The 50,774-nt window shown below is 39.1% G+C and overlaps 2 protein-coding genes across 2 annotated transcripts; one reads left to right on the plus strand and one right to left on the minus strand.

Moving 5' to 3' along the window:
- Positions 1 to 881: 881 nt before the first annotated feature.
- On the plus strand, positions 882 to 3,608 carry LOC143890994 (uncharacterized). The gene is made up of 3 exons (XM_077395655.1): positions 882 to 1,588; positions 1,697 to 2,636; positions 2,766 to 3,608. Exons 1-3 carry the CDS (start codon positions 882 to 884, stop codon positions 3,606 to 3,608), a joined length of 2,490 nt encoding a protein of 829 aa, XP_077251770.1.
- Positions 3,609 to 14,269: 10,661 nt separating this feature from the next.
- On the minus strand, positions 14,270 to 23,714 carry LOC143889867 (alpha-terpineol synthase, chloroplastic-like). The gene is made up of 7 exons (XM_077394244.1): positions 23,434 to 23,714; positions 22,941 to 23,202; positions 22,313 to 22,688; positions 21,891 to 22,109; positions 18,626 to 18,764; positions 18,259 to 18,507; positions 14,270 to 14,922 (listed from the first exon to the last, which is right to left on the minus strand). The coding sequence occupies exons 1-7, from the start codon at positions 23,653 to 23,655 to the stop codon at positions 14,623 to 14,625; spliced, it is 1,767 nt and encodes a 588-aa protein (XP_077250359.1). The 5' UTR covers positions 23,656 to 23,714; the 3' UTR covers positions 14,270 to 14,622.
- Between the last annotated feature and the right edge of the window lie 27,060 nt (positions 23,715 to 50,774).

Consider the following 50,774-nt stretch of genomic DNA (forward strand, 5'->3'; position numbering starts at 1 on the left):
AGACAATTTTTGTGGGTGTGTAAAGTTGTTGTATGTCTGGCTTGGTGAAAAGCTTCAATTTCTTCAGCGACAAAACCAAAATCCGTATACCCTGAAAAAATTCCGTACATGGAAACCAATCGCCAATCAACCTCAGTCTATTGATGAATGGCGCAACATGTAGAGTGGAGCCAGTTTCGTTGGGTGAGTCATTCGTGCTTCCAAATTTTCACTAGCACTTACCCACATCCGTTTGTTTACCTCATGGGTCTTGAGAAATCATCTTTTTATGCACCCATGAGATTTCTCTATCAGGTTACGGGAATTTTATGTCCTCCCGGAGCTGTAGTCCCTCCTCTTTGTGAAGATCTCACTCCTGATCTTATCAGATCCATTGTGGCTGCTTGGGGAAACAAAAATATGGAAAGGAGGTTCAGTTTATCATCCCAAGCCCGACGTGATGAAATATTGGAAGAGCCTGCAAGCAGGAGAGCTCGGATTGAAGAGTTTTGAAATTCCATATCTGTTTTGATTATCTTGATTTCTGTATTTCCTTTTTATTTGTCAATCTTCTTATCCAAATTGTGATCAGAGATTCGTATTGTCATATGTTGTAATCACAATTCAAATTTTATCAATGAAAGTGTGTTTGTTTTTCTCTTATCTTTATTTGCTCAGAATGTCTTATTTCACTCATCATTCATTTAATCTAATATGTTAATTTCCATTCAGGATTCTGAAAGAGAGCAACCATCGCTCCATCAAAAGATAACCAGTCTAAACCTACTTGGTCTAGACCTTCTTCTGTCTCTAGACTTGTCCGTCATTTTGACTCACCTATATCATCCAGAGAATCTTTATCTCCTACCCTTGAGTTATCTAACTCATTTGAGTCTGACCAAATGGCTGATTTGACTGATCCCATGGTGATCATTCAGGAGATGTTGAGAAACATGTCTCGAGATATCTCGGGATTGAAAGAGGAAATGGCCGTCCTAAAATCCCAAAATACTGACAAGACCTCTACTTCTAGAGCGCCTGTCATCCAGCCTACTCCTTCTGCATTTCCTGCTCCCAATAGACCTCATGTGCCTGCTGAGGAGATTGACCTCGACGAGGGCCAATATGCTGAAGAGTATTGTGCTCCGCAGACAAATAGGGAGAATGAGTTATTCAATATGTGTCAGAAGATGGCCAAGGACATTGAAAACATGAAGTTCCAGGGGCCGAAAAGATTCGACATTTCTGAGTACTTTGAGACTCCCACTGTTACTTTGCCGCCGAAGTTCAAAGCACCAGATTATGATAGATATGATGGCACTGGGTGCCCCAGAAACCATGTCAGATGGTTCATAACCCTCTCTCAGCAGCATGGGTTGAGCCGTGAACAAATGGCTCAGCTATTTCCCATGTCTCTCATAGGAATAGCTAAGAAGTGGTTTCTGAGGTTAAAGCCTAAAGAAACCAGATCTTTGGACGATATATCGAACCTGTTTGTTGAGCAGTTTTCAATGGAAGAAGGGATCGAGATAACGAAGAGAGATTTAAAACAACTGAAGCAAGGTCCCCAAGAGACTTTTACGTTGTTTATCAGGCGCTGGAGGCGCAAGTCTGCTCAGTTGAGTCAGAGGATGCCAGAAGAAGATCAGATCAAATTGGTGATCAAAAGTCTGTCTCCACAATACTTCCATTTCATTGCACCCCAGCATTATCCCAGTTTTGACCATTTGATTAAAACTGGCACCCAGACGGAAGATGCTATAGCCAAGGGGCTTAGAGCAAAGGCACTGTCTGATGTGCGGGAAGGCAAAAGGCCTATGGCCCCACCTAAAGAAGTTCATACAATGAACTATTTCAAGCCGGCTTTCAGACCAGAGGTCAAGGCTGTCGCTGAGGTGGCTAGACTGGTAAGAAAAAATGTTTTCAGACAATTCGATCCCCTCCCTTATCCTTTACCGATGATATTGAAAAAGCTGGTGAGGGACAAAAAGATAAAGCTTCCGGATCTGAAACCTGTGCCAAATCCATTACCACCATACTGGAGGCTAGATCAACATTGTGAGTATCACAGGAATTCTGGCCATTTGACTGAAAATTGCCTCGCCTTGAAGCATGCAATTCAAAATCTGATTGATAAGGATGAGCTCTCAATTAAAGGGCCGAATATTACTCAGAATCCCCTCCCGAATCATCGTGCTGCTCCTCCTCCTACAGCTAATGCCATTTTTTGTGATGAGCCCATCCTTGATCCCTCTGCCCTTATATGTGCTATCATGACAGATAACACCTATGTTTTAGAGTTTGATGAAGAAGAACTTCAAGATGTGAAAGGGAAGCAGCCCTATGTTTTGTCATTCAGTGACATAGAGATTGCGGAGTCCTCTTCATCTCAATCGTATCTTCCTCATAATGATGACATGGGGAAAGGAAAGAAGGCTGCATACGTTTTAGAAATGGATGACTTTGAACAAGAAGATATCAAAATTCCTTACATTTTAAGTATGGATGACGATGAGCTGTTACTGCTGGATGATCAATGTGACGAGATGCGTCACATGACCAGAGGAGGGCGAGTCTTTAAACCTCCTGAGTTGAGTGTTGACAATCCGGCTGAGATAGCAAGGGCTGCTGATGGCCAGAGGCAGAATCGGCTTGTGGTGAATGAAGAAGATGATAATCTTCTGAAACAGTTGAAGAAAACCCAAGCAAACATCTCTGTTTGGGGTCTTTTGATGTCATCTTCAAAACACCGGAAAGTGATGTTGAAAGAGTTGAACTCTGCCCAGGTGTCTGTTGAGATAACTCCTGACGAGCTTGTCAGTGTAGTTTCTTTGGCTAAAGCAGCGAAGACTCTTTCGTTCGCAGACAGTGATTTGCCCCCAGAGGGGAAGGACCATACGAAGCCGCTACGAATTACTGTCGTTTGTAATAAGAAGAAGGTACCCGAGGTCCTTATTGATAATGGATCTGCACTGAATGTATGCCCTCTTAGTACAACGACTACCCTTGGTTTCGGACCTGAGAGCTTTGTCCCTTCTGACCAAGGTATTCTGGCTTATGATGGGACCAGAAGAGATGTGATCGGGACTCTAGTCACAGAGGTACTGATAGGAGGAGAAGAATTTGATATCGAATTCCAAGTGTTAAATATTAAAGCCTCCTTTTTGTTGCTCTTGGGGCGTCCTTGGTTACATAAGGTTGGAGCTGTTCCATCCACCTTACATCAAAAATTAAAATTCATTCTGAACCATAAGGTGGTCACGGTTAAAGGAGACCCGGATTTGGAAGTGGGTCAGATTTCGCAAGAATTGACTGTGGGAAAGGAGAGAGATATTAGTATGACTGGTTTCTCCTTGGAAGTGGCGACTATAACTGTTAAGGAAGCGATGAATGAAGAAATCTTTTTCTTAAGCAGTACCAATTCGAACGTAGTCAGGATGATACGTCTACAGGGTTATATCCCAGGGGCAGGACTTGGCAGATACCATCAAGGTATGACTGAGTGGCCAGTGTTCAAGACCTTTAATGGTTTATTTGGACTTGGGTATGAACCAACCAGGGCAGAGATCAAAGAAATGAAACGATATATGATGAAATGGGCAGAGTGTCGCCGCAGAGGTGTAGACTAGCCGATGGGACCATTTGATCTGACTATGAATGGGAGGTTCCGCAAAGAAGGATCTGATATCCCATTCTGTGGCTTTGCTGAAACATGGAAAGATGAATCTACTGGGCAGTGGCTGCCGGGCTTTGAGATCTTCTTTGACTTAAAACTTGATGATGAGCTGATGAGCCTACAGGGCACAAGAGCTGAAACAGATACTGAAACAGATTGGGCAGATACAATGGAGCCGGATGCACTGAACTCTCTTTTTCATGAGAGGTCACAAACTGTGGCCGTGATCAGCAAGAGCCCTCTCATACTGAATCCCACTCACCTTATTACCCCGGCTGATGGACCTTTGACTAACTGGACCTCTCAGGTCCTACCTCAGGTTACTTTTCAGTCCTGTCATTCTCCCTCAAAAGAGTCAGTTGTTTATAAGTATGTGTCATTCTCTGAGTCTAATTCAGGGTCTTCCATTTCTAATGATTCTTTTAATGCAGGTACTGTAGAGGTCAAGTCTGTTTCTGAGGCCAAAGATAAGTCCATTTCTCCTAGTGAAGTCGAGTTGGAGGCTGTTTTTGCTAATGAGCCTGGCGTTTCTTCTTTGCATTTGTTTGAATCGGTTGATACTGATGTCAACCTATCATTTGAGTCTGTAAATACATTTCATGAGTCCATTGTAAAGCCTGATGTGGGCCATTCGTCATTGGATGTATTCAATTCTACTTTCAATGAAATAAATGAGTTTTCTTCTGTGTACATTCCTGTTTCTGTTTCATCTACTGAATCTGCTTTAAAATCTGATAATAATAATGATAATCAAGACTTCCCCTCTGATGAGGATACCGACGAAACTTCCCCTGAAATCAAACACATGATTCAACAGGAGGAGAGTCGCCGAGCAAAACCACTTGAAGAGGAAATTGAAATCGTGAATATTGGTGATGAAACCTTAATTCGGGAAATAAGGATTGGCAAAACTTTATCTCCTGAGGAGCGCAAAGAATTAATCTCTTTACTTAAAGAGTTCAAGGAGGTTTTTGCTTGGTCTTATGATGACATGCCAGGATTAAGTGAGGAGATTGTTCAGCACAAATTACCCTTAATCCCTGGCATTAATCCAAAGAAGCAAAAACTCCGAAAACTCAAAACTGAATGGGAGTTGAAACTTTATGAAGAAGTCAAGAAGCTCCTAGAGGTGAAATTCATCCAAGTGGTTGAATACCCTGAATGGCTCGCTAATGTAGTACCAGTGCCCAAGAAGGATGGGAAGGTTCGAATGTGTGTTGATTTTCGAGACCTGAACAAAGCAAGTCCAAAGGACGATTTTTCATTGCCGAACATTGATCTCCTGGTGGATAATACTGCTGGACATGCTCTGTTATCCTTTATGGATGGGTTCTCGGGATATAACCAGATCAAGATGGCACCCGAAGACATGATGAAAACAGCGTTCATTACTCAGTGGGGTACTTACTGCTACAGAGTGATGCCGTTTGGTTTAAAGAATGCTGGTGCGACTTATCAGAGGGCTGCGACCACTCTTCTTCATGATATGATTCACAAAGAAGTCGAGGTCTATGTAGATGACATGATCGTTAAAGCAAAGACTAGACCGGATCATACAATTGCCTTGAGAAAATTCTTTGAGAGAATCAAGAAATATCAGTTTCGCCTAAATCCAAACAAGTGTGTATTTGGAGTTACATCAGGGAAACTCCTTGGATTTATGGTCAGTGAAAGAGGAATTGAGGTGGATCCTCAGAAGATCAAGGCAATCCAGGAAATGGAACCGCCAAAAACAGAAAAGCAGATCAGAGGTTTCCTTGAAAAAGTTCAATACTTGAGAAGGTTCATATCTCATTTAACTATGACATGTGAACCAATTTTTAAGCTTTTAAAGAAGAATTCCTCGAAGAAGTGGAATGATGAATGCCAGGAAGCGTTTGAGAAAGTTAAACAGCGAGAAGAGACGAGGGTTTGGTCAGGTTTACCAAGGCCGAGGCTCGGGATCTTTTCTTGGGGGTATGGGTGGATGGGTCGGAGGGGACTAACAGGGAGAGTGAGATTAAGCTCCCAACCTCTTCTGTTGTTGCCTTGCCTCTTTCTTTCTTTTCCCATTGTCTTGAGCGAGATGCCCAAAATCTATCTTCTTCTTCCCTTCTCCCCCTTTTAAGGGGTGGCGTGCGGAACTTTTCATCATTATGGAGAGAAAACCTTCCTTTGCAGGATTGGGCCGTTCTCCTGTTTTGACGGCGCGCGTGGCTTCGCTGGATAATCCCTTCCATAATTTGTGATGATGAGGCTTGGACGGTGAGAAGGTGACACGTGTCGTAATCGTATGGTCTTGCCGTTTATCAGCACCTTTCTTCATGATGGTTAGGCTCCATTGGTGCATGGACGACACGTGGCGAGATTTGGGAGTAGCGCCATATTTATGTCCCATCAGCTGATAACCTAGCGACAAAGCTCTTAGTTTTTTTAGCTCGGAAGATAAGGTCCCGGGGCAGACCCCAAAGAGTATTTCTTTAGATAAAACAAAGTAAAGGACTAGGGCCCTTACCTCGGAGTCTCGGACAGAACGCAGAAAGAATCCACCACATGAACATAACATGCAGAAATGGAATCTAAGGCAAAAACAAACCACACCCAGCCAAGATAGAACTAACAAAAGTCACAGCACTGTTGGGTATATAGTATAACCCTAATTATGTTATAATATGGATTGAGAGAAGCATGACCTTCCCTTGAAATACCCTACACGTAATTTCGTTTGAGCCTAGGGGTATATTAGGCAGATTGAAAAAATTTCTGTATTAGGGGTTATTGGTAATTAGTATGAATACTAATGACATGTTAATTCTCCATTAAAAAACCTTAAAATAAAGAGAAATTGCTTTGGAGATCTCTGAGCATCCGGAGATCGTTCCAAGCACCAGAGAGCTTGAATCAGGGTAGGAATAGACATAGATCATGATTTTCGTGTTAAACCACGATAGTATATTGATTTGTAACAGTTAGGGTTTATTTTGAGGAATTCCTTTTTCGTTTTTCACCATCAGGCAGAGTTCGGTGAGTTTGTTGGGGCTCATTAGGAACCTCATACCACAAGCTTTCCTACGAGTCAAACCTTCCTTAATTCTGTCGAGAAATGAAGAAGTTATAGCACTCCAATGATTGGTGATCTCAAAAATGAGTTAAACCGAGTCGACCGCTGCAACTTCTTTGTTAACTCAAAAAAATTACAATTAGTTTCCCAGTCGACCACGGGGCTAGGGCCGGTCGACCGCGGGCATCCACTTGATTGTTGTAAGCCTTCTGGAATTTTTAAAAAATATTGCCTTAGGGGTCCGGGCGACCACGCCATGGCCATTCGACTGTGTTAGAGTGTATGCCTTAAAATCCAGTTGTTGTTCTATTGAAACCATTATTTTATTGTTTTGTGACATTTATTGGATACTTTATTGGAGTGTGTGATGTGCTTCTAGACACACATTTGTCCTTAGGTAGCAACGTAAGATTGGTCATGCAGATAGAGATTATATGGCGGGGAGATATGACCTTTTGATTCTTTGCAGACCTAGAATGTTCCTGGCTGGGGATGAGAATGTACATCTCGTACCTGTACACAACCATCATCAAAACTCCTTACATACACGCATTGGGGTGGCTTATCTAAGTCACTGGAGTTGTTGACTCTAAGTTGGTGGAATGCTTGCAATGAATGGATCACGCACTCAACAGATCAATTTACAGAATAACTTGTCGACAATGATTTGGATAAGGTTATTCTATCAGACAGGACCCTTGGATACGGCCTTCGACCTGAGGGGTCATTTTGGTCTATGGGCACGCCTTATGGATTTGGTCTATCCTAACTTTACAAAACACTTGTGCCTCTTGATGTTTATATAAGTGTAAAATAAATAGGTGAGAGTAATAATTAAAACAATGAAGTGCGGAAATAATTTCCTTGCTCAACTCAACTAAACCTCTGTCCCAAACTAGTTGGGGTCGGCTAATGAATCCTTTAGAAAATTTTCATGGACAAGGTGGGTCACGCTCATGCCCCAACGAATTTTCATATAATTTTCTTAATAACCAATTAATTCTAAAGCCTTTACCCATAAAAAAAAAGCAAATTTGAGAAGTTCGCTTCTATACATCCACAAAATTTCGCTAATGATTGATGAGTAAGATTATTTTTTCACATTGAAACTACAAAAAGTCTTTGACTATGGGAGAAAACATCTATAAGAAGGTTATTAATCAAAGATTTTATATGGGAGTCAAGCGTGAAGTACATTATTTTTTTCAAAAAGTATAGTGGGACCCACTTCAAAGGATGATCCAAACCGTTCATTTGTTGGGTCACGATGTAAATACAGTGTACCCACACAGATCATCTCCATAGGATGATCCTAACCCTCCAATGCACATTACAAAAACCTCTATAAATCGGAGGGTTAGGATCATCATACATAGATGATCCGCTATGTACATCTTATATACGTCGCTCCTCAACAAATGAAAGGTTTGTATCATCCTTTCAACAGGAGTGGAAAGAGAAGGAATGGTGGTGGTGGTCGTGGTGGTGGTGCGGCTCTCGCTCAATGAGCCACCTCAAGTGAAGGAAAACGTCGACCGAACATGGGAGCCGGAGAGGCCCCGTTGTGTGGAATCCATAAACCTCTTGGGCGTTTTCGAGGAGCTTCTTGAATTGAGGGTGATAGAGGTAAGATATAGGGATCATGAATCTTTTGAAACTGCCTTCTTCGTCTTCCAAACCAATCCTCACTGTTAGCCATCCCTTCTTCACCTTCGTCGGCTTCTCCTCTTGCATCTTGGAATTGAGATGGATCCAAAGAGCTTAGAATTGGGTAGGTGCATACTTGAGCGGGTGAAAGAAAGGAAATTTATAGAGAGCATTAGGGGAGTGGCAAATTCGTTGATTTAGGAATCATTTATTATCAGTTGGTACTTGATACATAATACGGAATCCGGTGACGTATGTTTCTTGTGAATGAAATAAGGTTTTAGTTTGGAAAAATTGCCAATGGAGGTCCCTAAAATACAAGAATTGTGAAGGAGGGGACACAATTTTGAAAAATTGTTAAAGAGGGTTGATAACCCCCTTTTGAGAGCTCGTTAACCCCATTAAGAGGGTTGTTAAACCCCTTTTAGAGACTTGATAACCCCCATTTCGTCCCTCTAACAATTTTTCAAAAGTGTATGTGTCCCCATTCACAATTCTTCCTTTTAATTTTTATTAATCCTTTTGGAATATTTCAGGAATATTTTTTGGTAAAGTTTGGAAAGGAAAAATATTTCTAAAATTTTCTACTCATTTTACAAAGAAATACAACTCTCTTTTTTTCTTTTGATGGGTAAGCTGGGGTTAGGCAGACCCCGGCCTACCGGATAAATTCCAAAAACAAAGAAAGAATTACATCCGAGTGAAGGGAATTCCCAAAGAATTTTACAACTTTCAGAAGGGAAGAAGGGAGGGATGAGACCGGGGTATCTTCCCCTTTGCAGGGACATCCCACTTTTGAGAGGAAATCCGCCGACTCATTTGCCTCTCTCCAGATGTGAATGATCTTTCACTATGTGAAAGAAAAATACAACTTGAACCAACCCTACTAAATTTTTACTTAGGTACCTTGGATTTGTCATAATATCCCTCTAAATTAACCATGATCATATTATTTCTCTCGAAATTGTGGAAAGAAAAAAATTTCTCAAGGATAATTTTACTAGCAGCCCTTTTTTATCATTAAAAAAATTAATTTTTCCTGTAGAAATAATTTTCTTGCAATCCAAACAGTGCCTAAGGGAAATGATAAATTCCTCCTTCTTTACATGGGACGGCCGCCTCCAGAGTGTACATGGCAATCAGGCCCATTGAATCCTTCCCATATGAAGTAAATCAGTCCCTCTGAGGTCATAGATACATCAATTATATGACCATCGAGGAACCTTTTTACCGACTTCCTCTATTCCAATGGATTTATTTCTAATAGCAAGGTGGCTGTCCAAAGTAAAATAAAAGGGGGTGGATGCTTCACTTACCATTATAAATTATTTTATATTTGTTTGCGAGATGAGGACAGAGAAGAACGATTGAGAAATCTTTAATTTCTAACACAAAGCTGCTAGAACGACGCACACATTTCAGGAAGCTTCATAACAGACCTCCCAATCAGGCATTAATGATCATTTTAAACTATTAAATCTTTGATGAAATTGCATACACCTATAAAGGTGCACTGTCAATACTAGAAAAGGTTATTTGAGACCATAGTTACTAAGGTAGGAGACGAATTCGGTAAGCGAAACGTGAAACGGAAATGGAAAATATGGAGAATAAATAGAGGAGAAATGAGGAAACGATAGAAAATCAAATGAGAAACGCCTTAGGAAGCACATTAGAAACATTTCGGAAATGATACAGAAACACAAATGAAAACACGTGAAATACAAGGAAAACACGGAATATATGGTTTTGTAAATTTAAAATTTGTTAATTTCAAATTACTATTTGAATATTTCTTATTTTTATTTTTCCTTACAATATATGCTATTTTTTCCTTTTTAATATGTATTCCACAATTTTTTGGTGTGCTTTTTTCCAAAACAATTTTCGTAAGTTTCACACATGTTTCCCACACTTTTTACGTACGTTTTCTACGAGTTTTCCATACGTTTCTCAAGGTTTCACACATGTTTCACCTAAGTTTCTCATATGTTTCTCATGCGCTTCCCATACGTTTCGGAAACGTTTCCCCAATTTTTTCCATCATGTTTTGGAAACATTTTCGAATTCCTCCCCTTACTGATGTGGAATTGAGAAAGAAATGCTTTCTTGCAGTGCATAGTATAGTATAGGGGAGCTTTTCATTCATGGTATGAGGTTCCATGTATCGCTCCCTGTTGCACTGGTGGAAAACCATATCGATAGCTGGGGTCACAAGTACCTGTTCTTATCATTTTTCCCCACACCTTTTCTTCTTCTTCTTCTTCTTTTTTTTTTTCAAGAGACGAGGTACCCTGAAATAAATAATTGTTGTGACAGAAACATCTCCCGGAGCCTTCAACCCTGCTAGTCGGGGAAACTAGTTTCCCAACCGGCACCCGCCCAAGAAAATGATGCGTCCCCCATCATTTTCCTTTTTAAAAAGTAAATTTACGTTTACATAATATGGGATTTGCTAGGCAATTTAGCAGAAAGCCATTTGGGGGCTCACTTTTGCAGGAGACAACAGTTACCTCAATGGAATAAGACAAATTATGCGTAAAATTGAGCCTGTATGGCTGTTGTTTCTGGCAAAGTGAGCCACGAAATGGCATTCCGCAAAATTGCCTAGCAAATCCCATATAATATAATAGTGACTGTATCTTTTCATTTTTTCCTAATTTAATAGGATTTTTAAAAAAAAAATCTCTATGTGAGGGAATTGGGGATATTCTTGACTTAGTTGAGAATAGATTCTTCATCTCGAGGGTGCACTTGTCTTATGTTGTCATCTAATGGCGACTGCTCAAATGCCATTCCTCCCTTTCCCCCTCTTCTGGGATGTGCATGATATATTTGTCTCCTTTTTTTTTTCAGGCCACCCCTTCTAGTTAATTTATGACTACTCTTTTTACGCTACAAGAGGGTGGCCCGGAGAAGAAAAAAGGGAGTGAATATATTATGTCTAGGTAAGTTGGCTGTAAAAGATCTGCAATTGTGGGACGAATCTAACACTTTGAATAATGATCTTTTGCACTTTGAACGTGGATCAGTTGATATTTCATTCTAACTATCCATTTGCATGCCCTTGTTGATGGAGCTTTGAGAAATATTCAGTCCCACCTCTTCAATGATACAAATTGTTTTCATATGTTGGACCTTGATATGAATGGGACATACCTTAAAAATACTTCGCAACAAATGATTCCAGCCCAACAATTTGTGGAGTCTTTTGTATTGTGTGCGGGACCCATTTTTGTTTTTGTCCATCGATTAAGGACTCCGAAATTCAATGGTTAGGAATCTCTAGCGGATTTTGTAGCATGGTCGAACTTAGGGCTGCAACAGGGTCGGGTTGGGTCGAGTTTTTCAAAACCCTAGCGCAACCCTGGATGCCATTATCTCGGCTTTGACCCATCCTGACCCTGAGTCAAGGCCGAAAAACCTCAACCCATTTGCCCTCCCCATAGGGGTCAGCGCTGCCCTGGCCCGCCCTAATTGGCCCTGATTGGGCCGGGCTGGCCCTGATTGGCCCTAATGCAAATACCTGATAAGAGTGCCAAAAATAAAGCAACCACATATCATATAGAACAAAATGTTCAATAAACAGAGAAGGGGAACAAAATAAGACAATATGACTTCAACAAAATGACGGGTAGCAGAGACAATTAATAATAATAATCTAAAGAAAAATCAATCCAAGATAATAGAAAACATTAGCAAAAGAAACATGCACAGATGGTTCAATTCTACAATAGAAAACTTAGAGTCCGGCCGGGTCGGGCTGACCTGAGGTATTAACCCTGAACCCGACCCGACCCTGAGTCAGGGCCTAAAAAATGAACCCTGACCCGTCCCTCAGGGTTGGAGAATCCAGCACAGACCTTGTTCGGGCTCAGGGCGGGTCAGGGCTGACAAGGCCAAACTTGCACCCCCTAGTCGAACTATATTGGCTCTCAGCATATAAGTTGTAAGAATTTCGGAAAAAGAAATCCCTAAGGCCCCGTTTGGATACCTCAGATTTTGTATTTGGATTTGGAATTGAGTTTTCAGTACAAAATGAATAGGTCTGCCAGCTCATGTTGAGGGAGACATAGAGGGAAGGGGGTAATTCTTGTTGCAGGGAGAGGTTGAGGAGCCAAGAGGGTGAAGGAAACTGCAACATTTGTTGATTTCCAATTTCTTATTTCCACAGCTTATTTGGAAATCTGATTTTTTTCACTGTCAGTCTTGGAAATTCAAGGATTTGATTGGGATCCAATGTCAACGCAAAAAGGTCTGCAAATGTGAAAATTCCAAATCAAAATCTTCTCGGCATCCAAACGGGCCCTAATTTTTTTCTAGATAGACTCATATTTTAAAACACTGAGCACACTTCAGGTAACTTTATTTTGCTAATAGAAAGGGATTGGGCATATAGTTCGATGGTTGAGGCTTCGGATCTCAACCTTGAGATCGTGGGTTCAATCCCAGCTTACCTGCCTCCATCTTCTCCTCACGAGACTTGCATTTATTTTCCAACCGACCGCCCCTATGTTCATAGCGGCCGAAGGGTCTAAATTCGGGATTCCTAGGACTTCCCGATGAACTTCTTAAGCAATTCGTCCCTGCCGTACTGTCATGGCCATCAGAGAGGCTGCTATCTTCAGATGTCATCTGCTGCTTAGGAAGTGATGGACGAACTGACGACTAAAACTCCCGGCAAGCGTGGCATATGACTTCAACTGGAGCTCCGTGTAGCAACATCATAGTCTTGAAAGTTTCCAGTTGGTCAACAACATCTGTTGCCCCATCATACTTATCCATGTACGAAATCTTGAACCTTGGAGGGAGGGAGCCAGGATGAACTTTTCCGTGAAGGGAGGCTTGCTGAAGAAACGTTAGCCGTCCGCCGGATTTTTATCCTTCATGAACTCCCATGTCTGTGATTGATCTCTTTCATTTTCTTCTGCATATAGGTCGTCTTGGAGACTAGCTCCATCATTCGGCCAGGCAGGTCAGGTCCGACAGCGGCGGGCTTGATGCGGAGTCCGAGCGGCTGTCAGAATCTCTTCTGTGGTGGGGGAGACGCCTCAACATCAGTGTAGGATCATCCAGTCATGTAGGTTCATCTTCTTATCGCGTCCATGCCATCTCTTTTTTCCGTGAACATTTTGAACTGATCAGCTCATCTACTGTTTCAAGTAAGAGAAATCCTTTGTGGGAGTTATACCCTCAGTATCTGGATATCAATATTCATGGGTTGCTTTGGGCGTGCCATAAACAGCATGGACGGTATACCTGATACGTGGTGGGCGTGCCATAAAGTGCATGGGTTGTATACCCTTCGTATATGAATATTAAGGACCGTGGGTCCGTAACTTGGGTATCCATGCGGTGTTTGTGCATGGTCATTCATTACAGCTGTGTCGCTTGCTTCACTCGGCTTGAGGAAGCAAAGGTCTCATGAGCATTGGATACTTGTACAACAATTATACCATGATGGTTTTCGGATTTACCTGTCTCACATTGCATATATGTTTATTTATGCATTGGCCTTATGTTTTTCTCGGCATGCTTGGATCCGCTAAGGATATATCCACTTAGAAACATATTGGACGCCGGCTCACCCCATTGATAACATTTTACAGATCCTGAGAGCTGACTTAGGATGGAGTCAGGAGGCGTGGAGGATAGGCGCATCGGGATTATTTGATTAGTTACATTTTTCTTTTATTTTCGTGAGTACTGATAGGGATCCTGTAACAATTTCATTACTTTATTAGGCTTGGGTGAGATGACTTTATTGGTTGTTCGTCATCATTTTAGGGATTCAAAGGTTGACACTATGGATTGTTTGACTATTTAATCGTTAATGAAGTAAGTTAGCCAATGTGGCTGCTGGCTACTATAGCCTTGCATGTCTGTGAGTTATTTGCAATTGTGCGGCACTTCACGTTTGTAATTCATATAAATAATAATACATTGAGTATTTTCTGATAACCATTAGGTTCGGGGCGTGACATATCTCCTGATATCAAGTTCGTAATTCATATAAGTAATAATACATTGAGTATATTCTGATAATCACTATTATGAATTTTTTTTTGAAAAGCAACATAGAATCCATTAATATAGAAGGTAGACAGGACCAGGAGTCCCATACTACAATACAAAATATTAAGGAAGATTGGAACGGGCATACCCGAACCCAAGACAATGCATACTGCTCAGACTTCATACTGCATAGACAATAGCATAGACAATACTATTATGAATTTGATACCAAGCCATATCATCTACATAGACCAATCCAATCTTATTATTCCTTAACCGAAATGGGTTCAGCCAATAATAATATAGCTCGCTCTTTGGTTTCATTGTTTGGAACACCAAATCCATCACTGAATTGGTAAAAGCATTGGGAAACCCTTGCATTATCCAATGCCGCACTGATGAAAGGCTCGGAAAGTGGAGAACAAGATAGAGTCTCTTTATTCAGCTTCTTCCAGAAATCATTAATTAGATCTCTTATATGTTCACGAGCAACTTCTTCAGTAGCGCCAGTTTCATGCATGTAACATTGAATAGATTTGGAAACATCACCTCTCTCTAGCTCTGCCTACATTGTTGAAACAAATATACATATACAATAAAGTTAGTGATTTAAATAGTGCAACATTCAATCAACATATGGTTGAAGAAATATGATTACTAAGGCCCTACTAGTTTTGGATTTTAAGAATTGATTTTGAGTTCAAAACTGATAATTTGACTACAAATAGCATTTAGGCCCAATTGATATTGGATTTTTAGAATTATATCGAGTCTAAAATTGATTATTGGAATGAAAATGGTAATCAAATATGAGTCCAATAATCAGTTTTGGACTCATGGCTTTAATTTTTGGTAAAATATATTGTAACACCCAGCCCCAATGCTTGAACATGTTTTAACTACTTGAAATGGGTGTTAATATCAAATTGAACTTATAGCCTTTTTTTTCTATTTCTCTAATGGGTGTCGTTACCAATATTGAGATTAGGATTAATTGCTTGGAATGGGTGTTGATATCACAATTGAGCTTATGATATGATCTTTGAAATGGGGTGTTATTATCAGTTAAATAGATGAGTAATATGGATGTTTGGATGGTTGAGATTAGAGTCAAATAGCACATCTTATTTCTAAATTATTGCTATGGTATTTTATTCTATCGAATGAGACTGGGTCTATTATAAGAAGCCTAGTTTTCTTTGGATTTGTATCCAATATAAGAAGTGGAACATGATTTACATAGTAAGAATATGTTTGGGAAAGCAAAGTTACTATTTATATGTGGGTCGGTCAACTTTCTTTTGGATGTTTTCCTTATAAAGAGGGCATGTGAACCACAAATTGGACTAATTCCAGTAAGAATCAATTGGGCATTTGGGCAAATTAGAAAGGAGAAGATTCTAAGCTAATTGGAGTGGCATGTTACTATTTTCATGTGGGATGAGATTCCATTTTTTTTAGTAATCTTTCACCTCTCTATCCCTTATTGGAAGTAACTTCCATTTAGGATTTTTGGGCTGATATAGCTAGAAATTAAAGTTGGAATGGTCGGTCATAGGCAAGTTTCCTTCATTGACCCATTTACTCATGGCAATACAATTACAACCTACCAATTTGGAGTGCCAAGATTCTTTCTCATTCGGCTAACAATTGTAACATAAATCTATTCCTCTATATATGTATTGACAGATTAGGAAGGCAGAGTTTGCTTTTGGAAACACATTGAGAGAATTCATTCATCCATTTTTACATTTGAAGACATCAAATGCTCGTGAACGATGGAAGTTGTGGGGTGGTCATCTCATTAAAGGGCTAATGGATTACTTCCTTTGAAGATCATAAAACTCATCCAAGAATTGCTTGAGGTACTGTTTCTTTTAGTTTTGAATTTAGATGTAGAAGGGAGTTCTTCCTAATCATATGAGATGAATATCTTGATGGAATCACCTATTCTTGATGATTAATTAATTTTCAGTCGAGTCTCTACCGTGAGCCTCCTTGATCAGGGGCAGTTCGTTGATCATGTGAAGATTATTTCTCTTGTGGGAATTGGCTTTGACTATTGGGCTTCTTTTAACACACACACACAAAAAAAAGGGAGTGCATGGGCTGTCGTGGGTTCATTTTATTGTTGCTTCTCGGATCGAAGTCCTATAGGTCTTCATTGCATGTTCTTCCGCAAAATCCAGCATAGAGTTTGAACCATCATATGCCTTAGCTACCTAAACCTCCCCTGAAAGATCAAATTGTCCCTTAAAATCCTTTCCCTTACTTCATGTGTTAAGCCTAGAACAACTGTTTTATTTGTTGCCCTTTGTTGCCAAGTAGATCACGTCAAGAGTCTAGCGTTGAAGATACCCACTGCCCCATTTGTTTTCAAGGATCCGTAACCATCTTCTGTCCATATTTCTCGGGCTAGGAGTTATGTCTGCAGACAAAGGATTGTAGAATTTACACTACTTCTCGTCTCTCTACTGTTTAGAAGGATCTACTCTTGGGTCTTGGCCTCAACCTTTCAAAAGGAAATTTCTGGAGGTTACGCTTAAAGTAGGTGATCCTACCCTATGTCAGTGTATTACGTATATTTGCATATATTTAGATTTGTTGCAAGCTTTTATTACAGTTCATTTTGTGGAACTTGTTTTGAAAAGGTTTCTCACTGTATCTTTTAGCATGTCATACTAAATGGTTGAATTGTCATTATCCATGAAATGTTTTTAGTCTTACATGCTTCCTTATTTATACAAAAAAAGAGTTTTTGTGACTAACATGTTCTTGGAAACTCAAATTCATGAAACACTATTGAAAAGCATTCTATATATGATATGGTTTCAATGGTTTGGAACGGGGGAGCTCCCAATGGTTTGAAATGTCTTCAAAATTTATGGCACGGTATTGAAAACATTAAATTGCTTTTCTCTATATTTGTATACAGTCTTGGTATGGAATGGATTCCGCCAGTAAGGTTGATCTCTGGTGGGGATCTAGTGCCCAACCTGCCAGTGGGGGAGTACACTGGACGTGATCACGTAGACCGGTCGAGTTTATTTGCCCATAAGGTTGATCTCGGGCGGCCAGTAGGGAGTCCTCTGGCTATTGATATTATGATATTGCGCGCTTTAGGACCTGTGAGTCCTGCGAACGAGTGTTCGCCTTGGGTTACGCTACTTGCCAATAAGGTTGGAAATTGGCCACAGAGAAGACTGTTAAGTATTTCTTTTCTAAATGGAAAACTGCAAAACCAAGTGATTGAAAATATATATTCTCTGTCATTGATTTCAAAGTAGAAAACTGCATAACCGAGTGGTTGGAACCGTTTTCGGTAAAAGAATGTATTTTTCTTATGTAACTTATGTAGAAATGATTTTCTTGCTTCTTATAAATTTCTGCATTGGCTAAATTTTATGGCATGTTACTTCTTTTCCGCACCAGCATGTTTTTGTTTTCCTATTAGCTGACTTGGATTTGGAAAACCGGCTGGGCTGTTAGCTCATTATGTGGTTTAATAATTTTCAGATACAGGGAGCGGCAGTAGACTTGCTGAGGAATTCAAGCACTTGGATTGGAACCTAAGACATTTCTTGCTTTCTTTCATTATTTCCAGTTTAGAAGCATTTGTTATTTTATTGTGGATTTAGACTTTTGGACCTATATATGTATTTCGTTTGAGCTTTAATTGAGACTAAAATTTCCGCTTTTATTAGTCTTTCTAAATATTGAGAATAGTTGGTTGTGAAGAAGCCTTGCATGCTTGTGGGGGCGACCCTACCGGTGTACGGCGGCTCTCACGTGCGCCAGACCCCTGATTTTGGGTTCGGGGCGTGACATATATAATCAGTTTTGGACTAAAAAATAATTCTCAAAATCCAAATTCAATAGGGCCAAAGTGTAGCTAATGTACCGTTGAAGTCCCCAAATCATTGCAAAGCCGAAAAATCATATTTGACCAGCGTAGAAGATTCGGATAGTTGTCTATGCATTCAAGTGTTTCCTTTGTTATCTTCGGTTTTGCTACTATATAGCCGTGTGATACCATGAGTGACCCTGATATCGAAATCCATCCATTGTTAAGATACTCATCAAGCGTAGGCACGTATCCACTGTAATACCATTTTGCCTCCACAAGGTATGCTTTGCATAAATCTGCCCACTAAATTAAACAAAGCCTCTCAATAGATATGTTGAACACTTACAAATATGATAATGAAATGAGTTGCATTATCAAAGAGTGAAAATTAACTTGACTAGATAAAGAATGAATGTATCACCAGTTTCTTTAGGTTCCGAGTGATTTCCCATCCCTGATCTTTTAAGGTTTCATAAGCCATTTCGTTGATAGTGTTGAAGAGAGCTATAAAACATATCTTCATATAATTTGGAAGTTTTTCCAAGGCGTTAACATCCCATCTGCAAAAAAATCCACCAAATGTTTCTAATATTAGAACTAGACAAGAAATACGGTCATCGAATATTGACAAAATATAAATATATGTATAGCAAATCCTATATATATATATATATATATATATATATATATATATATATGGGAAAGGTGTGCGTACTCGGTCGAGTAGATAAGCTTATCTACTCGGTCGGGTTAAAAACAGTGGGGGCCCACATTTTTTGGGTGATCCAAACCATTCATTTGAAAGGCCCTTACCTAGATAAGGTGTCCACGAAAAATCAGCCCCATAGGATCATCCTAACCCATCCAACAACGGAGGGAAAAATGGGCAGATTTGTTGACAAGCTGTGTTTGTCCATTTTTTCCCATTTTTCCCTTCACTGTTGCATGGGTTAGGATGATCCTATGGGGCTGATTTTTGGTGGACACCCTATCTAGGTAAGGGCCTTTCAAATGAATGGTTTGGATCACCCAAAAAATGTGGGCCCCCACTGTTTTTAACCAGACCGAGTAGATAAGCTTATCTACTCGACCGAGTACGCACACCTTTCCCTATATATATATATATATATATATATATACACACACACACTTGTAAAAAACCGGCCGACAAAGAACTGTACATACCACATCAGAAGTTGATCCAAACTGTCCATGTGATGGAACACAACATAAATAGGTTGTGCTCCAAAAATCATTTCCATATGCTTATCCGAGCCCTCCATTCTATAGAGGTTTCCATAATATGTTGTTCCTCTTAAATCGGATGGTTAAGATCACCCTATAGATTTTTTATTAACAAAGCATAAAGGAGGGGAGTAGGATTGAAATTATGTGGCTTTAATGGGTGCCTTTGTTAAAAATCATAAAGGAGGGGGTAGGATTGAAAATATGGGGGTTGAATGGGTGCCTTTGTTAAAAAAAATAAAAAAAAGTGATGTGTGATTCTCATAGAATTTTGGGAGAAATTCAAATAATTCTCTTATTTTCTCTTCTGCTATATAGATATATACTAGTAATACCCGACGTGCGATGCATGACACGGCAAAAAAAGACTATTATACCAAAAAAAAATTAGTTAAAAATATGTAGAAACAATAAGCAAAAAAGTATGCATAACCGCTACCAAGTAATGAAAAAAATGCAAAAGAAAGAGTTTTCTAATTACTTTTTGTGTAAAGAAAAAAGATGCACGATACGGAGAAAAAAAAAGTATATGATACAAAATTTTCTAATTAATTTTTGTGTAAAAAAAATAAAAAAAATGCACGACAGGGCCAAAAAAAAGTGTATGATTTTTAAAAAAAAAACGTTATTTAAAAAATTTGTAGATAAAATAAGTAAAAAAGTAGCTAAAAATAAATAAAGAAACTATCATATACTTTTTTTTAAAATATATGCTTTTTATATTTTCTAATGCTTTTTAACAAAGGAGGGGGGTAGGATTGAAATTATGTGGCTTTAATGGGTGCCTTTGTTAAAAGCGTAAAGGAGGGGGTAGGATTGAAAATATGTGGGTTGAATGGGTGCCTTTGTTAGAAAAAGTAAAAAAAAAAGTGAGGTGTTAATTCCACAGATTTTTCACAAAATTAAAAAAAGCCTGGGCTTTTCTTCCTAGTTAATATATATATATATATATATATATATATATAAACTAGTAAAAAAACCCCGTGCAATGCACGGGCCGACAAAGAGCTGTACGGACCACATCATAGGTTGATCCAAACCGTCCATGTGATGGAACACAACATAAATAGGTTGTGCCCTAAAAATCATTTGCATAGGTTGATCCGAGCCCTCCAATCTATAGAGGTTTCCATAATATGTTGTTCCTCTTAAATCGGATGGTTAAGATCACCCTATAGATTTTTTATTAAAAAAGCATAAAGGAGGGGGGTAAGATTGAAATTATGTGGCTTTATAGGTTGATCCAAGCCGTCCATGTGATGGAACACAACATCAATCGGTTGTGCCCGTAAAATCATTTCCATAGGTTGATCCTAGCCCTCCAATCGATAGAGGTTTGCATAATTGTTGTTGCTCTTCAGGTGCCTGAAATCCGTTAATATTTTGCAAGTGTCCTACATGAGTAATATAAAGTAGTTCTTTCGTCATTGTCTTATGTCTTTAGCTCTTCTTGGTAGTTTTTTCTCGTAATTGTCATAGACAGGTACCCTGTGTCGGTACTTTGCAGATGTAGATTATGATTTTACCCTCCATAGATAGCATGTAAAAATATGTGAGGAGGGGCAAAAACGTCAAAATCATCTACATCGACGTGTTAAATGGACAATAACTCTCCATTTTCTCTTCTGCTATAAAGTATTAGATATGAGAAAACGGTTTCTACACATGTGTAGAGAGTTTTCTACACACTAGCTTAAAATATAGTGGGAGCCCACATTGTTTGGGTGATCCAAGCCATCCATTTTAAAGGCCCTCACATAGATAGGGTGTCTAAAAGAAATCAGATCCATAGGATCATCCCAACCCTACGATTTGTCGAGGTAAAATGGATGTCTTTAAACCTTCACAAATTAGTCCATTTTTTGCCGAATGGTTTGGATCACCCAAATAATGTGGCCCCCACTGTATTTTAAGCTAGTGTGTAGATAACTTATCCACACGTGTGTAGGAACCGTTCTCTCTCTCTCTCTCTCTCTCTCTCTCTCTCTCTATATATATATATATATATATATATATATATATATATATATATATATAGGGAAAAGTTTTTCTGGCCACTCGACTAGATAACTTACATGGTCCATCAACCAAAAACAGAGTGGGGCCCATGTTGCTTGGGTGGTCCAAACCATTCATTTGATGGGCCCTAACATGGATAGGGTGTGCCAAAAAATCAGCTCCATAGGATCATAGCCCTTCGATTTGTGGAGGTTTAAAATGGACAGGTTTGTCGAGGTTTATACCTGTCCATTATAACCTCTACAAATGAATGGTTAGGATGGTCCTATGGAGTTGATTTTTTGGGCACACCCTATCTATGTCATGACCCATCAAATGAATGGTTTGCATCACACGAAAAATGTGGACCCATTGTGTTACTAGCCGATGGACCAGATAAATATATATGTGGGATTACACACACACACACACACAAAGATCACCTATCAACAACATCTGTAAAGAGCTCTAGTTCCTCCATTGAACCATAGATATCATAGACATCATCAATTGTTGTTATTAGTTGAAGACATTTCGTTATCGCCTTTCTACTTGGTCCAAACTCAGGTTCTGACATAGTTCCAAGACCCCATAGAAAGCTCTCCATCAAACGGTCTCTAGCGAAGCTCAAGTGCTTACCAAGTTCCAAATTCCTCCACCACCTAAGACATAAGTGTCACAAATGAGAGCAATGTTAACTTCTTTCAGAAGTACCTTATAAAGCTTACCAAGTTCCAAATTCCTCCACCACCTAAGACATAAGTGTCACAAATAAGAGCAATGTTAACTTCTTTCAGAAGTACCTTATAAAGCTACAGACATATCCATTAAATTTTTACGGGAATGATATCTCGTATGCACTTACCCAGACATTGCTTTAACATTGGTCTGGTGTATGGCTTGCACCATGTTGTAATCCAACTTAGCAAACTCAAATAACAAAGGGTTCATGTCTTCTTCTCCAACATATGTTTCTATGTACCACCTAGCCTCTAACCTTGGCATCCTCCAATGGAAAGGAAGCTCCAAGGCATGCTCTACATGTCTTTTCAGGTTCTTACCTACTTTCTTCTCATTAACATCCTTGAGATGCCTGATCGTGAAAGCTTTAGCTTCATCCAAGAATATCTCCCCGTCGAAAGATAGGTACGAAGCTTCGTACAAGCTCAACATCCCCTTTACATCCTTACATGTAGATGCCATTAAGTTGCCTTTCTCATCCATGAAGCCATTGAAAACATCTGTATGACACAAACACTACAAAAAGTTGGAGATCACAGTATTAAATCTTTTTTTTTTTTTTATGACAGGGTATCCCCCCCCCCAATTTTTAGGACGGGACAACTTACTACTGATGCGCGCATTCACCCGTAAACCACGTGCATTGGGTAAGCCGGGGGGATTTGAACTCGCGTCAGTGGGGAGCATACCCATGACTTTAAGCCAACGTGCCACACCCGTAGCGGTTTCTTACCGCATGAGAGCATATTTACCTGGTGAGACTTCAAACCCATGTTGTCTAAGGAGCCTAAATCGGAGAGCCGTTGCATAGAGGTCGTCCTTCATCCTCGTGTTGTTATCATCAATGGAGATAATACTTAGTGCTTCCTTCATCTCATTCTTGAAGTGATATCCAATGCCAAGGCGTTGAAGGGTATCAATCAGCTTCAATCGAGCCAAGGGTTGGTCTTCTTTTTTTAGCAAACACCTTACATCTTGATTCAGCTTCTCGATCTGTCTCTCATACATTTCACCCTGTGAAGATTAAAGAGAAAATGGGATTTATTCACTAATCAAGAAGGATGATTACACAAAACCTACAAGAAACTATACATTCGCCAGCAGTAGTCAAACTGGACAACCCAATGGATAGATCTCACTAAATATGATACATTCTAACACACATTACATAATGAACGAACAATTTACTACAAATACACATACATTGGATCAATGATAGAAAACACTAAGGATTGCAATAATCACCTTGTAATCACTCTTGAGTGACTGAATGAAGTCGAAATCCCCAAAGCTTTGTTGGAAATTTACTGACCGACGATTTATTGGCTCCACCGTTTGGGTGCCTAGAGTGCATGCTATGTGCTTAGCCCTGTTTACACTTGTCCGAGCTATCGATGAATGTAGAAGAGAAGGTGGCAAGCGTGAGAAGGAGCAAGGTTTGTACAGGCAGAGCACTGGAAGTTCCATCGTATTTTAGCAATGAATATGAGAGCTAGTAATGATGTGATTATATAGAGATTTCATACCCTGTGGCCATATGGTCCAGTATATATATATATATACATATATTTTTTTTTTCAAAAAGTAGTATATATGGCCCACTCCATACACCACAAAAAATCTAAAAGTAAACTAGAAAAAGAATGGGCTGTACAACCCATACACCACAAGGTCCACAAAAAATCTAAGATAAAATATGTCCTGTAACACGAGATATTTCTATAGCAAGAAATGTTTGTTTCATGGGAAGCCGTACGTGGTTTGCTTGAATTTCCCAATCCATAAGCTTGGTTTGTGGTAGTAAAAGTAATGAGAACACAATTTCTAAAAACCTCTAGTTAGAACTTGGCCCATCAGCGTGATTCTGCTGCATCATATTATTAGTTTTTTTGAGACCGATTCGTGTGCATCGCGACTGTCACGCCCCGAACCCAGAATTCGAGGTAAGGCGCACGTGACAGCCGCCGCATGCCCATAGGGTCGCCCCCACAAGCATGCAAGGCTCCTTTCTATAGATACGATAACCCAAAATGTCCCCCATAGGAACTGTCCAAAACGATGAGGCTCACATGCCTTTTCTTTTGTTATGCAAGCAATATTTCTAACAAGGAATTATTGACCGGTCATTTTCCTTTTGAATAAATAGAGGCTACCTTATTTTCTACTAGTTGAAAAACTGTAGGAGGAAACCTACGAAGCTTGAATCTTGAAATGATAGAGCTTCCAAAAAAATCCTACCTACTAAAGAGATATTATATTCAAAGCCAATTTTAACTTTAGTGGAGATGTTATTTTCGGTCAATCTTATGGTGCTTTCCAAAATGAGCAGCCTTTTAAAAAGAAGGTTTAAATGGACTTTACTCCATTGATGATAATAGCACCCTTTACCATTTTCAATGTCTCTTGCCTAAACATTATGCTTCAAATTGAAAAAGACACCCACTTCCAAGTAATTATTCTTATACTCGATTTGGTAACCACACTCATTTCTAAGCAAATAAATCCTGAGCTTGATTTTTGGTAATGACACCCATTTCAAGAAGTTAAAACGAGTTCAAGCATTGGGGCTGGGTGTTACATAATTACCCCCTTTGAAGAATTTCGTCCTCGAAATTCACATACAGGAATATTTTTTTTGTTTTTTTTTTGTTTTAGTTCAACAATTTCCAAACTGAAACTTTACACTTGATACAATGCACCTCCACAGACTTGATTCTTCCCTATCTACCATGCTTACTTGCTGATCACAAGTGAGATTGACATTGGTGAAAAGAACCAACCTCACCAGGCTTCCGCTGCGCACTCTATTCAATGGAACCTTCTCTTTTATTTATTATCGATAAATAAACATGTATAAGAAAATAAGACCAACACAAACTACAATACACAGCCAAAAGGGAACCACTCTCAACTTCCAAGTCACGTCCCTGGGACAAATAAATAGCTCGAATTATCTCACACCAGCACAACCATTTCTCATGATAGACCTAGTACCTTTTGGGAAAACGAGCTCACCATATTGTCCCATGCCAGCATGGTTAACTCACACGCCTAACCAAAGGCTCCTAGTCCACATGAACTAACTCTACTTCTCTTTTCGAGCACACTAAATCTCATATCGAAAATAAGTGATCTTGGAATGTACGAGTTCATCATCACTTTAACTGTCAATTTAAAATTTTTACATCTTCAATACCGTAAGATTTGCCGATAACTGTTTATCTTCTATTCCGGCTACTCGAGATTTTCACACAATTAATCTGCTTCAATTAATCAATAAATGTTAAATAATTCCTATGTAGATTGAAAGACTCATCTAAATATCGCATTTTATTCTCTAGTTTCCCAAAATTCAACCATTCAAAGACTCGTCTCAAAATCATATTTTATTCTCTCATTTCCTAAAAGTCATCCATTGTATTTTCATAGCCTACAGGATCATAAGCCTAAGCTCCGAGAGTTGATAAAATCATAAGTAGTACCTTAGCAATTCTCAAAGTCATTATTAAGTTCTCCAAAAATTTCTCGAGGGTCTAAATTAGATTCCTATAGTCTACAACACAATAAATTAAGCTCTCACACCAGGCAAGTAATGACTAACATTCCACTACTTTCTAAGTCATATTCCAAAATCCACAATATCACAAGCCGAGCTCTAAGAGACCTATGAAAAACTTGAATGGCGCTAACATCTTAATTTCAAACTTTCAAACTTCCTAAGGATCTAAAGCCTACGCTCTGATACCACTTTACTGTCACGCCCCAAACCCTGAATTCGAGGTAAGGCGCACGTGACAGCCGCCGCATGCCCATAGGGTCGCCCCCCACAAGCATGTAAGGCTCCTTTACAACAACTATTCTCAACAATCAGAGTAACTAATAAATGCAGAAATTTTAGTCTCAATTAGAGCTCAAATGAAATACAAATATAGATTAGGTCCATAAGTCTAAATCCAAACAATTCTTATTAGACGACAATCACCTTAATAAAGTAACAAAAGTCTCTAACTCGAATAATGAAAGAAAGCAAGAAATTTCCTAAGCTCCAATCCAAGTGCCTGATCTCAGCAAGTCTACTATCGCTCCTCTGTATCTGAAAATTGTTAAACCACATAATGAGCTAACAGCCCAGCCGATTTTCCAATCCAAGCCAGCTAATAGGAAAACGAAAACAAAGCTGGTGCGGAAAAGAAGTAACATGCCATAAAATTTAGGCAATGCAGAAATTGATAAGAATCAAGAAGATCATTTCTACATAAGCTATATAAGAAAAATACATGTTTTTACAAAAACAGTTCCAACCACTCGGTTATGCAGTTTTCCACTTTAAAATCAATGACAAAGAATATATATTTTCAAACACTTGATTTTTGCATTTTTCCACTTGGAAATTAAATACTTAACAGTCTTCTCTGTGGCCAATTTCCAACCTTATTGGCAAGTAGCATACCCAAGGCGAACACTCGTTCGCAGGACTCACAGGTCCTAAAGCGCGCAATTTAATATTATCAATAGCCAGAGGACTCCCTACTGGCCGCCCGAGATCAACCTTACGGGCAGATAAAATTTGACCGGTCAACGTGATCACGTCCAGTGTACTCACCCACTGACAGGTTGGGCACTAGATCCCCACCAGAGATCAACCTTGCAGGCGAAACCTGTACCTCTGGGCACTAACAGGTTGGTCATTTTCATAGGATCTTGATCTTGGGATTTGCGCAAGAGGTAGGTGATCCTACCCTATGTCAGTGTATTACGTATATTTGCATATATTTAGATTTGTTGCAAGCTTTTATTACAGTTCATTTTATGGAATTTGTTTTGAAAAGGTTTCTCACTGATATCTTTTAGCATGTCATACTAAATGGTTGAATTGTCATTATCCATGAAATGTTTTTTTAGTCTTAACATGCTTCCTTATTTATACAAAAAAAAAAGAGTTTTGTGACTAACATGTTTTTGGAAACTCAAATTCATGAAACACTATTGAAAAGCATTCTATATATGATATGGTTCCAATGGTTTGAAACGTCTTCAAAATTTATGGCACGGTATTGAAAACATTAAATTGCTTTTCTCTATATTTGTATACAGTCTTGGTATGGAATGGATTCCGCCAGTAAGGTTGATCTCTGGTGGGGATCTAGTGCCCAACCTGCCAGTGGGTGAGTACACTGGACGTGATCACGTTGACCGGTCAAATTTTATCTGCCCGTAAGGTTGATCTCGGGCGGCCAGTAGGGAGTCCTCTGGCTATTGATAATATTAAATTGCGCGCTTTAGGACCTGTGAGTCCTGCGAACGAGTGTTCGCCTTGGGTATGCTACTTGCCAATAAGGTTGGAAATTGGCCACAGAGAAGACTGTTAAGTATTTAATTTCCAAGTGGAAAAATGCAAAAATCAAGTGTTTGAAAATATATATTCTTTGTCATTGATTTTAAAGTGGAAAACTGCATAACCGAGTGGTTGGAACTGTTTTTGTAAAAACATGTATTTTTCTTATATAGCTTATGTAGAAATGATCTTCTTGATTCTTATCAATTTCTGCATTGCCTAAATTTTATGGCATGTTACTTCTTTTCCGCACCAGCTTTGTTTTCGTTTTCCTATTAGCTGGCTTGGATTGGAAAATCGGCTGGGCTGTTAGCTCATTATGTGGTTTAACAATTTTCAGATACAGAGGAGCGATAGTAGACTTGCTGAGATCAGGCACTTGGATTGGAGCTTAGGAAATTTCTTGCTTTCTTTCATTATTCGAGTTAGAGACTTTTGTTACTTTATTAAGGTGATTGTCGTCTAATAAGAATTGTTTGGATTTAGACTTATGGACCTAATCTATATTTGTATTTCATTTGAGCTCTAATTGAGACTAAAATTTCCGCATTTATTAGTTACTCTGATTGTTGAGAATAGTTGTTGTAAAGGAGCCTTACATGCTTGTGGGGGGCGACCCTATGGGCATGCGGCGGCTGTCACGTGCGCCTTACCTCGAATTCTGGGTTTGGGGCGTGACAGTAAAACTTTGTAACGACCCGACCCCCCTGTAGATATTGTCCGTTCAAGGCCACTGGCCCGCCCGGTTTTAAAACGCGTCCACAAGTGATCCAAGCACGTTACATATAAAGCCCCAAATCTTTCCACCCGTTCCGATGTGGGATCTCACAATCCACCCCCCTTGGGGACCCAGCGTCCTCGCTGGCACACCGGGGTACGGCGTGGTCGGCTCTGATACCACTTTGTAACGACCCGACCCCCCTGTAGATATTGTCCGTTCAAGGTTACTGGCCCGCCCGGTTTTAAAACACGTCCACAAGTGATCCAAGCACGTTACATATAAAGCCCCAAATCTTTCCACCCGTTCCGATGTGGGATCTCACAATCTCACCAAAAATCAAGCTCAGGATTTATTTGCTTAGAAATGAGTGTGGTTACCAAATCGAGTATAAGAATAATTACTTGGAAGTGGGTGTCTTTTTCAATTTGAAGCATAATGTTTAGGCAAGAGACATTGAAAATGGTAAAGGGTGCTATTATCATCAATGGAGTAAAGTCCATTTAAACCTTCTTTTTAAAAGGCTGCTCATTTTGGAAAGCACCATAAGATTGACCGAAAATAACATCTCCACTAAAGTTAAAATTGGCTTTCAATAGAATATCTCTTTAGTAGGTAGGATTTTTTTGGAAGCTCTATCATTTCAAGATTCAAGCTTCGTAGGTTTCCTCCTATAGTTTTTCAACTAGTAGAAAATAAAGTAGCTTCTATTTATTCAAAAGGAAAATGACAGGTCAATAATTCCTTGTTAGAAATATTGCTTGCATAACAAAAGAAAAGGCATGTGAGCCTCATCGTTTTGGACAGTTCCTATGGGGGACATTTTGGGTTATCGTATCTATAGAAAGGAGCCTTGCATGCTTGTGGGGGCGACCCTATGGGCATGCGGCGGCTGTCACGTGCGCCTTACCTCGAATTCTGGGTTCGGGGCGTGACAGAAAAGTGGTATCAGAGCCGACCACGCCGTACCCCGGTGTGCCAGCGAGGACGCTGGGTCCCCAAGGGGGGTGGATTGTGAGATCCCACATCGGAACGGGTGGAAAGATTTGGGGCTTTATATGTAACGTGCTTGGATCACTTGTGGACGCGTTTTAAAACCGGGTGGGCCAGTGGCCTTGAACGGACAATATCTACAGGGGGGTCGGGTCGTTACAGCGACCCAACGTAAAAGGCTTGGTCGCCAGGGTTTCAACCGTCGGATCAAGTGAACGTACATTCTAAAAAACTCTTAGAAAAGGTAGCTTATGAGAAGCAATTCTGTGAGAGAAGAAAATAGGTTGAGATTAGACTTCCATCGTTTTTGACGTCGGAATCACGTACAAGTAGCAACACGAGATTTGTGCAAAGAGAGTATGAATAAAAGTAATCGTGGTGCTAACAGCAAACCACGTTTTGGAGGAAGCTCCAAGATTCAAGAACAATGTTTTTCTCAGTAAACATTCACTTCATTCAACGTTAAAAAAAAACTCCAAAAATGCAGCCATCCCACCTTTTACAATGCATAAATTCTATTTTAGCCAACTCAAGAAAAACAAGAAATAATAATTTAGAAGCTATCCTAAAATACCAAAACAATAATTTAGAAGCTATCCCTATAAGACCATTACACCAATTCGTTTTGTAAAGTTGACAAAACTAATATAGAATGTTGCTGATGACACGAAGGCTAATAGTAGCATCGTTGAAGGAAGGATGAGGAAATGACGTGTATTTCGACCTGAAAAATCGGGAAAAACAGAAGAAGAGGGTTACCGGCAACCTTTTTACGAGTTTGGTAGTTTTTTTTTACAATCTGCACCATTCATTTGTTCCAACGGCTGATGATGGCGTCGGAATCCGGGTCTGCGATCGCGCGGTGGGTAGAGAGCCTCCGTGGGGTCTGCAATCACAAACAAAAGGGGTCAGTGAGGTCCGAGGTGGGTCCCGGACGACCACTTCGACACCCAAGTTAGATTCTTGACCAATCAATATAAAGAACAGCGAGAAGAGGCGAGGGTTTGGTCAGGTTTACCAAGGCCGAGGCTCGGGATCTTTTCTTGGGGGTATGGGTGGATGGGTCGGAGGGGACTAACAGGGAGAGTGAGATTAAGCTCCCAACCTCTTCTGTTGTTGCCTTGCCTCTTTCTTTCTTTTCCCATTGTCTTGAGAGAGATGCCCAAAATCTATCTTCTTCTTCCCTTCTCCCCCTTTTAAGGGGTGGCGTGCGGAACTTTTCATCATTATGGAGAGAAAACCTTCCTTTGCAGGATTGGGCCGTTCTCCTGTTTTGACGGCGCGCGTGGCTTCGCTGGATAATCCCTTCCATAATTTGTGATGATGAGGCTTGGACGGTGAGAAGGTGACACGTGTCGTAATCGTATGGTCTTGCCGTTTATCAGCACCTTTCTTCATGATGGTTAGGCTCCATGGTGCATGGACGACACGTGGCGAGATTTGGGAGTAGCGCCATATTTATGTCCCATCAGCTAATAACCTAGCGACAAAGCTCTTAGTTTTTTTAGCTCCGAAGATAAAGTCCCGGGGCAGACCCCAAAGAGTATTTCTTTAGATAAAACAAAGTAAAGGACTAGGGCCCTTACCTCGGAGACTCGGACAGAACGCAGAAAGAATCCACCACATGAACATAACATGCAGAATGGAATCTAAGGCAAAAACAAACCACACCCAGCCAAGATAGAACTAACAAAAGTCACAGCACTGTTGGGTATATAGTATAACCCTAATTATGTTATAATTTTGATGGCATTCAACTCCTGTGTGTGGATGAGGACAAAGCAGCAGAGCTTATTGAGCAGACTCATGAAGGAGTCTGTGGCCCTCATATGAATGGGAAAATGTTGTCCAGAAAGATTTTGAGACTTGGTTTTTATTGGCCCACAATGGAAGCAGACTGCTTTGCCTTTGTGAAGAAATGTCACAAGTGCCAGGTCTATGCAAATCTCATTCATATTCCTCCTTCAGAGTTGCATTCTTTGTCTTCGCCATGGCCATTCTCAGTATGGGGAATAGACATAATTGGGAAGATTTATCCGAAGTCCTCGAGCGGGCATGAGTACATTTTGGTAGCTATAGATTATTTTACAAAGTGGATCGAGGCTGCATCCTATGCTTCCATAACTTCGAACACAGTTGCGAAGTTCATTCGTGCGAATATTATCTGTAGATACGGAGTACCTCATGAGCTGATTTCAGATAATGGATCGCATTTCAAAAAGGAGGTTTTGTACCTGTGTGAAGAGTTCAAAATAAGACATCATAAGTCATTTCCTTACAGACCTCAAACAAACAGGGCTGTAGAGGCAGCGAATAAGAATATCAAAGTCATTATCAGTAAGATGACTGAGACTTATAAAGACTGGTCGAACAAACTTCCATATGCTTTGTGGGCTTATCGGACATCGATCAGATCTTCGACAGGTATGACTCCGTATTCTTTGGTGTACGGAATGGAAGCGGTTTTGCCGGTTGAGCTGAGAATTCCCTCTTTGAGAGTAATGATAGAGGCTAGCTTACCAGAGTCTGAGTGGGCAAGATCCAGACATGATGAGCTGCAGATGATAGATGAGAAGAGGCTGAGAGCCTTATATCACATTCAGGGATATCAAAGGCGGATTGAAAGAGCTTTCAACAAGAAAGTTCGCGTCCGAGACTTGAAGCCTGGAGATCTTGTTTTGAAGTCCAATAGGGCACCAATATTTGACCCGAGAGGGAAATTCAGGCCAAACTGGTCTGGTCCTTACATTATTGATGAAGTCCTGCCTGGAAAAGCCGTAAGACTCCTCAATGAAAGCGGAGAAAAATTAAATGAACCTACAAACCTGGATCAGTTAAAAAAATATTACGCCTGATACACCAGGAGGCCATCTTTGATCGATTGGAGCTTGGAGCCAACAACCTATATTGTTTAAAACCATTTGCAAACCCTTTGAGCCAATAAAAAAATATATAAACCTTCTTTCTTTGACAAAATCAAAACCAGGGGCATCTTTTATGACTTGCGTCATAAAAGATATTGAACCTGAACTACGTTATGACCTTATTCCTTTTTAAGGATACGTAGGTAGCCTGATTAATTCAGGTTCGGTCACATCTTTCATAACATTTTGAAAATAAAAATCTTTGAAACCCCAAATGGGCGAACTACGCAGACCTGATTCCCATTTTCTTCAGGGATACGTAGGCAGTCTGGAAGGTCCAGATTCGGTTTAAAAACATTCAAACACACCAATGTTTACCCTGCTTGAACCTAAGCTTACCTGAAAGTCATTCTGGTGTATTTTAGGCCCAGGTTTGTATAGAAACAGAAAGAAAAAAATGATGGAGTCTTAGACCCGTTAGACTGAAAACCCGAAAGGGCGGTCTAGGCAAAAGTTAGGGTCATTCCCCGCTAAGCTGAAAACCCGAAAGGGCGGCTTAGGCAAAAATTAGGGTGCAAAGCCTGCTGGATGGAAAATCTGCGAGGGCAGACAGTCCAGGCAAAAATTAAGGCATGCGGTCCGCTAAATCAAAAACCTGAAAGAGCGATTCGGTCATGGCAGTGACTTCATGCAGAAAGGACAATTTCAAGAGTCAGCTAGACTTTCTTTTCTTTGGCATTACTTTAATGTTTGAGTAAGCGCCAGCAAGGCTTTCTTTGATACTCTTTGGGTTAGGGAGGTTCAGACTAAGCAATCCAAAGGGATAATAACCATGACTGAAATACCGAAAAGAGGAATAAAACACCTTTAAACGCGGTATTCAAAAGATTCTAAGAGTGGTTGACTTTTAACATTTTAAAACATTTATTAGTCTAAGAAGCAGATTCAGTCTCTCTTAGTGTAAAAGTCATGTGTTGTCAAAGTCTTGTCTTGTTCCTTGTCAAAGTTTTTCCTTTGTCGAGTCGAGTTTAAGTTTTGAGGTCTTGTTAGTCAAAGTTCTTCCGAAGCTGGGATGATAAAAAAAAACCTCAAAGAAGTAAAGAATTCATGGTTCCCGTGGATAATATGAGACCGAACAGAGTTCAGAAAATGACAAACTCTTAAACCTCTTTGCGGTATCAGCAGATGGCAGAAATGAAGAGAATTTTGAGCAGATCAAATTTCTTGTACCTTGTGAAAAGCCTTGTAAATTCAAGTGTTCGTGAGAAGAATCTTTTGTAAATCCCAAGTGTTTGACAATAAAAAGCCTTTGGCCTGTTTTTCTTGTTTTGCTCTATATTGAATCTTGTTATGGAAATAATCATACTAGGGGCATCTTTTATAACTTACGTCATAAAAGATGTCAAACAAGCGATGATGCTTGAGATAGATATTTTCATCAGATAACAGCTAGAGAAGTTTTGAGCATGCTCTTTTGAGTCGGGCTTCTCATTTCAGATGTTCTCCTTTGGAGTTAGGTCTTTTGGAATATCTTTATCTCAGCGGAATCTAGAATTCATTCTGGCAATCTTTAGATCTCCGTTGAATGTTTTTCACTTTTGAAAAAAGATTGATACTCGAGAATTTTTTCAAGTTACTTGAACATGATCTTTAACCAAGATCGTGTTTGTTTTAGTCATTCTTTGTGAGAGATGGCTGGTCCATCAATGAAATCTATAAGAGTTAATCTTTTGCTTCATTTGTTTTGAGATTTTTAATCAAGTAGAAAGTTACCAGGGTCTGTATCTCATGGCCTGGTCCTTTTCTTTCGTCAATTTGAAATTTTATGATGTCTTTTCCTTCAATCATCCATTGTTTTGAGTTTCTAATAAGGTTAAAAATTGAATGCTCCGTATTTCACAGTTTTGATTTTCTTTCATCGTTTTGAGAAGTTTTCAATAAAGTGGGAAATTACCGGAGTCTATTCTGCACGGTTTGGTCTTTTTCTTTAGTTTTCAAAATAAGACTCTTTGAGTGTTTAGTTTTATACTTGTTTTGGTGAAGTCTTTTATACAATGATAAAAAAAATGATAAAAAAAAAAAAACTCTTTGAGTGTTTGGTTTTGCATCTGTATGGAGCTGGTTTATGCGGCACCATACAAATTAAGGTTGATCCACAATGTGTTGCTACCTAATGAGGTTAGGGGCAGGCATATCTGCGAGGGTTCATATGGAGTTGGTTTATGCAGAGCCTTATGAATCTGGGTTTACATGGAGCTGATTTATGCAGTGCCATGTAAATTTTGGGTGATTCGCTACCTTGAAAGAGAGGAGTCAGAGTTACTTTGATAGCTAAACAAATGGATTTTCAGCAATGGTCTGTATAGCTATCGCCCTGGTTTTAAACTCTTTGAGTGTTTGGTTTTATGTTTAATATCGTATATCTGTGAAGGGTTCGCATGGAGCTGGTTTATGCAGCACCGCATTTTGAAAAATCACATAGAGCTGGTTTATGCAGCACCACATTTGTTTTGAAAAATCACATAGAGCTGGTTTATGCAGCACCGCATTTGTTTTGAAAAATTACATGGAGCTGGTTTATGCAGCACCGCATTTTGAAAAATCACATAGAGCTGGTTTATGCAGCACCACATTTGTGTGAAAAATCACATGTAGCTGGTTTATGCAGCACAACATTTATTTTGAAAAATTGCATGGAGCTGGTTTATGCAACACCATTTTTTTTTTTTTTTTTTGAAAAAGAAATTTTTGGATGTTTGATTTTGTAATATCTGTGAGGGGTTCATATGGATCTGATTTTTGCAGAACCATAAGAATTTGGATTTATGAAGAACTGGTTTACGCAGCATTGCATATATAAAAAAAAAACTTTTTGAGTGTTTGTTTTTATGATTGTTTTGGTATATCTGAGAGGAGGTTCATATGGATCTGATTTTTGCATAACCATAAGAATTTGGATTTATGAAGAACTGGTTTATGCAGCATTGCATATATAAAAAAAAAACTTTTTGAGTGTTTGTTTTTATGATTGTTTTGGTATATCTGAGAGGAGGTTCATATGGATCTGATTTATGCAGAACAATACGAATTTGGATTTCTATGGAGCTGGTTTATGCGGCACCATATAAAATAAAATTTCTTTGAGTGTTTGTGATTTCAAAAATGAAAGAGTGTTTGTGTTTTGTGATTGTTTAGTTGAGTCATGAGCGTTAGAGAGAGACTATCTCTTTTGAGATGTCGTGGTTCCTATTTTTTTTATTTTTTTTAGAATTAGTAAGAGATCATTTCCTTATTTGCTTTGAGTCTTATAGTTTCTTGTTGTTATTTTACTTTTGTGGATATCATTTTTGAACCAAAAATCCAAAAATTGCTTTCTTTTGTTTTCGGGTCAATCAAAATGTGTTGTCTGTTCGACTTTGGCATTTGCGTGACAAGCACACTCTGCCAAAGAGGGGCATCTGTAGACACCCCATTTTGATCGAACCCTGAACCTTCCAATTCCGTGCAAAACCCCATCAAATCAACTAGGTAGGGTCCCAAACTTCACCCTAAGCTAGATTAGAGTCCCACCAAGGTCCCTGCAAAATTTCGTCAAAATCCGAGCGTGTTTGCCTAGCGAACAAGCCGAGAGAATGCCGTAGTATAAATCAGAAAGGGGGTTTGAATTAATCAAAGAGGGGGGTGTCCATAAAAAAAAGAAGAGATAAAAGTATCATTTTCATATAAGAGGGGGGTGCATAATCCCGTCTGGGGCCGCGCTTGATTCGCGCGCTTATCAAATATTGACGCCCACCATTTCTGTGCGCCCATCAATTTAGGAGTGCCAATATCGGCAACTATTATTTTAGTATATATATGAAAAATCTAAAAAAGAATTTCATTTTCTTCGCAGAGAGAGAGAAAGCCGAGAGAGAAAAATCCCAAATACCCTAACCCTAATCGTCCGATCCAAATCTCTTCTTCTCCGGCGAGTTATGCCTGAATCCGGTTCGTTTTCTTGATCACTCCTCTTCTTCGATCATCTATAAGAGCTTTGGTTAATATTTTCAAACCTTAACACTACGTTTTAGCCCTAGAAAGTAGATCTCATCTCAAATCCTAACATTTCCTCTTCTCTGATCTTCTTCTCAGCTTTGCTCCGGTCAAAAGAATAAAAAAAATCCGTCAAGCATCTTATCCGTACCTACCTCCAATCATCTCCTTCATCCTCTTCCCGCTGATCTATCTAGTTACCTAAATCATATCATTTTTCTCTGTTTTAGATCTGCGAAGATTCCGGCCAAATCCTAGCTGACTTCTGTTCTTCAACTGCTTTCATTTGATTATGTTAGCACTAGTGTAAATCTTTTGGATCTGCCATTTTCTCTTTCTAAACCCTAACTTCTTCTTTTTCTTCCTCGATCTCCTTCTTCGACGAAATCATCGGAGATCCGGCTGGTTTTCCTCTCATAACTATCTTATTTGTTATCAGATTTCTCTTCTCTTATCATTGATCTCTATTTTAGCATTTTGATCAATCTGTTTAAGCCCTAATTCGAGTTAAAAATCCTATCCGGGAGATTTTTCAGCAGATTTGAGATAATCGTGTATTCTAATAGTGCTCTAAAAGAGAAGATCTGCCAAATCTCCGGCCAAGCTCCACAAGCTTTTGATCTGAACATCCAGACCTTAAATCTGAGTTTTGATTTTGCTGGAGCTGTGGATTTTCTCGTTTTGGATCTCCTTTTGGTGAAGATTTCTTATTCCATTGGTTCAAGCAAATTTAACTGAAGCTCTAAAATCAGGTAAGTTGTTATAATTTCTTATCGATCTATTGTTCTTAGGCTTAATAGATCATTTCGTTCCTAAATGTTGTTTTGTTTCTTCTAATTTATTTTAGTTCCTTGTGATCGCTTAATTATGCTGTTAAAATGAGAATTGTGTTGAAGCTGTTATTGAGATTTTTGTTTAGAATTTATAATACTCTCTTGACAGATTTTATATGCATTATCAAGACATAGACGTGATTCTTGTTAATCCTAAATTTCTCTGTGTGGAAGAGTATGTTTTAATTTTGTATATGACATAGGAAGATCATTTACAGAGTAGCAGGTTTTATTTCTTCATGTGTATTGGATTGAATAATTTGTGGTTTCGTGATGATTCACACAGTTTTGAACTTGGACTTTCTGATTTTTTTTTTATCCCTTTCTCTAATTCTTTTGTTAATACTGATTAGGTTTTATTCTTAAAAAATTTTCTGAAAGAGGGTGGTTTGCACGTTGGATGCCAGTTATAAAGCAATTGAGAATCTATTGTTATCTGTTAGGTCTCAGGTTATACTTGCTAGGATGCATATTCTCTAATTCTGATTTTTGGTTGGGCCTGAAATATATAGTTTCTATCCTGCAAATTTTTACACTCAACAGATGTAATTTTTGTGCAATTGAAAGCTTAGTTGTCATTCTATAGATATATGCACTCAGCAGTGTGAAGGTGTAATATCAGCCCAACCATACCTAGATGGTAGTGTGTTCCCCATCTCATTACCATGGTTATCTAAAATGATATCAGATGGGTTATGATTTAATATGCATGCAGTATGATTAGTTTATTTCTTGGCTATGCTAAATTACCTTTTCTTCTAGTAAACAAGATGAATTTGTGTAGTTGTCAAAGCCAGGTAGTATCATTGTCATGAGGTATTGGAGTCACAATAGCTTGAAGGGCCATTTCTTTCATTGCCAACATGATTAAAAAAAAAAAAGATTGAAAGAGACTTCACCATTTGTTTCAAGAATTGACATGATAAAAAAAATGATAACGATTTCAGCCCATTCAATTCTGTTGCAAACAAAAATTCGTAGTTTACATTTGAATTTGGAAATGTCTCTAATCTGCTTAATAATTTTTATTGTCAGAGGACTGCTAGCCCTTAGCTCTGCATAACTTGTTAAAAATAATGATTGATTCACTAAGCTTATTGGGCAGGGACTCTTGATATTATGTCAAAATACGATTTAGTCTCCAATTTAAATTATTGAATGGTATGTTTACTTGTTATAAATGAGTTGTTGTATGTGTTTCTATGTGTGAATATGAACAAGTATATGAGAAAGTGTGTATAAATATGTGAATGCTAGTCTGTGGTGGAACAGGCACAATTCAACCCAAAATTTGGCTTTGTTTTTGACAGGATTAGTTCGTTTTCTGCGCATATTTAGCACAATCCTGTCAATGTTTCAGCCCACTGTTTCAACACAGTTTCTGTACATTTCAGCCCCATTGTTTCAACACGATTTTTAATGTTTCAGCCCACTGTTTCAACACAGTTTCTGTACATTTCAGCCCCACTGTTTCAACACAGTTTCTGTACATTTTAGCCCCACTGTTTGAGCACAGTTTTCATCCATTTCAGCCCCTATCTTAAGCACATTTCCCCCTGTTTCGGCTCATTTCATCCTTTGTTTTGAGTTCAGTTTAATCTTTGTTTTAGCGCATATGTTCTTTTTTTTAAGCCCATGTTCAGCCCCTATTTGGTAGACACAATTCTGCCCTGTTTTGGTATGGGTCCAGCATATTCTTTACACTTATAATTTAGTCCTGGTAAATTAATTCCCTGAAATCTACTTACATTTTGTACATAATACCCATTTGTTTGGCTGAGATATTTATTTTACATTTATGATATGATACATCATTGTTCATAGCATAAGGTTATTTGAGTATAACATATTGATGTTTAAATTAGAAAACTTGCTTTTGTTAAAAAAAATTATAAAAATGAAGTTTCAGGTCTGTGTTAAAATTTGAAAAGGTATAAGGCTAATTTTTTTTTTTGATGGAATGAGTTGCTTTCGCTTTTCATTTGATTGATTATAATATGAGAACAATCTTTTGAAACCAAGGAAAATAACCAGGTTAGCTTATGCAGTCTCACAATAATACTTATGTTAGTAGTATTTTCTTTAATGCATTTTTGAGTCAATTTGGTTTGCTGAGCCTAACCTGTCTTTCAAAGGTTTAAGCATTTTAATGTTTTACATTCTATTTGAGTGTATGAAGTGTATGAGTGGCTTTGAGTATAAGTGTATTTAGAAAAATATTAGAAGTTGCTTCTTTTGTATTGATATTATCAAGCTTATTATGGGTATGGTTTTTCCTTATCCTTTGAGTTTCAGCAGAATTGTGAACCCCCTTTGTGGTGTCCTTATTATTCCCCAAATACAGGCATATGTATTGTTGGATGAATGACACTAAAAAAAATGAAGTTCTGATCTTGTTACAGGCATATGTGTTGTCTGGACTTATGGTTCCTTGATTTATTTTGTTGTGTTTTGATTATAAAATTGAAATGCACAAGTTTGTTTCTTGTATCCTATGATGTCTCTAGCGTTATTTCACACATAACACAGAATATAACTGATAGAGTCTCTAGCCGTGTTTAGAGGTTAGTACTTCAATTGGTAATCTGGAAAATTATGAGAAAATTGTTTAGTGGCTATAATTTAAAGTGCCCCATAGTATAATACTTTAGTTGCTATTTAAGGATACATGACTGACATGAACACGAAAAGAGAAGCCGGAACACCTTAACCTTTTATGACAGTTGATGGAAATTGTGGCTAACATTTAAGAATTGCCAAATTTCATATAATATAGCCTATGTCATGCTAGTTATATCAATTTAGGATGTTTCCTTGATAGGTTTATGAGATATTATTTGTTAGATGCTTTATAATGGTAAACTGTAAGTGGAGATAAAAGCACCTAATTATTGTTTTACAATGTATAACTGCTGTCTTACAGATTATTTGCCCTGAAATTATGATTTTTTTATAGAATAAATATTGATTGCCTCTATAGGTTTTTACACAGTATAACTATATGGCTATTGCTTCATAGGCTTGTACATTCATTGGTTCAGCTCGATAGTACATTAGTTTGATTTCACTGATTCAGATGATACATTGGTTCACCTTGTTGCTATATATATAGTTCAGTTTCTCTTTGAAATGTTTGCATTTTAAATTGCATGAATTCAATCATCCTCTTCATTTTTATGATACAAGATGTATTGGTTTAGTTCTTTTACATTGGGTCTAACAGTTTTTTCTTTGTTACTTATTTTGTGTATGATTTAGTCTATTTTGTGTTTTAAAAGCTTGTTCGTAAAATAAAATTTTTTTTTATTAGTTCAAGCTCTGTTCATGCTCTATTTTATTAAACTTGCCCATCATTTTAGGGGACTTACCAAATCCTAATATTATTTCTCCTTCATTTAGAAGATTTGTCATAAACTTTTAGATACCTTGAAATATTTGGTTCTCTATTCATTGCAAAGGCGATGAAGGCGCTAGCCCAAGCCCATCTTTAGAGGACTCGCTCAATCCAAGTAGCGCTCCCCTCTTTTGTTTAGTAGGCCTACCCAACCTTTTGGATTTCTTTTAACCATTTTTTTTTAAAAAGAACCCTTCTTTGGGCAATGATAAGGTTACTTGGAGCCCGTCTTTGTGTTTTGTGGCTCACAGTGTTTTCCCACTTGAATCTACATAAGTTGATACCCTTGTTACGCACTAAAATTTTTACAAATTGGGAATATTATTGAATATATTGAAGATTTAACACTTCTCTTATATTAAGCATTTGAGTTAGGTTCTAAAGAAGGTAATAAATGGATTATTCAGGTGAGACTATCTTGAGGCTTATGATATTTATTTTATTTTTTATAAATTGTTTTAAGAAAGAAGGAGATCAGATGACTACTCTATTCGATATTATCGACATGAGTACTGTCTGATTTCAAGGCGGGATTAGAAATATTATCATGTGTATTATGATATCAGATGATTACTTTAGCATCATCTGATTTCATCCCCATATTGGGGTGGTGTTTGTGTTGGGCATAGAAGTGTTTGATATGGTTTTTGCTTCATTAGGCTATCCAGCGGCTGGTCTGGACTAATTAATGTTGTTTATCATTTTATGATTGCTACAGGTTGTGCACTCTTTAGTTGTAGATCATATTTTGCTGATATTTGATTTGTTTTTTATAATAATTGATTGAAAATTTGAGATTATCTGGTATCCTTTTTCCTCTCTCTTTGGATAGACTAGCACAGTCTTTTGGGTTTCTGATTAGATCTCTGTAGACACTATAACCTGTACTAGGAGACATACTCTGTCTCGTTAGGCAATCCTCTTTTGGAGGCACGCCTCATTTTTAGCTTAACCTCAAGGAGGTTGCTTAGATTTTGATAAATGGTGTACCCATAGGAGGCATGCCTTGCCTCATTTAAGAGAGTCTTTGACTCATTTGTTTGTGTGATGTTGTTGTCAGTTGAGTCTTTGACTTGTGTTTCCATCTCTTTTAGGGAGTCTTTGACTCGTCTATCCTTTAGTTGTTGTCAGTGGAGTCTTTGACTCATGTTTCCATCGCTATTAGAGAGTCATTGACTCATTTGTACCCTTCTTTAATATTTTTAGTTAGGAGTTTCTCATTTAGAGTTGTTGATTACTTCGCTTTGATTAGAGACTAACTCAGTCTTATTAGATATTTGCTTGCTTGGGGTCTTGGATCGTTTTCTCTCTTCTTGGGACGCTTGTTTGGTTGTTGTGGATCGTCTCTTTGAGACCTTTGTGGCTTGTTTGGGGTTTCCCCTTTTTGCTTTAGGGCTTTGCTCTAGTTTATGGTTATGCTTGTTTGTTCTCTGTAAGAGTGAGTTCATCTAAAGATCCAAAAGCATTGGAATATTTTAAAATCCAAAAACATCAGAAATTTTAAAATTCATAAACATCGAAATCATTAAAAATCTCAAAAACATTAAAAACTTAAAACATAAAAAATAGTTGATTTGTTGTAAGTGTTTGGTAGTAGAGAGTTCGTTTCGAACTACGTTGGCTTGATCCTCTTCCGAGGTACGTAGTGCAGCTTGGGATTTACATCCCAAGTCCAGCCAAACTTTGTAAATAAATGTTTTAACCATTTTTCTTCAAAACCTTGTTTTTAACAAAATCTTCCCCTAGAGTTAAGAGTTTGTCCTAGATAGAGAGTTTTAGAGTTAGGGAGTTTGTCTTTGATTTGTTGTGTGCTTGTTTGTGTTTGTTTTAGAGTTAGGGGTTTGTCCTAGAGTTATAGGAGCGCCTCCGTCCGGTCAGTTGGCGATCCACATCGCCGACTGATGACTAGAATAGGATGCGTTAGTCAACCATTTGTTTTCCTTAGGGAATACAGCCTAGTTACACATAGGTTGTAGGAACCACCTGCATTAGCCTAGGGCTAATCTGCATTTAGTCAGGGCATATAGGGTGTCCTAAAATCCACAATTCACTGAAAGTTAAATAATCGTACAAGAAACTTTAATAACTAGTCCGGTCTTTTAGATCGAGTCTAGGATAGAGGTTTAGATGTCCTAACCATCATAGCTTAGAATAGGCGCGAAGAACTACGTTGCCTTGATTCTCGTGGAGGCGGGGATACGTAGGCTTCTTTGGATGAATACCAGACCATCCGAGGACTCAGGCTAGTAATTTAGAGTTTTAGGATTTGTTGTGTAATTATTGTATGATTTGATATGTTTTCTTACTTTTTAGTACTGATCCTATACCTTTAGCTATAGCTTGCATGTGTTTGCACATCAGAATTTAGACACCCATTAGACATGTCACTCACAACCTAGCTTTGCTTAGGTGACACATTTTTCATTTCATTTTGTATGCTTATTTCTTTATCCTCAGGAAATGCATGCTTAGGTAGACGATTCCTGAGAATTGTTCCTATTTCATATGATTTTTGCCCGAAACCCTTTAAATTTAATAATAAATGGCATAAGAGACCAAGTGCTTGCACTCGGACGAATTGTGAGTGCTCTCAGACCTTCTCCATTCGTAATCAGGCACGAACCCATATATATTTCTGGTTATCCATGATATACAGAGCCTATTTTGTTTTTAAGGATCCATGGCCGTATACCGTGGATGGCGACTCTGAGTTTGTTTAGGTACGTTTCGAATCCGGACTTGTTCCCGAATCGAAAGGTATCTCTTTTATATCGCCACTCGTGCTATGCTATGAGGGTGGCATCCGTTTCGAGAGTTCCTTGGTAGAGCTCTCCTTCACACGTGGATGATCCTAGAGGCCGCTGGGGGCTCGTCCCCCACCTCTCTCCCGGATCGGGGTCCACACCTTCGCCATCTCCAGCCACCGCCGTCACCTCCACCACAGACAATGAAACCCCACCCCATGGCTACATTAAACCCACATTTTAAGAAAGAGAACATTGATAAAAATAAAAAAAGCCCTAAAATATTAGGGTTTTTGTGGAAATCATGATATTTGGACGTGCTCATTAACGGGAAGACCACGAGGCTTCAGTGTACATATGCATAACTTGCAACTTCGTGTTGGAGGATGCTATGCCGTTAGGCCTACAATTTGTGAATGACTTTACACCCGTGAAGGTCGTAAACTTGGGAACCCACCCTAGGGTGGAAAAGGTGTGGAAGTAAAGTTCGTAGAGTTCCATCAACCTCACGACAATGCCCTTGTACGACTACCAGGTGATACAAGGAATGGAGTTCTCATGTGCAGCAAAGGTAGGTAGTTCCCATACCTCATCTTGTAGTGGTAAGTACCATGGGCGAGTGGTTCCCATACATGTTCCCCATTGTACATAGGAAGAATGGCAAGGATGGGAGAGTCTCAACCTTACAATTAGTTGAAGGCCCTATGATGGAAAGAGCAATCTGGGCAAGAAGGAATGGGTGCTTGGAGTGTTCCAGTCGGTCGAAGACTCGATGGGAGGATCGAGCTCCTCATCGGAAGAATTGATGGAGGAATCGTTGAAGGAGGTGGTATGCTGAAGGAAAGAAAAGAACGTCAACGAGATTTGGTAGGGAGGATTGTCGTGTGATGACAATTGGTCTCCCTTGATATCATTTTATAGGCCTAAACGAGGCTCAGCCAAGGTTTTAAACTTCAGTTTTGAATTCGGTTTCAGTTGTGAGAGAAACAGAAATGTTTCGGTTCGAAATTTTGCTGGAAATCCTGTAAAATCATGAAAACCTATGGAAATGCTGGACATGTAAGATGAGATTTAGGAAATGCTAGAATAAGCACAAATATCTAATCTCTGCTATTACGTCATCTTGCTTCCAAGGTCCTGACGATTTACTAGCAGCCTAAGCGATGGCGTTAGAGGAGTCCCCTTCGATGATCAGTGGCTCTAGTCTAGCATTTGAATACCATTTCAGCCCCCATAGTAAGGCACGGGCTTCTCTTGTTTTTCTGTCCTTGTAATCTTTGGAGTTTCGACCATCTTGGTCTTCTTCCTTTTAATGAAAGCTTCAACATTAAAAAAAAGGAAGAATTAAGGCATGGGCTTCTACTTCATTTGCATCACATATGCCCAGTGGTACAGAAAAAGATAAGATTTTTAAAGATTTTTTTTAATGGCATGGGATTGTTTACCCATCGTAGTTACAGAAGATTACCCCAATCCTTACCCAGCCCGGGCTTCCTTTGGAGCTTCTGTCAAAATTGAATTTGATTGATCCAAGGGGTGGGGTGTACCACTTTAGCGAGGTTTGAGGTTTTCCACTCTTCTCCATGATAATCGTTGTCCGACCCCTTAGAATATCACTCACCGTGTTTGTGGCTTTGAGCTTGTTCTCTCTTCCCCATAGTATAACAATCTTGATATCTAGCAGTATTCTTCCTATTTCTCTCTTGCGCTCCTTCACTTTTCAGTTCTTCCTTATTTCCAAAGTTGACATATCAAAACAAATGGGACATTCTTCCATATGATTCAACCAGCTTCGCCGAAAGGGCCTATACTCCAATTAAGAATGACTTTCTTGATTGATCCTTGAGATACCCTAGCTATGCCAAAACTCTTGATAACGTGCACCCACAGTTGATAGGAGAATTGGTAAGTCACCAGGAGATGATCTTAGGATTCTTCGCTTTTGTTGCATGCCACATACCTGGTGGTGTCGTTGGTAACTTCCAAACCACGAGGTTAAAAGTGGGAAATGGCCAAACCACAGGCTTCTGTCTTAACTCCACCAAAAACAAGAAATGTAACACCAAAATAAGAACTCTTTATGCTCTGTATGGTTGCCAGGTTTTTTTTGTTCCTGGGAGTTATGTGGGAGAAAAAAATACCCTGGGAGATAGGTGGGAAAAAAAAGTCGTAGAAGTATCCCGGTAAAATAAAAATCCCATGTTTGGTTATGTGGGAGAAAAAAATACCCTGGGAGATATGGTGGGAAAAAAAAAACCTTTGTTTGGTTGCTTGAACTGTTGGGTAGAAAAAAATTCTTCTCAAGCTTATTTTTGGTTCCTGAGTTTATTTTTGTTCCTGGGGTTATCTTGGGATGGGATGACATTTCAATCATTACAAAAGTGGGATTAAAAATTTCACCCCACAAGTAATCATTACAAGAGTGGGATTAAAAAAAACCTAGTGCTAAAAGGCAACCAAACATGGGATGGGACCAAAATTTAACTTACTCTCCATAACTGACACCACAATCACTCAAAACCAACTCCATTACATAGATGGGAGTGACCCTACGAGAAAATTAACATAAAGGAAAATAACTAAATAACTGGTACAGATTCTGCACGTAACAAGGATCCTCTATTTCGGCATTTTTCAATAGGTTCATCTGGTTTCTCTTTTTGTATATAGTTCGAACCAATTTTAGTTCCAAATGGTTTCAATAGTTTAATTTTTGGTTTGAAAGGGTTTCAATGGTTTAGGCTCGCATTTATGGTTTCAATGGTTTGCCTGGTTTCATTTAGGGTTTAAATGGTTGCATATAGGTTTTCAATGGTTTCAAGGGTTTCATTTGGGGTTTTCATAGTTTTCAATGCTTTTCAATGGTTGCATTGTTTTGAATTTGTTTGAAGGGTTTCAATTAGGGGTTTGAAAGTTAGAACCGTTATTCCATGGAAGTTGCATCCATGAAACCACTTATTCTACCGAAGTTGGAACCAGTATTCCATGGACCCTGTATCCAGTATTACTGGTTCAAACTGTGTAATTTGTGGTTCCGTACTTCCTCTATCCAGTTATTGTGGTTTGAACTTTCTAATATGTGGTTCCACTAATCATATTTGTGAACTTTCTAATATGTGGTTCCGTAGTTCCTCTATCCTAACATTGGTTTCAAGTGGTTCGAAGTCTCTAAATAGTGTGTTTGTACAAACTTTATGAAACATGGTTTTCTTTGAAGTATCTTTAATTTCAACTTTTCAACTATCTTCTACTTAAAGTATCTTCCCCTCCAAGTTATTCTCCTGCTTTGTGCAGATAAGGACCGGAAGCGGCTCCCCTTTTACTTTGTGAACACCACTAACCACCTAACCCAAAACCCCTATAGTCATGCAGCGCGCGAAGCAAAGAAAGAAGAATGTGAATGTAGATGCAGGGTCTTCCACCCGCAAACGGCGTGGGAAGGCTATCCATGAGCCCTCCCCTAGTCCTCCTGCCTCTGATGAGGATATGGGAAATGAGGATGCAGATGTAGAGGTTGGGTCCCTCGGTCGTATAGAAAGGAAGGGCATACTCCGAGGTAGGAAAGTCATTTTTAAAGATGTCGAAGTTTATAATGTGAAACCCTTATTTCTGGCCTTTGGATGGGTCAATTTTCTCGAAATTCACTGTGACTCGTACCCGACTCTCGTCAAGCAATTCTATGCCAATTACAGATTCGACAGAGATTTGAAGGTCTTCCAATCCAGAGTAAACAACAAAACCATCCATATGACAGTTCTAAAGTTTTGTGAAGTTGTCTCTCTTCCCACCACAGGCGACGAAATCTACTTTTGGCCCGGAACCATGGATGACATTAGTGCCTGTATACATGATCCGGTCGCCGCCTATGGGGAGCTTGGTTGCGAAGGCCCACCTACTGACGGGTCAACCAACGTATCCTACAATTCCCTGAGCCCTATGTGCAAAGTCCTACACAAGATTCTGACGAGCAATATCACGCCTCGCGGAGGCAATGCTGACATGGTCCGACCTTTTGAGGCTTTTATTATGCACCGACTTCTTTGCGGCACGCCCCTTCACCTTGGCTATATCCTCCTTAGGTTCATGGAGGACACGAGGACGAAGGCCTTGGCTAGTCTACCATTCGGGATGCTTCACACGCATGTCTTCAACCATGAGAAGTTGATACAAGGTGATGAAGAACGCCTTAGTCCCGCAACTGTGTTCAATGCTAAAACTATAAAGGCCATGCGGCTTGATATACAGGGCCCTACTCCCCCTCCTCGCCAGCCGGCTCAGCGTTTTGCATCACAGGAGTTTGTTGCGCAGGAGCTTCGTGCACATCGTCAGCACCTTGACGGGCAGTTTACCGCGGTTCATCAGCTTTTACAATCCCCCATCATCAGGACCAATTGGCGACTCAGCAAGCTTTGACTGGGGTACGTACCGAGATCTCCACCCTCCGCCAGGACTTCGGCACAGCGGTCACCTCACTCACGGAGCAGGTTTCTTCACTGACCAACTTGGTCCGCCATCTGTTGTTCCCAGATCATTAGAGCGTTGCTGTGGTTGATTTATGGATAGATGGATGTTATGTTTCTTTTAAATTATTTTTTTAATGGTTCATGGATGTTATGTTATATACGGGTTTCATATGTTATTATGGATGGATGGATTAAATGTTATTATCGTTATATTTCTGTGTCTTGCTTGCATGGTATGTTTCTGATGGTTCTTATGAATTTGATTCAAGTATCTATATAGCTATGGTTGTTTTAAGTGATTTTTGGTGGTTTAAGTTTGAATGGTTTTGCTTGAGTCTCGTACGGTTTGTTATGGTTGCTATTAGTTGGGGAGCCATATGTTGTTTGAACCGATGTTTGATTGTTTAAATTTGAAGGGATTAGCTACGGTTGTCATATATGGTGTTCATGATCTTTACGTCTGGTTGTTTCCAGTTATTTGGGGAGCCCTGTGTTGTTTAAAGTGATTACATATGGTTTCTCTATCCTTGTTGTTTCAATGGAGTAATACTGTGTTTGAATAGACTAATATTGTGTTTCAAGTGATTGTTGGTGGTTTCGACAGATACATACGAAGTTAACAAAATTGTTGATCTTTCCCATCAATTGTTTCCATTTTCGTGATGGTGAGTAACTGTTATATTTTCCGTCTGCATCTCCTGCTGTTTCTCGCTCAACTGTTTAATAGTGCCATTTTTGCAGGCGAAATATGTCTTATCTAGATGCTGTTCGTCACGCTTTCACGAGTCCCTATAAAATATTCGGTTACGGGATGTGCATAGGGATTTCATAAAGGATACCCCATTTACAGATATGATTCTGCATGAGGGCCTCGAAGATGTCTGTAGACACCCCATTTTGACCGTGCCCTAAACCCTTCCAGTTTTGCAAAAATCCCCATCAAATCAATGAGTTAGGGTCCCAAACTTAACCCTAGGCTAGCTTTGGGTCCCAGCTAGGTCCCCGCAAAATTTCGTCGAAATCCGATCGCGTTTGCCTAGCAAACGAGCTAAGACGGTGCTGTAGTGTAAATGCGCAGAAGGGGGGTGATTTATCCTGGGTGGGGCCGAACCTGGACCGAATGGGACAAAGGTTACGGGCGCGCCTTATCATTTTTGTGCGCCCATCAAATGGGGGTGCGGATATCAACAGGTTATTTTAACCTATATAAAAAAAATCAAAAACGAAAGGAGAGGGAGCTCATTTGCAAAAAAAAAAAAAGATAGAGAGAGAGAGGAAGAGAAGAGCTCATTTATTAAAAAAAAAAAAAAAAAAAAAAACTGTGGGTCTTCATGTTTTCTTCTCCGATCGGATCTGCCGGATTTCGGTCGATTTCCGCCTTCTTCTTTTCCGATCATCCTCATCAAAGCTCCGAGCAAGCTCCGGCCACCTCCCGATCCAAGGCCCTAGATCTCATTTCTTCGTAGAAAGATCTCAGATCTGAGATCTGAGATCTGAGATCTGAGATCTGAGAACTCGCTAGCCTTCACTTTTTCCGGCAATTTATGCCGGAATCCGGCAATTAGATCATCATCTCCGGTGAGATTCGGCTGGGAATCCGAACAAATCTGCCAGCATCGCTCAGGTATTTTTTTATTCATTTATTTTTTAATTTTTTTTTTATCGTTTCATCATTGCATGTTTGACTGTTCGAAGATTATTAATATTAAAATTGTTGAAATAGTAACAGCTGTTTGAATAGTAATAGGATTAAATTTTTATTTTCGTGCATAGTAAAGCTTGCGTGAACAGTACTAGGTCGATTAATATTATTAAATTATTATTTTCGTCGATTAATATTATTAAATTATTATTTTTGTCGGTGAGTAATTATTGTTTTTTGACCGTAATGATTATTTTATTTAAATTATTATTTTTGTCGGTTATTAATATTATTAAATTATTAATTTTTTTGACCGAGATGATTACTATTAATTAAGTATTATTATTTTTCTTTCGGTGGAATATTTAATTGTTATTTCGTTTCCAATTACCGAGGGACCCGCTGATGTGGGACCCGCCGATGTGGGACCGCCGATGTGGGCCCGCTTGTGTGGGGCCCGCTTGTGTGGGGCCCGCCGATGTGAGACCCGCCGATGTGGGACCCGCTTGTGTGGGACCCGCTTGTGTGGGACCCGCTGATGTGGGACCCGCTTGTGTGGGGCCTGTTTGTGTGTGGCCCGCCGATGTATGAATAGTACTTGGTAGGTCCTACTGTGAATAGTAGTTTTGAATAGTAATTTTGAATAGTAGCTTTGAATAGTAGCTTTGAATAGTAGCTTTGAATAGTACTTATAAATAGTAGCTTTGAATAGTAGTTTTGAATAGTAGTTTTGAATAGTACTTATAAATAGTAATTATGAATAGTATTTTTGAATAGTAATCTTGTATAGTAATTATAAATAGTAATTATAACAGTCTTCAGCACAGGAGTCAGTCCTTCAGTCAGTCCAGGAGTTTTTCCTATCATCATAGGGGTTAGGATTCTGTCCATCCTCTCATCAAGTCGTGATCTTTACCCGCTCCTGCAAGGTATAGGATGCTGTCCAACCCTTGCCGAGTTATTTTCCTGTTCGTTCCCCCGCAAAGCATAGGATGCTATCCAACCTTTGCGGGATTCCAGAAGTCTCCCTACCCGTATGATGATAGGATTTTATTCTCTGGTGTCAAAAAACAATAAAAACATTTCAAAAATACTTGAAAACAACAAAAACATTCCAAAAAACACTTGAAAATTCAAAAACATCTCAAAAACAATTCAAAATCCAAAAACATAATCAAAATCAAAAATCTCAAAAAATCTTGAGTCATGTGCAGAGTAGTTAGGAATTCGGTCCGAACTACGTTGGCTTGATCCCTTTCAACAGGGTACGTAGTGCAGCTTGGGGTCCACATCCCAGGTCCAGCCAAACCTTTAAAAATAAACATTTCAAATATTCCAAAAAAATACAAAAAAACTTCAAAACCTTTTCAAAAAAGATCTTCCCCTAGAGTTAGGAGTCTGTCCTAGATATTTAGGGTGTTTTAGAGTTAGGAGTCGGTCCTGATTTGTATTGATATGGTGTGTCCTGTCGTGTGAGTGTCCCTAGAGTTAGGAGGCCTCAAGTCGATCGGTTAGACATTTAGTCGAACCGATGGCTAGACTAGGAAGCATATAGTCAACCCATGGTT

Source organism: Tasmannia lanceolata, unplaced genomic scaffold, assembly GCF_043159265.1.
Source record: "Tasmannia lanceolata isolate RefF3 unplaced genomic scaffold, GAP_Taslan_0.1 ptg000013l, whole genome shotgun sequence".
Taxonomy (NCBI): domain Eukaryota; kingdom Viridiplantae; phylum Streptophyta; class Magnoliopsida; order Canellales; family Winteraceae; genus Tasmannia; species Tasmannia lanceolata.

Bases quoted from the DNA above. Each gene is read 5' to 3' on its own strand.
- LOC143890994 (XM_077395655.1), top strand. From the start codon at position 882: ATGGCTGATTTGACTGATCCCATGGTGATCATTCAGGAGATGTTGAGA. The intron at 1,589-1,696 runs GTCTGCTCAGTT...GCATTATCCCAG, and splicing joins ATCAGGCGCTGGAGGCGCAA to TTTTGACCATTTGATTAAAA. The intron at 2,637-2,765 runs GTGAATGAAGAA...AACTCTGCCCAG, and splicing joins AGAGGCAGAATCGGCTTGTG to GTGTCTGTTGAGATAACTCC.
- LOC143889867 (XM_077394244.1), bottom strand. From the start codon at position 23,655: ATGGAACTTCCAGTGCTCTGCCTGTACAAACCTTGCTCCTTCTCACGC. The intron at 22,110-22,312 runs GTAAGTGCATAC...CTTATGTCTTAG, and splicing joins AATGTTAAAGCAATGTCTGG to GTGGTGGAGGAATTTGGAAC. The intron at 18,508-18,625 runs GTGATACATTCA...TGTTTAATTTAG, and splicing joins CTCGGAACCTAAAGAAACTG to TGGGCAGATTTATGCAAAGC.